Genomic DNA, 72,089 nt, shown 5'->3' on the forward strand with positions numbered 1-72,089 from the left:
ACATGGCTGTCATTTCTCAATGTTCTACCCAGTAGAACTCTCCCTGTTCACAAAGATGTACACTTGGTATGGGAAGGAGGAAGAGAGGGAGGGAGGGAGGAGGGAGGGAGGGAGGGAGGAGGGAAGAAAGAAAGAAAGAAAGAAGAAAGAAAGAAAGAAAGAAAGAAGAAAGAAAGAAAGAAAGAAAGAAAGAAAGAAAGAAAGAAAGAAAGAAAGAAAGAAAGAAAGAAAGAAAGAAAGAAAGAAAGAAAGAAAGAAAGAAGAAAGAAAGAAAGAAAGAAAGAAGAAAGAAAGAAAGAAAGAGATGGAGGGAGGGAGGGAGGGAGGGAAGTAGGGAGGGAGGGAGGGAGGAAGGAAGGAAGGAAGGAAGGAAGGAAGGAAGGAAGGAAGGAAGGAAGGAAGGAAGCGGAAAGAGGAAAGAGGAAAGAAAGAAAGAGAGAGAGAGAAAGAAAGAAAGAAAGAAAGAAAGAAAGAAAGAAAGAAAGAAAGAAAGAAAGAAAGAAAGAAAGAAAGAAAGAAAGAAAGAAAGAAAGAAAGAAAGAAAGAAAGAAAGAAAGAAAGAAAGAAAGAAAGAAAGAAAGAAAGAAAGAAGAAAGAAAGAAAGAAAGAAAGAAAGAAAGAAAGAAAGAAAGAAAGAAAGAAAGAAAGAAAGAAAGAAAGAAAGAAAGAAAGAAAGAAAGAAAGAAAGAAAGAAAGAAAAACAAAAATGAAGGAAGAAAGAAAGAAAAATGAAGGAAGAAAGAGTTGATCATATTTAATAACACATACCGTATTACGCAGCACGAGAACACTACTTTCCACCAGAAGGTCACAGATATATATTTGACACATTGTCATCATTAGTTTTCCTTAAGTCAAGAATGGTCTCTGAATGGATCTGAGTTCTAAAGTTTTTCAATGTACCCATTTTTATTTTTTTAATGATTATTGTGTCAATTGTTTTCTTGATTCTGTATATTTTTCTCTATATCAGTTTTTAAAAATCACCTTAAGTGGTTCTGAAATCTTCATTTTTCTTTTTTTTTTCTCAAGGCAAATCATTCCATTACATTTATATATCACAGTGTCTATCCATTCACCAGCATATGGGCAGGAACTTTGTTTACAGTTTGCTATCATAAAGAAAATTGTTGTGAATATTTTGTTATATACAGAAACTTTTTGTCATGGAGTTGTTGATTTCAGTAACTCAGATGATGGTAACATCCATGACAATGAGGCTGAGTGAAGATATCAGTGTAGAGGCAGTGAAAGTTCAGACCTCTGAAAACTCTTCCTTATGGATTAAAATCTATATGCTCGTAGGGGACTGAAAACCAAACCTAACAAAAGGACAGAGCGAAGGAACCCTTCTGCTGGACTCAACATAAAAGGTAAGCCCCCGAAAAGTCTGAATTCAAAAACACATGAGGGGAAGAAAGAAGGAAGTTTCCCAGGATCCCTCCCCCACCTATAGCACTGAGCCTCCAGGAGTGGCTGGAACCTCTGGGAGGGCAAGGGTGCTAATCTGGAGGGAGTACCTTGTGGGCAAAGCTGTGCCAGGCTCAGCGCTTTGAACACAGGTGATGGGGAAGCAGTTGTAGAAGATGTGCAGAGAGCTAGCAGCCTAGTCGCAGCCAAGACACTCTATTGCCCCTCCCCCCTTCCCTAGGTTTTGGCCTCAGAGCACATCTACCTCTGCAAGTTCAACTCATCTTGGCTTAATTTCATCAAGCCTTCAGAGGGCAGGGAAGCTCAAGCTCCAACACCCCTCACAGACTGCTCTGAGAGATTTGCTGAATAAGCTCCAAGGATGAAGATTGACAGAAAAGTCCAAAACCACAGATCCAGCACATAATGAGAGGAGCAAAAGTGCAGGCAATTACAGGGAGAAAAGAAGGGGCAAATATAAGCAAACAAAGAAAAAAAAAGAAATTACAATCGACAGTTTCTATCCAGACAATGAACAAAGAGCGAATGTTAAAGAGGATGAAAGAACACCAAGCAAAAACACAGAAACTCCAGCAAATTGGACACAGGCTTTGGAAGAACTCAAAATACAATTCAAAACACAATTAAGAGAGACTGAAGACAACTGGGAAAAGAACTTTAAAAGCAAGATACTTCGTCTGGAAACATAAAATAGTGTCTTGAAAGCCAAAATTAATCAGCTTGAAAATGAGGCAAAGGAGATGAAAGATGCGGCAAAGAAAATGAAAGATGAGACAAAGAAGATGAAAGATGACCTCCAAAGAAAATCAGACCAGAAAGAGAAAGATGACCAAAAAGCCAGGGATGAAATTCAGTCTTTAAAAACCAGAATACAATAATTAGAAGCAAACAACTTCACAAGGCAGCAGGAAACTATAAAACAAAATCAAAAGAATGAAAAAATTGAGGAAAATATGAAACACCTCATTCACAAAACAGAAGATTTAGAAAATCTCTCCAGGAAAGACAAGTTCAGAATCATTGGTCTACTGGTAGAACACAACAAAAGAAAAAGCCTGGACATCATCCTACAGTAAATTATCCAAGAAAACTGCACCGGCATTCTAGAACAAGAGGGAAAAGTGGAGATTGAAAGAATTCACAGATCACCGCCTGTACTTAATCCCCAACTGACAACACCCAGGAATGAAATAGCCAAATTCAAGAACTATCAGACCAAGGTAAAAATATTATAAGCTGCTAAGAAGAAGTCATTCAGATACCATGGAACTACAGTGAGGATAGTATAGTATCTGCTGAATCTACACTGGAGGACCAAAAGCCATAAAATATGATATTCCAAAAAGCAAGGGAACTAGGTCTACAACCAAGAATCAACTACCAAGCAAAACTGACTATATTCTTATAGGGGAAAATATGGTCATTTAAAATAAAATAGAAGAATTCCAAGCATTTGTAAAGAAAAGACCAGATCTGAACAGAAAATTCGATGCCCAAACACAGAACTCAAGAGAATCATCAAAAGGTAATTAAGAAGGGCAGCGGGGGAATGGGGGGGGGGGAACAAAACAAAAAAATATATTTTTTTCTTTTAAGAGACCTAATAAGTTAAAATGATATGTATCCCTATAAGAAAAGAGGACATTTGTAAGTCTTAAAAATTGTTATCATCACCTGGGTAGCTAGAAGAATTATACTTAGAGGGAACAGTGACAAACTGCATAGGATGAAATGCAAAGATATTAATATGTATATAGATATATGTATGCATAAATATATGTGTATGTATGTGTGTATTGTGGAAGAGGCATGAAGGAAGAGATAATTTTAAGCATGCAAGACAGAAACCTGGGGACATCATCTGTCAATCAAGGTGAAGATTCCAAATTAGAACGTTCCCAGGAAAGGCAGTTGAAGAGTCCATTAAGCTGAAGAGGGAAGAAGCTCTGAACTGGATTGCTCCTGTTAGCTTCTGTCCTAGACTGAAGGACCTTTGGGGGGAGGAGGCCTCTGGATTAAGGCTGAGAAGAAATTTACTTTTGTTGGTGGCTTAGAGCCTGAAGAACTAATTGTATATTTTGTGTGGCTAAAGAAGAGAGAAGGTTAAGCAGTTGTCCTTCCATCTCCCTGACAGACTTTTGTGTCACAGCTGTGACAGGATTGATATTTCCTAAAATCCTTCTAACCCTCACTATAAATTAGGGCAGTGGTTCTCAACCTTTCTAATGCCGTGACCCCTCAATACAGTTCCACATGTTGCAGTGACCCCAGACCAAAAAATTATTTTGGTGGCTACTTCAAAAGTGTAATTTTGCTACAGTTATGATTCAGAATGTAAATACCTGATATGCATTTTGTATCCTCATTGCTACAGATCAAACATAATTCAAACACAGTGATTAATCACAAAAATAATATTTAATTATATATTGAGAAATATTAATCCAGCAGGAGGCAGCCTGAGTACTGGGGCAGGAGGTAAGTCCTGCCTGGGGAAGAGGTCCACAGACACTGCCTTCTTCTTCCTATCATCTCCCTCCAGCTCGAGCTGAGGCTTCACTTTCCTGGGGTTACTCAGCTCCGTTATCTGCCTCAGGAGTTATCCACTCCAGGATTCGTTCTTAACCCCTCCGGAGCCAGCCCCCGGGTGCTCTCTCTGGGTCTCTGTTTGAGTCCGGCCTCCAGGTAACAGGGTAAATCCATCGCCCTTCATAGGGGGAGGGCTTCTGATAGGTAACTAATATTAGTACAATGTGGGGGCAGCAGGGTCCCCTTTCTTTCTGAGATCTTGCTGTAAAGTAGCGTGATTTCTCAGCAGCAAAAGCCATGAGAAATATGTATTTTCTGATTGCCAGGATTGCGACCCACAGGTTGAGAACCACTGTATTAGGGAAACCCTCATCCCATCTTACCTCAGTTCTCCATCCTATTGTTCCCAATAAACCCCTTTACTTGAGAAAAGAAGAGTAAAGAATATTTCCCTGAAATCTCATAGTTTCCCTCAGTTATATAGAAAGATGGCTGACTAAGACCAGGGGAAGGGAAAGGGAGGCAGGAAGGCTTGGGGGGAAACTGGGAAATGACCAGTGGAGGGTAGGAAATAATTTGATCTATTAGCCATCAGTAAGGATCAACAGGCAACCCCAGAACATCTCTCTCTAATAGTAGTATCTCTCTATATCTCTCTGTAGTGCTTCTATTTCCATTACAATTAGGCACCCTCAGGTTCTCCTAGTATTTCTCTAGTCACAAGCCAGAGTACATAATTTACTGCAACTAGAAATAGTTTCTTAGATTATCTATTCTATTACAGAGTATATACATACATACATACATACATATATATATATATATATATGGGGGGGGGAGTTAGTGTGTGTGTGTACAACTAGAGTTTTAAAAAATGTTAACACTAAGAGATATGGTAAAAGAAACAAAATGGGGTAAATTTATGTCACAAAGAAGGTCATGGTGGGAGGGGAGGAGAACATCAATGCACTGGAAGGGTAAAGAGCTTGGAAATAGGAAATACTCAACTCTTATGTGCATTGAAATTGACTCAAAGAGGGAAGAACAATCAAATACATTGGGGGCAGAGAATGGATTTGTGCCCTATAGGGAAGGAGAAGGATAACAGATTGGTAGGGAGGGAAGCAATACAAGGGGGGGGGCAGTTTTAAAAGACTATAAACAAAATAAGAGGGGAATAAAAAGGGAGGGGGTCGAAAGGGAAGTAAAATAAGGGTGGGAATTAGGGGGACCAATTAAAAACAAAACACTTGGGTAGAAGGAAATAGTGAAAGAAGAAAGGGCAGGACTAGGAGTAGAAATCAACAAGCTGGGAAATACACAGCTGGTAATCATAACTCTGAATGTGAATGGAATGAACTCACCCATTAAACACAAGTGAATAGCAGAGTGTATTAGAAACCAAAACCTACTATATTCTGTCTACAAGAAACACACATGAGGAAAGTAAACCCACATAGGGTAAAAGTAATAGGATGGAGCCAAATCTATTGGGCATCAACTGATAAAAAGAAGGTGGGAGTCACAATCATGATATCTGACAAAGCCAAAGTAAAAATAGATCTAATCAAAAGAGATAGAGAAGGTAATTATATGCTGATAAAAGGCAGTATAGACAATGAGGAAATATTCATACTCAACATGTATGCACCAAATGGCATAGCATCCAAATTTCTAAAGGAGAAACTAGTGGAGCTCAAGGATGAAATAGATAGAAAAACAATAGTAGTGAGAGATCTGAACCTTCTTCTATTAGAACTAGATAAATCAAACCACAAAATAAATAAGAAAGAGGTAAGAAGTGAATGAAATCTTAGAAAAATTAGAGTTAGTAGATATGTGGAGAGAAATAAATAGTGACAAAAAGGAATACACCTTCTTTTCAGCAGCACATGGTACATTCAAAAAAGACTCACCATGTACTAGGTCATAAAAACATTGTAAACAAGAGCAAAAGAGCAGAAATAATGAATACAGCCTTCTCAGACCACAATGAAATGTAAATAATAATTAGTAAGGGTACCTGGACAGGCAAATCAAAAATTAATTGGAAATTAAGGAATATGATTCTCCAAAATCAGTTAGTAAAAGAACAAATCATAGAAACAATTAATAATTTCACTGAAGAAAATTATAATGATGAGACATCCTTTCAAACTCTATGGGATGTAGACAAAGCAGCATTCAGGGGGAAATTTATATCCTTGAGTTAATATATTAACAAACTAGAAAGGGCTGAGGTCAATGAATTGGGCATGCTAATTAAAAAACTTTGAAGTGAACAAATCAAAAATCCTCAGATGAAGACTAAATTAGAGATCCAAAAAATCAAATGAGAAATTAATAAAATTGAAAGTCAGAGAACTATTGATTTAATAAATGAGATTAGAAGATGGTACTTTGAAAAAAAAAGAAATAAAATAGACAAAGAACTGGTTAAGCTAATTTTAAAAAGAAAGAAGAAAACCAAATTTACAATATCCAAGATGAAAAGGGAAAGCTCATCTCTAATGAAGAGGAAATTAAGGCAATCATTAAAAATTATTATGCCCAATTATATGGCAATAAATATGGAAATCTAGGTGATATGGATGAATACATACAAAAATATAAATTGCCTAGACTAACAGAGGAAGAAATAGAATACCTAAACAACCCCATATCAGAAAAAGAAATTGAACAAGCCATCAAAGAACTCCCTAAGAAAAATTCCCCAGGACCAGATAGATTCACAAATGAATTCTATCAAACATTCAGAGAACAACTAATCCCAATATTATACAAACTATTTGACAGAATAAGCAAAGAAGGAGTTCTACCAAATTCATTTTATGACACAGATATGGTACTGATTCCAAAGCCAGGCAGGTCAAAAACAGAGAAAGAAAATTACAGACCAATCTCTTTAAAGAACATAGATGCAAAAAGAAAACTATCCATGTAATTGACCCTATTAAAAAGCAAGCCAACAAAAATCACATGAGTATCTCAATAGATGCAGAAAATGCCTTTGACAAAATACAACACTCATTCCTATTGAAAACACTAGAAAGCATAGGAATAGTAGGGCCTTTCCTAAAAATAATAAACAGCATATATCTAAAACCATCAGCAATCATCTTCAATGTATAAAAATGTAGACTTGAATCCAGGACTTCAATCCCCAGAAGTCCTTGCTCCACTTCCCCAGAATGCTTTGTAATATCACTGAATTCTCACCTGGGCTGAGATTGAGATGGGGTATTTAACCTGATTGGAAAGAGTTTTGGCTCTCTTCTCTTCCTGTCTCTGCTGGCAAGCAGATGCATCTCATGATGTGAGTGAAATTGAATTGGGCCTCTCGGCCCACCTGGCACATGCCTTTTTTACTTGTATTTTGCTTAACTCAACCTTTAATAAACCTCTAAAAATATAATACTCCTTTCAGAGAGAAACTAATTTCTACCTGCCTCAGTTTCCTCCTAAATTATAATCTTTACAGTTATGGTGACCACTAGGTTGGATGAGAACTTCTCACATTTTTTAGCCTAGAATATTTTTTAAGCCACGTTTCTCTGGTCAAGGTTTTTTTACCCTCGCAAAGCTGCTGCTCGTTCCAGCCATTAGATCGCTCACCCAACCCAGCTCAGCCGCTTCTCCCTGCATGCCTGCAGCCATCCCCTCCAGACTGATTTGCTGTTTGACCCAGATTGCAGCTCACCTGCCAACCCAGGCTGCCTGCTCCAGCTCCCGACCCAGATTTCCTGTGTTCCTGTCCTGATCCTGCCCATGCCGGTGCTCTCTCTCGTTCATCTGGTCCCTGTTCAACCCAGATCCTCGGAGGACTCATTTCTACCAGTTGGTAACAAACAGGGTAATTTTCCCTTAGGCTAAGCCTCCAGGTGGACAGGGGTATTGACCACGTGGGCAGATCATAGAAGGGGAGAGAGAAAATGGAAAGGAGAAGAAAGAGACTTATGAACAGGAACTTAAAATCATGGCTATTTTACAAGAATATCTTTTAATTGCATTGATTGTTTTATTGACTTCACCTGCATGTCAGGGAAAATATTCATCTCTGTACAACTTTTTAGCTAACTTTGGGTAGGCAGCTGGGTGTCTCAGTGGACTGAGAGCCAAGCCCAGAGACAGGAGGTCTCTGGTTGAAATCTGACCTGACACACTTCATGGCAGAGTGGCTCTGAGCAGATCTTTTGGACATTGCCTAGCCCTTACCAATTTTCTGCCTTCTGATAATAGACATCTAAATGGATAATTCAAAAACAAAACAAAACAAAACAAAGAACTTTGAAGATTGGAGGTTATATATTTTAAGGCATTTCAGACTACAATGGTTTATATAAATCTCTGTAATTCTATTGCATTTTACTGTTTGCTTTGTTTAAGGTTTAACTGTGGTTTTAAATTCATGTATTACTGCATTCAATATTATTCTGTTACACTGAATCATTTTAATGTACTGAGTTTTTGAATACTGTTATATTCTGTTGCTTTTCCCCTATAACTATATTGAACAAATATCATTGTAATTAAGCCCATATATGAAAAAAGGTTTTCTATTTTGACTTTGTAAATTGTCACATAGAGGATAGATGGACTTCATCAGAGCTGGTTACAATTGTATAACAACCTTTGAAAATTTTAATGTGCTAAATACCTCAATTGATTTTAAGAGTTTTTTTTTAAAACATGATTTTTGGTATTTTTTTAAACAATCTCTTGTTATTTTGCTTGCCCCTACCATGAGGTAAGGCCCATTCTAGTAGCTGAAATGAAATACATTTTATAACCCCCAACCTTCCTGCATTTCTAAGTATGTGAATGGAAGTTGGGGGAGTTAATCTCAGGGCATTTGTACCCCTAAAAAGCCTCCAAAAAAGAAGCACCTCTCATTTATACTCTTCAGCTCACTACTTTACTTCCACCAGAATGATATTTCTTGATGATGTTCTAAACCCAAAATGAGTTTTACTTTGTTTAAAAATATGTTTATTACCAAGGTTGAAAGATTTAATATGTTTATAAAAAAATGTGACAAATATCCATCCATTCATGGGTTTTTTAAAAATGTCATACAGCAACTTAAGTGAAATATGATAGTGTGTTTGTTTGCTATTATAATTAATTGGGCTATTGAGAATTTGGGGATATTGATATCTACATATTTGTACTACTATTCTTTAACAATGAAAAATGTCACCTTGTTCAATTCATTTGCTCATACTTACAGTGGATCATGGCCAGATATGAAGAGGAAATGGATCTCATTTTTGGTGAGAAAGCCTTGCATTCTATATTTTCTTAGCTGACACAGTGTGTCAATGATTATAAGCTATATTTTTAAAGCTCTTTTATTATTATATTTTTCTTGCATGTGCAATATACTATTTCAGTTTTTTTTCTCTTGTTTTATATTTGAAGCACATGTCACCAGTATTAAGATTTTCTTTAATTTTTTATTTTGCAGTACTATATGTTTAAGATACATTTGCTAGTGTATCTTGCTAGAGACTATAAAAATGATGCCACTAATTATTTAAAATAAATTATGGGACTTTGCTTAATGATTCTGTCTGATTCCAGGACAAGATATACACAAAAGAGCCATTGCATAGTGCCAATCGAGCATAAGGTCAAAGAGACCAACCAATCCTGGTGGGATTGATGTAACTTTGAGCATAGACAAAGAGGACTTGAACATGTTTGGGGTTCAATGTTGTGGCTGTTTAACAGGTGTTAAAGGCAGGTCTTCCTTGTTCCACATTCTACCAAGTATCTCAACCTTGGCTCCTATAATCTGGTCCCTTTGCTGTCTTTCATAGTGTGGTACCTTTCTGTAGTCCTGGCTACTGACTGGGTAAATGCATCATTGCTTAGATCATTTTGATTGGGCCCTGATTCAAGGGCCTGTTATAGATTTATTTTTTTTTACTTAGAATTTTTACACATAAGATTTTGATAGTCTATATTTTCATCCAGAATTTTTTCTTTTGGATTTTTCTGATATCTATCTTTTTAATTTCCCTTGCCAATTATTTTATATACCTCATACCTCAGCCATGCATCCCTAAGTGATCCTGTATTATTCAATCACCCTCTTAATGGGAGAATGTAAAAAATATTATTATTTAAATTGCAAAGTTTAAATTCCTTTTTAGAAGAATTTTAGGTAAAGAAAGATGTTACCTCTCTGAATCCAGAAACTGGATTCGGAGACTGTTGGAGAATCCAGAACTGTTGGAGAAGACACCATGAAGAAGCCTCCAGACCACAAGCTGCACAAAAATGAACTTTGTGTGTAGTTGACTGAACATTTATTTGTATATATACTTTCATGCCAAAGGGACTGACTGCCCCCTAACTGGCTTTTTGTCAATGCATCCAGCAGTTATTTGTTTTGTTCTTTTTTTTTTCTCTTATCCTCAAATTATTGTAATCTTTAAATTGATTATGTTTTTATAATCCTTTCGGGAAGTCCTTCTTTCCAGAGGATCAAACAGGGGAATGTAAAAATGGAGACTTGAATCCAGGACTTCAATCCCCAGAAGTCCTTGCTCCATTTCCCCAGAATGCTTTGTAATATCACTGAATTCTCACCTGGGCTGAGATCAAGATGGGGTATTTAACATGATTGGAAAGGCTTCTGGACTCTTTCTTTCCTGTTTCTGCTTGCAAGCAGACACGTCTCATCATGTGAGTAAAATTGAATTGGGCCTCTTGGCCCACCTGGCACATGCCTTTCTTACTTGTATTTTTCTTAAATTCTCAACCTTTAATAAACCTCTAAAAATATAATACTCCTTGCAGGGAGAAACTAATTTCTGCCCTGCCTCAGTTTCCCTAAATTTTAACTCTTACAATGGGGATAAACTAGAAGCCTTCCCAATAAGATCAAGAGTGAAACAGGATGTCCATTATCACCTCTATTATTTAATATTGTACTATAAACACTAGTAGTATCAATTAGAGAAGAAAAAGAAATTGAAGGTATCAAAATAGGCAATGAGAAGACCAAACTATCACTCTTTGTAGATGATATGATGGTCTACTTAAAGAATCCTAGAGAATCAACTAAAAAGCTAGTCAAAGTAATCAACAATTTTAGCTAAATTGCAGAACACAAAATAAATGCACATGAGGAATCAGCATTTCTATATATCTCCAACACACCTCAGCAGCAAGAATTAGAAAGAGAAATTCCATTTAAAATCACCCAAGATAATATAAAATACTTAGGAATCTATCTGCCAAGACAAATACAGGAACTATATGAACACAACTACAAAACACTCTCCACACAATTAAAACTAGATCTAAACAATTGGAAAAACATTAACTGCTCATGGATAGGACGAGCCAATATAATAAAAATGACCATCCTACCCAAACTTATTTATCTATTTAGTGCCATACCCATTGAACTACCAAAATACTTCTTCACTGATTTAGAAAAAACCATAACAAAGTTCATTTGGAAGAACAAAAGATCAAGGATATCAAGGGGAATCATGAAAAAAAAATGCAAAGGAAGGTGGCCTTGCAGTCCCAGATCTCAAACTATACTATAAAGCAGTGGTCATCAAAGCAATTTGGTACCTGTTCAGAGACAGAAAGGAGGATCAGTGAAATAGACTTGGGGTAAATGACCTCAGCAAGACAGTTTATGATAAGCCCAAAGATCCCAGGATTTGGGACCAAAATCCAGTATTTGTTAAAAACTGCTGGGAAAATTAGAAGAGAATATGGGAGAGATTAGGTTTGGATCAATATCTTACACCCTACACCAAGATAAACTCAGAATCGGTGAATGACTTTAATATAAAGAGGGAAACTATAAGTAAATTAGGTGAACGTAGAATAGTATACATGTCAGATCTTTGGGAAAGGAAAGATTTTAAAACCAAGAAAGAGCTAAAAAAATGTAAAATCAATAATTTTGATTACATCAAATTATAAAGTTTATATATTATATACAATAAATATAAATTATATACTATATATATTATATACAATAAATATAAATTATATACTATATATATATTATATACAATTATATATAAATTATATACAAACAAAACCAATGCAACCGAAATTAGAAGGGAAGCAACAAATTGGGAAACAATCTTCATAACAAAAACCTCTGACAAAGATCTAATTACTCAAATTTATAAAGAGCTACATCAATTGTACAAAAAATCAAGTCATTCTCCAATTGATAAATGGGCAAGGGACATGAATAGGCAATTTTCAGTTAAAGAAATCAAAACCATTAATAAGCACATGAAAAAGTGTTCTAAATCTCTTATAATCAGAGAAATGCAAATCAAAATAACTCTGAGGCATCACCTCACACCTAGCAGATTGGCTAACATGACAGCAACGGAAAGTAATGAATGCTTGAAGGAATGTGGCAAATTTGGGATATTAATTCATTGCTGGTGGAGTTGTGAATTGATCCAACCATTCTGGAGGGCAATTTGGAACTATGCCCAAAGGGTGATAAAAGACTGTCTGCCCTTTGATCCAGACATAGCACTGCTGGGTTTGTACCCAAAAGAGACAATAAGGAAAAAGACTTGTACAAGAATATTCATAGCTGTGCTCTTTGTAGTGGCAAACAAATGGAAAATAAGGGGATGTCCTTCAATTGGGGAATGGGTGAACAAATTGTGGTAAATGTTGGTGGTGGAATACTATTGGGCTCAGAGGAATAATAAACTGGAGGAATTCCATGGGGACTGGAACAACCTCCAGGAATTGATGCAGAGTGAGAGGATCAGAACCAGGAGAACATTGTACACAGAGACTGATACATTGTGGTACAATCGAATGCAATGGCTTCTCCATTAGTGACAATGCAGTGTTCCTGAATAACCTGGGGGGATCTATGAGAAAAAATACTATCCACATTCAGAGGAAAAACTGTGGGAGTAGAAACACTGAAGAAAAACAACTGCTTGATTACATGGGTCAAGGGGATATGACTGAGGATGTAGATTCTAAATGAACAACATTCTAGTGCAAACATCAACATTAAAATAGGTTCTGATCAAAGACACATGTAATACCCAGTGGAATTGCATGCTGGCTATGGGAAAGGTGGGGGGAGAGGGGGAGGGAAATAATGTGATTCTCATAACCAAGGAATAATGTAAATAAAATAAAATAAAATCCAGGACAATATCAGGGAATGGCTGTTGCCTTTCATTAGAAAGCTAGCTTTAAAGTAAAGAAGACCTGGATTCATTTCTTGCCTCTGAAATATAGCTGGTTAATGCTGAGCAACTCACTAAATCTCTGTGTTCTAGAAGCTCTCTAAGCCTGGAAATTTAAGAGAAACTGTCAGTTTGCTTTGGTAGAGACAGTTTACTGCCCTGTTGGTTCATTATGATTGATGAAATCACAGCTTCAGTCCTTATCTTTTTCCCTACATGGAAACTTTCTTTATATCATTGAGGTAATTGATAACAATTACCCAGCTGATACCAAATCCATGATACTACCAGGGAAGAATAGTTAACTTCTTCCTGAGCATTTCCTAGGTTATGGCGGTAGAACATGGGAATATTTGGCACTTACATCTATAGCCCAAATTCACTATATTCAAATTCTAGATCTCCAAAGGACACACAACCTAGTGCCAAAAAAAAAAAAAATCAGACAACTTTTGAGTAGAGACATTAGGAATCTCTCTGGTAAGGAATGAAGCCAAGAAAGGTCATTATGAATAATAAAACTAAAAGGTATTCTTTCAAAAAGTTGTTTTTACACCCTCTCTATTCCAATGGCAGTTCCACTAAAGAAGAAAGGCTACAGCTCATTTTCTCTTTAGGAAATAAGATGAGGAACATATAATTCAAATATAAGTGAATTAAAATACCAGTCTCTGTCACAGCTACATTTTAATAAAAAAGACATTTTCTATTCATGAGACTGAGAGAATTTTTTTCGTACTACCTCTTAAAAATTCCCTACCTTCCATCTTAGAATCAATACTAAGTATTGAATACAAGACAGAAGAGCAGTAAGAGTTAGGTAATTGGGGTTAAGTGAGTTTCTCAGAGTTAGGTATCTAGGAAGTATCTGTGACCAGATTTTAACCCAAGTCCTCTTGACTCCAGGTCTGGTGCTCTATCTATTGTACCACCCTACCTTACTACTTTTAATGAGACTACTCCTGACCCACCTTGTGGCTCATTAAATATTTTGAGTTCTCTGAGGGAACTGGAGAAAGGATATATTAAATGTTTAGTGAATTTTGGGGCGATTTTTAAATTCTCCTTGACCTCCTCTCGAAGATCCACAATGAAAGTACAAAATATAGCTCTCCAGATACCACATACCTTGAAGAAAATTAGGAAACAGCTTGTCATATTGATGAAAACTTTTATCCATCACTTTACCCAGGGGGAGGAAGAAACTGTACCTTTGTCACCTACAGTGAAAAGTCTAGGGAAGGTAAAAAGGCCACTTGTCCCTCCAGAGACCAAGTGGCACTCAAGGCACAAAAGGAATGATTCATGAATTTGGTTGATTGTGACATGTTATGTATGACCAAAATGTGCAGTCTGAGATTTTTGTTACCACTGACAAATGAAAATGTGGTAGAAAGGAGAACAATTTCTATTTGAAGGTATTTTGTAGGGAAAATCTTAACTTATGTATAAGGTCTTTACTGCTCACCCCATCTGTTAATCCCTTGACACCTCCTAATTCAGAACACCAAAATTATATTGAGTATTTGGGGGGGGGTGTATTTTTTTATTATATACCTATAAATGTGCATTTTATTCTCCCTTTTATTCCAAGCTCCTTGAGTATGAGGCCTAACTTAACAATTGTCTTTGTATACTCAAAATTTATCCAAGTCCCTGATCCAGAGTAGGTGATTAATAAATGCATTAAATAAGGTGCTATCCAAGCTATAGGGGTGTCATATAGAATTCTAGTGACAATCTTTGTATTCTAAAAACCAATGTATTATATACATAAAGGACAATTATCCACCTTGCTACAGGGTGGTTAATTTGGAGACCAAGAATACCTCATAAATTTATGTGAGGAGTACCCAAAACAGTTTCCTAAAGAAAGTGTGTGGGGGTTAGAAGATATATACTACCTTAGACAAAATAAGTCAGTAAAAGTAAATTCTAAGAAATTCCTAGGGGTGAACATTTTTCTTTTAACTGATATCAGAATTTCTGCATTATTCCCCAAGTGGTGGAGGTTGCATCTATAAATTATTTTTTTCTTAATTCAAGGCTTCATATGATTAACAATATGGAGGATTGGACAGTTTCTCTTATCCCCGTGACCTCTCAAACCTTTTCAAAATAAGAACTACAAGGGATAAAATCATTTCAACTTTCTCAATGTTCTATCACATCAGCAAATCTAATGAAGTAACAAGCCACTGAACTAACAGCAGAGACTAATCACCAGTATTTGATGTATTCATTTAGCACCCCATCTCCTGCTATTCACCATGCTCTGGAACCATGCCCCATAACTTGAAACAAAACTCATCTCTTCCACACCAGTCTTTCAACACTATCAACCCCACCCCTCCACATGTGGCAGGAATTCAAAACCCAGAAGCTTCCCCTGGCAGGAAAAGCAACACATAGCCAGAGAACTGAGAAACAGGGGGAACTGGGACTGGAAGCCAAATGTATGTGCATTTCTACCAAAACTGAAGCAAAGGGGACAGACATCAAGCTGAAAGTAGTTCTGGCCCCACAAAACTCAGTAGAGGTAGAAGTTAAAGAGAATGAAATGTTCATTGCCCATTATGGGAAGAGGTTGAGACAGATTTGAAATCTCAAGAAACTGCCACCAAAGGTTCAGGAAGAGTACAATAGGGGAATATTATAAGGAAAATAAAAGCCTAAAATTAATTAAGATCTGAGAAAGAAAAAGAGTCAAAGACTTTGGACACAAGCAGATAAACTGATAGTGAGGAAATTAAAAACAGAAAGAAATATGGCCTCAGTGAACAAACCTTAAATGAGCAGAAAAGAAATATCAAAAATTAGAGTAGAAATAAACTGAAAAAAAAAACTTAGAAATGATGAAACTAAAAGTGAATTCATAGCAAAAATATAAAACTGGTAAAAATTTAGTTAATCCAATTTTAAAAGAAAGCAAAAAAATTAAATTAAAATACCAAGTGAACAAGGTGAAATCACAACAAAACCAAAAGAAATGAAAAGAATTATTATAATTTATGTATAATTATAAGCTGCCAAAACTGAGAATACCAAATAAATAGAGGAATATTTTAAAAGTAGAAAACCTAACAGAAGACTAATTTAAAATCTGAAATAATCCACTCTAAACCAAACAAATAGATAAATAAATAAATGAACCAAACTATAATGGAACTATCAAAGGAAAGAATCCTCCAGTTCTGATAGATTCATGAGAGAATTGCATCATACTTTTAAAGTACAACCAGTAACAATACAATACAAATTATCCTCAAAAATTAAGAAAGAAGGCACCTTACTAGACTTTTTAAAAAGGGAAATATCATTCTGATACATAAATCAGGGAAGGATAAAGTACAGCAGAATTATAGGCCAATATCATTTAATTAATACTTTGAAACAGTAAAACAAACTAGAGAGATTAATCTAAGAAATCATTATGATCAAATAGAATTTATACCAAGACTGCAAATAATCAATAACAATCATCATCATAATTTGAAAACATAAGTCTTCCAATTGTTATCCCCAAAACAAATATCTCACATGGCTACCTTCATAGACAGAAGAAGAAAAAAAAACAACCCTCTAACAAAGTACATTGCTCATTGATGCTAGAAAAACCTAAAAGAGTAGTTAAAGGGTAGACTGTTTAATATGATAAAACATATGTTTCCAAAACTTAAATTAATTGTTGTGTGCAATGAAGGCAAATTGGAAGCTTTTTCCAAAAAAAAATAGGATAAAAGAAAGAATCTCCACTCCATCTATATATTTGGAAATTATCTTTGTATAGAATTTGTTGTTGGTCTAATTTCTTCCATATTGCTGCTCAGTTTTCCCAGGAGTTTTGTCAAGTACTAAGTCCCAGTAGTTGGGGGTTTTTGTGTTTATCTAAAACAAAGGCATTAGATATATTTGTTTCTATACATTGTATACCTAATCTTTTGACTGATTTAGCTCTCTATTTTTTAACTAGAACTAATTTAAATAGGTATTGTTTGCAGTTTAGGTTAAACTGACACTGCTTGACTCATTTCATTCTCATTCATTTCTTTATGTCTTTTGAGACTAAACATTTTTTTCTTCCATGTTAATTTCATTATTATCCTTTATGGTTATATTAAGTAATACTATAATGATCATTCATTCCAGAAAACAAATAATGAAATAGCTATTATAGAAAAGTGATGAATTTAGGGTGAATGAGATATATTTTTATGTACCACCATTGAGTAAACTTGTTTTGCTAGGTTATGGGTATTCTTACACATAATTTATTTCCTTTTTCTCTTTTTAATAGATGGGAAATGAAAAGAAAAAAGATTTATATCAATTTCTAAAATAGAGAGAGGTAAGGGTACTCCAGAAGTGAATGTTACATATACTTTCAGATGAGTTCACTATGTTATTAGTTTCAGTTAACTAGAAATAGACATCTCTTGAAGTGAGAGTAATCTGAAATTGTTTATAAAGTGAGAACCAAAATAAATTGCAAAAATAAACTCTAAATGTTTTCATGCCTTTTTACTTAACATGTTAGTAATGAAAACAATTAAACAGCTATTAGAGAACTTTTTTAAGCTAAGATTTTTTAAGTGTGCTTGTTTGTGAAATTCTAAATTTCACTGGTGAGAACATATTGAATCTCTATGTCAAATCATTCCTCTCCTTACAAGAGAAGGGGAAAAGAAAAAGAAGAGAAAGAACATATTCCACTTTAATTAATTTCTAAGACAATTTTCTCTTTAAGTGAATTTGTATGCTTTCTGTTGTCAACAAATGAAAATTAAATAACAATATGTTTATTTTTATCAGTTCTTGGAAAAAACAAAAGCTAAATTTATTATATACATGTGCTTTCAACATTAATTCAAATTACAAGAAATCATTTTTGCTTATTTTTTTCATTAGACTTGTTATCTTTTACTAGATTTTAATTTATGAACAGCTTCCCTTCCTTTTGCATATAGACTGGCTGCAATGCATCAACAAATATGTATTCAATGATTATGATGTGACAGACATGGCACATATATAAATATGTATATATAGATACTATGTATGTATACTATATACACCCATATATATCCACATACATTTATTCCAGTACCTTCCATCAGTTAACTATTTTCAATTTATCCTATATAAGCTTGCTTTGTATATATTTTCTTGTATTTCATCTTCACCAGAGAGTGTAAGTCCCTTAGGGACAGGAACTATTTTTTGACTCCTTTTGAATCTCAGGCTTAGTACAGTGCCTGGAACAGAAGCACTTAGTGAATATTTCTTGAATTGAATTTATTATATTTTTAAAGGTATAGGCAAAAATTTTCCACTAAAGTCCTACTCTAATACTTTCAGTATGAAAATGACTCTTAAACTTTCTTAGTTGATGCCAGTGGAATGCAAGATATAGAAAGTTCAACCAAGTAAGAAAAACTGAATATAGGCCTTACTTTGGGCTGTATATCTGTAGTCCATGGATTATTCTAGCTTTCTTAGAAGATTCTTATCACTATAATGTAGGCTATTATCACTATATCACTATAATGTAGGCTAATGTAGGCTAGTAGTATTTTTTTTTCAAGAGTAACTTAAGAGATCAACCTCTGGTTGAAAGATGGAATAGGAACCATTCTAGAGCCCACAATCCACCCTCAAAACAATTACCAAATAGCATAAATTCCACAAAATAAATCATGCAGCAGAAGAAAGGGTGAAGCAGTAATACAGTCCAGAATAACATGGAGAAACAGCAAGGAGGATTCACCTCATGGGGGGTTTTAATTATATGGTTGGACTGAATATATTTAATTGGTCACCAGGGATTTAATTTCTAAATCCCCAAAATGAATTACTAAAGTCAAATGGAATTTATGGTAGTGTATTTTACAATAGAAGGAAGATAGTAAAGAAGAGAGAAAGAGAAAAAAAGGGGGAGAGAGAGACAGAGAGAGAGAGAGAGAGAGGCAGAGAGAGACAGAGAGAGAGAGACAGAGAGAAAGAGAGAGACAGAGAGAGAGAGAGAGAGAGACAGAGAGACAGAGAGACAGAGAGAGACAGAGAGAGACAGAGACAGAGAGAGACAGAGACAGAGAGAGAGAGACAACTCCAGTTTCCTCTGAGCCAGGTAGCAATTCTTAAGCCCCAGCCAGGGGAAAGGAGTCTCAAGATGATGGGCCTTTTTCCAGAGGCTTACACCTCCAGAAAAAACAAGGAAAGGAAGTCAGCCTTTACACTCACCATGTGTCAGTTCAATCAGCAGATCATTTATCAGCCTCAATTCCAGTAGAACTTCTTCTTACAGGAGGCTCCATTCCAAGTGTGTCTCTTTCAAACTCCCAGAAGAAGGACCACCACCAACAACCAACCTCATTCAGGCCCTTGTCTCTCTTTTTTTTTTAAACCCTTACCTTCTGCCTTGGAGTCAATACTGTGTATTGGTTCCAAGGCAGAAGAGTGGTAAGGGCTAGGCAATGGGGGTCAAGTGACTTGCCCAGGGTCACACAGCTGGGAAGTGTCTGAGGCCAGATTTGAACCTAGAACCTCCCATCTCTAGGGCTAGCTCTCAATCCACTGAGCTACCCAGCTGCCCCGCCTTGTCTCTTTTTTTAAAAATATCTTTTTTCTTGCATCACTTCCCCTAATTCCACATATACCAATCACAACTGACACTCTGCTCTAGGACTGCCCAGAATGCAGTTATTTTATTCTAATTCATTACCCACTATTGCACACATGGATCACAGACCTCCTACTTCATGACTAAGTGGAATATTTATACCTTTGGTGATTAGATCTAACATTGGCAGATCTTCCCAATCAACTTTAAGTACTGTACATACATCTTTGGGGATTAAATCAACAAATAGACAGTGGATTACAATTTGATCTTCACAATCAAGGAAGAGCTAAGTACCTTCATTGTTACAATCAGGGGACAGCCAAATCCAGTCTTCACAGGGTACAGTGAGAGAGCCCTGAACAAGCCTTGGTGGAAATAAGACATTATATAGCACAAGTAGCAGGGGGAAAAAAAGCACAGCAAACTGGGTTCAGCCTCGTCAGTGTAAGAGCAAAAACCAATGTAACATAGACAGGCCACAGTGGGACAAAAGTGTCCTCACATAGTCCTGCTAAAACAGAAGCCCAGTGTGACCCAACATGCGCAGAAGTAGAAGAAACTCAGTTCCACAAAGTTTAATGTCTGTGGAATTGGGCACTAACTCAAAAACCTAACTCAATCCAATGTAAACAACATCTGAACTGAACAGCTACAAACAACCACATGGCAGGCAACAAGGCCACATCTACAGTATGTTCAATTTGGTAGCAAAAGAGGTGCATCAATCCCAGGCACAGTACAAGTGTGAGATAGCAGTCCCTCCACCCTAGGAATAGAAATAAGCTTTAGTCTATAGATAAAGGTAAGGGGAAAAGTAACCCCCAAATAAGCAAAAGCAGAAAAGCTCTGTGCTAAAAAAAACATTTCAGCAATAAAGATGACCAAAATACAAGCTCAGAAAAGAATAGCAACATAAAAATGAAGATGTGTGAAGCCTCAAAGGAAAATGTAAAAGAATATAAAGCCCAAAAAGAACTACTGGAAGAGCTCCCAAAAAAGGATAAATAAACAAATAATAAGAGACTTAAAAGGAAAATTAGGGGGGAAATGATAGAAAAAATCAAGAGCTTAGAACAAAAACTCACTGAAAAATAGTTCTCTAAAAAAGGAAAAGCTGCCTTAAATAGGAAAAATACTTCCTAAGAAGGGGTGTATTAAGCCTCAAAGAAGAAAATGGCTCTCTTAAAATTAGGACTGGCCAAATAGAAGCTATAGCTTCATAAGACAATGGGAAGCAATAAAACAAATTAAAAAGAATGAAAAAAAATCTCAAATTTCTCACTGGAAAAGCAATTGACCTGGAAAATAGATCCAGGAGAGTTAATCTGAGAATCCTGGGATTGCCTAAAAGCCATGATTAAAAAATAAACTTGAATATTGAAAGAAATTAGCAGGAAAAACTGCCCCATATATTCTTGAATGAGAGGGGAAAAGAGAAATAGAAAAAAATCCAGTGATCACCTCTTGAAATAAATCCACATTTTAAAATCCCAGGATGATTATAGTCAAATTTCAGAAATTCCAAGTCAAAGAAAAAATACTACAAACAGCCAGAAAAAACCATCAGTTTAAATATTGCAAAAACACAGTCAGGATTTCTAGCAACTTCTACATGAAAGGATCAGAAGACATGAAATATTATATTCTTCAAAGCAAAGAATGTATGACTATTACCAGAAATTATCTACTCTAGGAAACTAAGCATAATACTCCAGTGGAGGAAATGTATATTTAAAAAAAATGGAAGACTGCCAGGAATTCCTGACAAAATGACTAGATCTAAAAATAAAATTCAATGAGTAAATTCAGCACTCAAGAGAAGCTTTAAAAGCAGACAGAAAAAACTGAAGAGATTCCATGGAGTTAAACTAATCACATCTCAGCATGGGAAAGTGATAACTAGAATACTTACCATTTCTATGTTATAAGACAGGGGTCCCAAAACTTTTTACCCAGGTGGCCAGTTCACTGTCCCTCAGACCGTTGGAGGGCTGGATTATTAAAAAACTATGAACAAATCTGTATACCACTGTCTGGGATAGCAGAGGCTGCAGTGCTGGCTGTGATGGGCCTGTCACACCTTGCAGAGGCCCACCACCTCCACCACTATACTGGGCAGCAGTATACACAGTGCAGAATCCCCTCCCCCAAATCACCATTCACCATACTGACATCTTCCATTGTGCAGCCACATAATCCTTTGTGTGGCATCTCATTCTTGTTCAGTTACTCTCAGAACAAGGTGTCATGCAAAGGATTATGTCACAGGAGGTAGTATTGTACATGAGTGATGCCATACTTTGTGGAGCTGCCACTTACAGTACTCCTCTCACTGACCACCAATGAAAGGTTCCCCTTCTGGAAGTGTGATGGGGGCTGGATAAATGGTCTCAGGAGGCCACATGTGGACTGTGGGCCAAAGTTTGGGGACCCCTGGCATAAGAGATACCTAAAGCACTTAAGATAATCAAGGGAAACAAAGGAATTAAACTGATTATATTAGAAAAAAGAAAGTGATAACTAAGATGCTTAAGATATCTATGACACTTGAAGTACCTAAGATACCTAAAATACTTATGGAACTTAACATACTGAAGATACTTTAAAGTGTTATCACTATTAGGGAAATTAATAGAAGCATAAATAAACAAAGAACAGGGAGAAAGTTGAGAATGATGGGATGATACAAAAAAGTCAAAGGATAAGAAAGAGGAATACACTGGGAAAAAGAGAAAAGGAGAGAAAATTGAGGGTAAGCTATCTCATATAAGGAAGCATGTAAGAATCAATACAGTGAAAGGGAAGATTAGGGGATAGACACTGCTTGAAACTTATTTTCATCAGAAATGGTAAAAAGAAGGACTAATATCCTCACTCAAGTAGGTATAGAGAACTTTCTTACCCAATAAATGAGTTAGAAGGGGAAAAGGGACTAAAAAGAAAGGGACAGAAAAAAGGGACAGGGAACTCAGGAAAGTTGAGGTAAACAAAAGCAATGTTTGTGAACAAGGAAAGGCTGAAAGGAGAGAAAGAGAAGGATAACTGAGGAGTGATCCAAACAGTCTGAAGAGCATTTTGGAACCATGCCAAAAGGGCCATCAAATTGCATATGCCCTTTGACCAAGCAATACCACTACTACATCTATATCCCAGAGTCTAAAGATAGGGGAAAAGAACCTACCTATATAAAAATGCTTATAGCACCTCTTGTTTGAAGTGGCAAAGAAATGGAAACTGAAGTCCATCAAACTGATGTCCATCAAATGAGGAATGGCTTAACAAGTTGTGGTATATGCTTGTAATGGAATTCTATAGTGCCATTAGAATTGATAAACAAAATGATAAAAAAAAAAACCTGGAATGACTACTATGAAGTAATTCCAAATGAAGTAAGCCAAGCCAGGAAAACTTTGTGCAATAATAAAGTATGACTATTGTAAACCTTAAAATTTCACAGACTTATGAATGTTAAAAATTTTACTCCACATTGAGGAATCCTCCAATTACCTACTTGAAATAATTCCCTACCAGATAGTGAGAACTCTACTTGAATGTGAAAACTCCTTGCTATGGGAGGATCTCTACCCCATCCCTACTTGGGACTGCTTTAGGGGAGAAAACTCCTTGCTATGGGAGGACCTCTATTCCATCCATACTTAAGAATGCTTTAGGGCAGAAAACTCCTTGCTAAACAATGAAAGTACTTGAAAACCATACTTATAAAGGAAAGGAGTTCTTTGAGCCATGCCTATTTTTGGAATTGATACAATGGGATGCTAAGTGCCTATAAAGGTGGGGAAACTTGTAAACTATTTAGACCTAAAAGGTGACAACTTACTCAGAGGTTTTCTCTTAATGAAATTAGTCGACACAGCAGCATTTTTTTTCTGATTTACTAAAGAGATTAATCTACTCAGCTGTGAATTCAAAATGGGCTGTCTTTTGGAAAACATCTACAGTGATTGGTAGATGGAAGAACTTAGGGGAGGTGACATAGGAGATTTTGCCCTTAAAAATAACAGCTCAGAGAAGATCTGGAGGTCATTCTGAAACATTCAGATGGAGGAGGGAGCTGGTGAAAGCAGCTGAGATGATGCTGGCCTGGTGTCACTAGAAGCCTTGTTTAGGAAGACCTTGTGGTGAGTGTTAAAAGACTGACTGACTGATCTCTCTCTCTTAAGACTCAGGTCTAGGCCATGTTGGCTTAAGGCCCTTCATATTTATTTCCTTTTTCTCTCTTTCTCTCATTTCTTTAATTCCACATTTGTATTAATTAAATTCTCTATAAAACCCAGTTGACTTGGGTATTTGAATAATTGGGAATATTTCCCTGGTGACCACCTTATATTTGATTTAAAAACCAAGATACTGTAGTGAAACATATTTTCTGCGGTCAAATTTACTCACCCTCTCTTATATCTATCACAATTTATATCTTCCACCATTTAAACTCACTACAGTTTAAGACCTCAACCATTTTAAATCTCATACTATCCACTATGAATGACTTAACTATTATCAACAAGACAAGGATTCAGGACAACACCAAGGAAATCATGACAAAAAAAGGTATCTACCACATCATATTTAAAGGGATTATAGAGGGTTGAAGAGGGACAGGGGATAAGGAAGGTATTGTAACAGGGAATGGAGGAGTTGAAGGGAGAGAAGGAATATAGCTGCTGGTGAAGTAAAAGGAGAGAAATGCCCCCTGCAAAGAGGGTATCTTTGAAAAATGGGGTTCCTGAGAAATGGACCACCTATGGCAGCCTCAGGGGACATCTCCTCTATTGATTGATGTTGAAGATACGCCAGGGCAGGTAATCATGGACCCCCCTGAGGGACAAGCCTCCCCCCAGACCAAGGTTGCCTGGCAGGGGTCCGATAAGGACTGTTTATGATTGAATGGCAATCTTTAGGTTCAACTCCCTCTATGTCCCCTGAAATGATAGTCCTCTTATCTGACAGTGGTTATTTAAATAAAGATGAATTTAATAATAATTTATATATATTTAAATAATAATAATATTATAATAATTTAATAACAAGTTTGGATTGGGGAGGTATCAGGGAAGAGGGAATCAGGACTTCTCTAGATTGGATTTGAGCCTCTCTCAGCTTTTGAGCTGAGGCCAGGCTTCACAGTCTGGTGGAGGTTTTCTTTTATTCCTATCTATGCTATATCTGTGCTAGCTTTCTTAAGTTCAAAGTCTTAGCAGTAGACAGCAAGAGGAAGAAAAGGTTCTGGCCTTCAGGGCTAGTTGGGCCTGTCTCCTTGGGCTGATGCCCCTAAAGACCTGCCTTGCAGTTCAAACTGCTCCCCTTAAATTCTTTTGTCCAATGACAAGGAATCCAGATAGAGCATACAGTTGGGAAAGACCCAGGAACAAAGGTACTTCTATCCAGAGACAGGGAGAGAGGATCCTTCCAGTCCAGGCCAGGAAGAGAGTCCTGAGACCAACTGTCACTCCAATTTCCCCTTCCACCCACACCCCCAACTGTAATTCTTATCAATGATCTTCTCTCTAACATTCCAACTGCTGTTTGTTCAACCTGAGTGGCAGAAAGTCCAAAACTTGCTTCAGTTTTCCTTTCTATAACCATCAAAGAAGGAACAGAGCCTCTGCACAAGTTGAAACATATAATTCTTTACTTTATTTCCTTCACGCTTTTTTCTCTAGGGTAACATTATGTGCCTTCTTTCACAACATTAGAATGTAGATGTTTTGGGTTATATTCTTGGGAACAGGGTAGAGCTAGGAAGGAAAGAGAGAGAGAGAGAACCTAGATACAAAATATCATGAAAAATTTTTGGGAAATTGTATTAATATGTATTATGGAAAAATTCATTATATTTTTTAAAAGAGGACAAGCAGAGTAATTAAAATGGAAGGAAGGAAACTAATAATATTTGGGAATGGGAATGGAATTAACTCAGATAAAACAGAAGAGGATAGCAAAATGGATTAAATACCAAAATCCCACAATAGGCTGTCTATTTTTTTAATCATTTAAATTAGGGAGACATACTATATGTAAAAGGCTATAGCAAAATCTACTATGCTTCAAGTAAAGTTAAAACTGCAGTGTTAGCAATTATGATCTCAGAGAAAGTAAAAGTGAAAAATAACATAATTAAAAGAAATAAGGAAGGAAATTACATCTTGATAAAAGGAAACATAGATGAGGTAATCAGTATTAAATATATATTCACCAATATTGTCATAGCATTCAAATTCCTAAAGTATAAATTACATGAGTTGCAAGAGAAAATAGACAATAAAACTTCATTAGTAGGGAACATTAATCATCTGCTCTCAGAATTAGTTAAATCAAAACAAAAAATAAGCAAAGAATAAGCTAAGGAGGTGAAAAGAATTTTAGAAAAGTTAGCCTTGACAGGCCTCTGGAGAAAATTTAATAGGAATAGAAAGGAATATCCCTTTTTTTCTAAGCAGTTCATAGCAACTTCACAAAAATTGATCATACAATAGGACATACTCTCACAATCAAAAGCAGTTATATTAAATGCATCCTTTTTAGTCCATGATGGTATAAAAATTATACTGAATAAAGGGCTGAAGGAAAAAATTCTAACATTGAATTGGAAACTAAATAATCTTAAAGAATAAATGAGTCAAAGAACAAATCACAGAAATAATCAACAATTTCATTAAAGAAAATGAAAACAGGAAACAATATACCCCAATTTTTGGCATGCAACCAAAGGTACAACTGATAAAATTTATCTCTAAATACATACATTAATAAAATAGAAAAAGAGTAGATCAATTAATTGGATATACAAAAAAAATTAGGAAATGAACAAATTAAAAGCCTCCAATTAAATACCAAATTGAAAATCCTGAAAATCAAATGAGAGGATAATAAAATCTAAAGTAAGGAAATCATTAAACTAATATATGACAAGTAGTTGATTTTATTTTAAAAATTAATAAAGTAGATGAGCCATTGATTAATTTAATCAAAAAAAGAAACCAAATTGCCAGTGTTAGAAGTGAAAAGGGAAAAACTACAACCAATGAGAAAGAAATTAAAGTAATTATTAGAGGTTATTTTGACCAAATATATGCCAATAAATCTGATCATCTAAGTTAAATAGATAAGTTTTTTTTCAAAATTAAATTTTGCTCAGATTAACAGAAGAGAAAATGGAGTATTTAAACAATCCCATCTCAGAAAAATAAATTGAATGATCCATCAATTGAATTCCCTTAGAAAAAAATTCCAGGGTTAGATTGATTCACAAGTGAATATCACTAATGAATATTAATGGAAAATTTTAAACAAAATCCTAATAATGAGATTATATCAATATATCACAAAGATCATACAATATGACCAGGTGGGTTTTATGTCAGAAAATCAGAGATGATTCAATATTAGGAAAACTATCAGCATAATTGGCCCAATCAATAACAAAGCCAACAAAAACCATATGATTATTTCAATAGATACAGAAAAAAAATCTTTTGCAAAAGCTATTCCTATTAAAAACCACCAAAGAACATTGGAATAAATGGAACATCCCTCAAAATGATAAATAAAACTATCTAAAACAATCAGCAAACATTATCTGTAATGGAGATAAACTAGAAGCCTTTCCAGTTAGATCAGAAATGAAGGATGCCCCTTATCAACACTAAAACTATTCAATATTGTACTAGAAATTCTAGCAATCACAATAAGGGAATAAAAAATTGAAATCAGAATAAGCAATAATGAAATAAAGCTATCACAGTTTGCAGATGATATGATGGCATACCTAGAGAAACCTAGAGAATTAAAAAAACTAATCAAAACAATTAACTTTAGCAAAGTTGAAGAATGTAAAATAAATCTACATAAATAATCAATATTTCCCTATACTGCCAATAAAGTTCAATAACAATAAAATAGAAAGAGAATTCCCATTTAAAATCAATGTAGACAATATAAAATGCCTGAGTCCACCTGCCAAGCCAAACCAGGGATTATATGGACACAATGAAGAAACACTTTTCACATAAATATAGTCAGATCTAAATAGAAAAAAAATATATTACTTGCTCATAGGGAGGTTGTCAATATAATAAAAATGACAGTTCTACCTAAATTATTATTCACTGCCCATATCAATCAGATTATTAAAAAATTGTTTCATAAAGTTAGAAAAATAATAACAGAATTCATCAGAAAGAGCAAAAGACCTAGAATATTAAGGGGATTAATAAAAAAGTATGAAGGAATGTGGTTTAGTTTTATAGGATCTCAAATGATATTGTACAGTGGAAACTACAAAAACAATTTGGTACTGGCTAAGAAATGTACTGGTAGACCAGTGGAATAAATTAGATATTCAATACTATTTGACAAACACTAGCTTCCTATGGACATTTACTATTAACTAGATAAACATAAATTAAAGCAACTCTGAGGTAGCACCTCATACTCACCAGACTGGATAACAGGACAAAAACAGAAAATGAAAAATATTGGAGAGGATGTGGAAAAACTGGTACACTAATGCACTGTTGGTGAGGTGAACTGATTCAACCATTCTGGAAAGCAATTTGGAACCACACCAAAAAGACCATAAAACTGTGCATACCCTTTGACTTAGCAATATCAGTACTAGGTCTGTATCCCAAAGAGACTTAAGACAAGAGAAATAACCTACCTCCACAAAAATATATATAGCAGCTTTTTTGTGGTAGCAATGAGCTGGAAACTGAAGGGATGTACATTAATTGGGGAATGACTAAATATATCGTGGAATATGCTTGTAATGGAATATTATTGTGCCCTTAAGAATTATAAACAAGATGATCACAAAAAACCTGGAAATACATATGAAATGATACAAAGTAAAATGACCAAAACCATGAGAACCTTGTACATAGCAACAACAATAATATATGATAATCAATAGTGAATGCCTTAATTATCAGTAAGACAGGGACCCATGAGTCCAAAGGACTCATGATGAAAAAGGTTATATACAACCATTGAAGGAACAAATGGAGTTCAAATGCAGATGGAAACAACCCTTCTTTATTTCCTCCATGAATTTTTTTCTCTAGTGTAAGCAATACATGTCTTTTTTTCACATGATGAACATAGAAATATGTATTATATGATAATATGTGTATAACCTCTATCATATTATCTGCCTTTTGGGGAGTTGGAAGAGGTGGTAGGGAGAGACAGAAAATGTCAGGAAATGAATATTAAAAATTGTATCGACATAATCTGGAAAAATTTTTTAATTTAATGTAACTTGTGAAATCATCTACTAAGTCATGAACATAATATCCACAGCAAAAAATAGAACACTCCATTACACACACACACACACACACACACACACACACACACACATATTTACACACAAATACATCTTCTAAACACTAAGTGTTGTATAATCTAACTCAGACTTTGAATGGTGGAACCAGAAAGGCCCTTAGAAATGACCAGGTACAATATATGATAGGGAAAACCTTTAACAAGAAAGTCCTCCTTAGAGTTTATTCCCAATATAATAATATGAGCCTTATGAATTTTTCATATAGGAGTTGGAACTTTCTGATCACATAAATTTTCACTGAAAAACTAATTAATGTATTTCAATGCAATCTAGGTTTTTGAATTATCTGAAGTACCATGATCAGGTTTAAGAGTCACATTCATTAAAATAAGAGCATTTTGAAGACAGGATGGTGAAGGGTCTGAAAAACCTATAATAAATGATGGGGACAATTGGGAGTATTTGGAGAATAGAATCAAAATGGGATATAATAGTCATTTTCAAATAGGTGAAGAATTCTTATGGGGAAGTGTTAGGTTAATGCTGTCTATTAATCTAGATAGAACAATTAGGTCTAACAGTAGACCTTATAGATTTTCATCAAATATATAAAATAACTAAATGACAAAGAAAAACTTTCCTACATTGGAGACAGGCTCATGAAGCAGTACTCATGCCAATATAGGGTATTTGTCCGGTTTAAAATAAGATGTATCCCTACATTGGAGGAGCAGGGAAGTTGGATTATATTATACCTAAAGACTGACAATTTTAATATTCTATGATGTTTACTAAAGTCAACTGAAATTTTGATTTAACTGAATTAACTGAAAAGCCAATAATGGTCCCAGAGAAGAGAGGAGAAATTCTTACTTCCTTTCAGCATCCTAAAAGTCCAAACCAAAATTCCTATATTCTTCAGGAAGTCTTTCCCAACCCTTCTTAAGTCTAGTGCCTTCTTCATTTTAATTAATTCCTGTTTACTCTCTCTATAACTTATTTGCAATACTATTTGTTTTCTCTACCATTAAACTGTAACCTTCTTGAGATGGAGTCTTTTACCTCTCTTTGTATCTCCACACATAGCATAGATATATATTAGTACAGTGCCTGGCACATAATAGGAACCTAACAAATTTATTGACTGAGAAGCAGAGGATTATGGGAGATTATTGCATATATTATATGATGACATCATTAGGTGATTTTTCTTTAATTGCTTCTCTTTGAAAAAAAAGGAAGTTTCTATTATGGTAAGGAAGGGAGGGAGAGAAAGTATATCTGGAAACAACTATGATGCTTTAAAAATGAAAGGAATTATATGTAATCCTAATTTCAAGTAAAATCTGTAAATTCTTTACAGTGATCTTCCATCCGTAGCCATTCCCCTTTATTTTTATCAGTGTATACTTTTTCAACTGAGTTCATGTGCTTGAGTAAAATAGAAGGAATCATTTACTTTAAGGATTTCACTAGTTGATAAAGGAGCTGTTATGGATGTTGTTGGCTGTTTGAGAAGATCCTACAGAAGAGATAGAGAGATAAAGCATCAGAGTAAGGTAGTGATCAAAACTTTTAAATAGAACTCATGAGAATTTTCCATTTTCCTTCAACTAACATTTCTTAAATTATATCACTGAAGTCTTCTGGTATAGACAAAGAAACAAAATATATATACATATACACATGTGTTATGTGTGGATATGTGCATGTGCATGCATATATATACACATGCATATATGTATATGTGTATTCTCACATACATACACACACCCAAAAAAAGCTGGTAGAAATACAGTCGCTCACTTTAGCCAAAACAGAAAGGATAATTGAAATGGCAAAAGCAAATGCTTCCTTTGGAAATGCATGTGTCAATGAGCATGACTTACATAACACTCAAAGGAGAGCTGCAATGTTAATGTCCTATTTATCACTATTAGAGCACATTTTCAAGCTAATGTAAAGCAAACGCCTTAAAACACATTCTCTCTAAGAAGTCTTTTAGTCTCTTGATCAGGGAATAAAGGAGATATGGATAAGAGTCACTCTCTTTATCTTGCTCTCACCTGTTCCCTATCCTCTTAGACAGCCTACAAAAATCACAAAGCTAAAAATGTTAATGTCTATATTTGAGGACTAAATTAATGTCTGTAAAGGCCTTACAGAAGTATAAGAGATAATGCATTAGAAACTTTTTTTTCCTATTTGTAAAATGATGTCTAATTTTCCAGGCAATTCTCCATCAGAATACCTAGTAACCTAGCACAGCAAAGTGGAGAACTATACCTCCCCCAATAGCACCATTTTCTGTTTGTCAGTTAGGATAGATAAACATTAAAAAAAAAATGAAGGCATGAAATTTAATATTCTGAACACTGTTGAAACACCTTCTATGTATAAATTACTGAAGTATGAGCTACAGACACCAAAATTAAAAACTGCAAATTTTATAAGCTTTTAAATGAATTGACTATTAAATTGAAACTGGGAGATATAGGATTGCATAAGCAATCACTAATTAAATTTAAAATTTTATAAAGAAAAAATAAGTTTTCAGAATTTGAAAGTAATGTGTCATTGCCCCATGGCATAATCCTACCAGTGTTGGTGAACCTTTTAGAGATCCCATGTCCAAACTGTACCTTCAAGCCACCTGTGAGCCCTACACATTACCCCAGTGAGCAGAGGGAGGAAGTGCTCGTATTTATCTACTAGTCAGAGGGGCAGGGCATGTGAAAAATATCCTTAGTCACTGTGGAGAGGGGGAATGGAGCAGCCCCCTCAGACATGCTGGGTATCTGTGCCACATTTTCTCCAACAAGGCCCTAGACTATCTCATTTTCTTTCTTTTAATTTTTCCCTTTGGGGAACTTATTTTCCCCTATATTCAATTTTTAAATGTATATATGATTCCCAGATCTCTAGCTGTACCCCTGGTCTTTTGAATTCTTATCACCAATTCCAAATACTTATGGAATATATCCATTTTAAAGTCCCACCATTATCTCAAATTTATCATAACCAAAACTGGATTCATCATCTCCCCCCACTAAATCTGCTCCACTTCCCAGACTCTCTACTTTTCTTGATAACATTACTATCATTCTAAACTAAGTTTTGAAATTTTAGAATCACATTTGGCTTTTCCTTCTTCCTACATTCAAGTAACTGTCAAGTCCTATTGAGTCAATCTCCTTAAATTTCACATCTAGCCCCACCATCATGCTATTCCAGATCCACAGTACCTTGGAGCTAACCTATTGTAATTGCCTACGTTGGCTTTCTCTCTAGTTTCTTTCCCTTCTTGAATCCCTCCTAGGAAAAGCTGCCAAAATCATCTTGCTAAAGCACAAGAATCAGAAATTTTTGGCTATCTATAAATATTAATTCTGCTGCTCGTACTCTAAATGTGAGAACATTGTCCAATGACTAACGAATAGATGTACTATTGGAGAAACTGAACTATATCAATCTTGACATTCTCACTATAAACAAAGGCTTAAGGAACAAAGATGCAGGAAAATGGAGAAATGGCTCATAAGTTCTTTCAAGAAGCAAATAAAGCATTCGGAGATGTTGGTTTTACCATGCATATAACAAAAACAAGAAACATAAATTCATTGGAAATATGGTCATTTTATGTATTGCAGTGCTCATAAGAAGTTATTCCACCAAAGATCATGATGAAAAGAATTGCAGCTTACTCTTTATATATTTCATAGAATTATGAGGAAAGAGAAAGTCTAAAAAATCACAATATGACCCATTGGTTAAAATCAATATATACTTTGATATATGAGGATCTCAATTGAGAGTTAGAACTACATGACGATGATGAAAACTGTCATACAATTCTGGAATAAATTATTAGAGAGGCCACAGTCTCATAAATTGCCTAAAATTATGATGCTTATAAATCTGGAATATTTTCTTTAAGAAAATAATTAGAAAGAGCTAGATATGGTGATAGTGTTACAAAAAATGAAGGTGACCTACATATATATTTTGACAGGAAATATCTTGTTATTTGTATTTGTGATATTCTGAATCAAACTGCTGATTTCAAAAATCAAAATGTAAACAAATTAGAAGAAAAAAAATCTAAAAGAGAAAAAGTGTTCAATTAACACATCTCTATTCTTATCTATTCAAATAAATTAAGGATGATAGAAAAATTGTAAATATTAAGAGGAAAAATATCAACAGAACTTATGATAATTTCATATTTAACTTCATCAATGTATATCAATCATCAAAAAGAGGGAACCAAAAGAGCCTAAAATGTGCCTTAGAAATGAACAATATGCCAAGTTAAGCCAAGGGCAATACTACTTTAAAATGTTAACTTATTTGTAAAATCTTTTGAGGATGATGGTAAAAGATTATGAGTAATAAGATCTAATAAAACAGAAGTGATGGAGGAAAAAAAAACAGAAAAATTTAAAGAAAATTTGACAATAGAATCAACTAGGTAAAACCATCCTCCAGGTATTTAAAGAGAAAACTAGAAACAGGATCAAAAAGAGTAGAGAAACAAAATATCTGCAATTTTTTTGTTTTGTTTTGATAATAAAATCTTTTTTACCACAAGGACAATGGAGCCACATTTGGGCCGTATGATATGCTTGTATAAATTACACTGAAGAGAACAAAGATGGCAAAAATAATTTCACTGTATATACTGGAAGCAACACAATTTTGAAGGTGTTAAGAGATGTAGTTATTCTTACAATAACTGAAGGAGAAAATATTAAAATATATTTTTAAAATACTAATAACTAACCATACATTTACTTTATCATCTATATATTTTTTTAATATTTTAAGTCACCCTTTCCTTCTCTCTTAGAATCGATAATAAGCATCATTTCCAAGGCAGAAGAGTGGTAAGGGCTAGGCAAGTGAGGTTAAGCAACTTGTCCAGAGTCCTACAGCGAGGAAATGTTTGAAGTCAGATTTGAAACTAGAACTTCCTGTCTTTAAGCCTGGTGTGGTATCCATTGTGAAACCTACCTGTCTGTAAAACCTACCTGCCCCTCATCTATATAACTTGTTGTGATAATAATCTTAGAAAACATCTTTTATGAGGGGACTATGGAAAAATACAGACTTTTCCAAGCAATTTTCCGTAGTAGACCACATCTTTACCATCACACAATTAAAGGATTGAAGATTTAAAAAAAATTTGCTGAATATTTATTTTTTTAAAACCCTTACCTTCCATCTTGGAATCAATACTATGTATTGGTTCCAAGGCAGAAGAGTGGTAAGGGCTAGGCAATGGGGGTTAAGTGACTTGCCCAGGGTCACACAGCTGGGAAGTGTCTGAGGCCAGATTTGAACCTAGGACCTCCCATCTCTAGACCTGGCTCTCAATCCACTGAGCCACCCAGCTGCCCCCTTGCTGAATATTTAAAAAGTATTTGGTTCAATAGAGCAAACTATTGTCTTAAATGCTCTCCTCCCTTGTTCTATTTCCTATGTTTATGTCAAATTATATAATAGTCTTTGAAAGATATAACAGAGATAACCTCTTTATAAAGCTATCAGATCACTAATATTTGGAGATTTATAAAAGAGAGACATGCTTTCAGGGTTTTTGCAGAATACAGAGTGAAAAAGAATTACTTAAGGAATGCAAGGTCCTCTAGATGCTTCTATTTATGGGACGTAATTATCCTGATTGAATCAAGTCCCAGAATACAGAACAACTAAAACCAAGCATGTGAAGAATGTCTTTTGTCCAGACTGTGATATGTAGGTGACTGTATAAACTGTAAGATTCATCTATCAACATATATAGACACTGCAAATGAAAAATGAATTGGACCAGAATAGAAATGGAGAATAGGATGAATTGACTTTTAAGAAATTATGAAGTTCTTTTAATGACCTCCAGCTTCTGCCCAAAATAAAAGTTTATCTTTTGAATACTAATATATTTCCAGTGTTGTTAGGTGGCTGTGAGTCATAGAGCATTACAGTTTCTGAAGAGAATATCTACATTCATGAGATTATAAATTTATTGGAGTATTTGAGCAAGGCATAGCTCTGACTTTGTCATGCCCCTACTCAAAAAACTTCAATGGCTCCTACTTGCTGACACTATATTGCTTCCCTTCATATATTCTACATTCTGCTTAACTGAATAACTTCTGTTCCTGTTCTTCAAATTCAAAATCACCAAGAATTTAAAACCTACTATATTCAAGATTTGCCATGTTCCTGAATACAAATATGAAAACTCTACTCTTTACCTATTTGTGATGTGCCCACCTGGTCTCTCTGAATTTGGCTTATTTTCTGTTTCCAGTCTATGATTGGCTTAATAGCCAATTGGCCTGACTGTTGGAAAAGTTTGATGCCTCTTCATATAGCTATAATTTCAGGTAATGAAATATATTTCCTTTCTCTGCCTTAATTGACAAGGAGATAAAAATGTTTGTTGCACATAATAATTTGGGTATCTATATCACTTCTTATCTTTTTCAGAGATAAAAGAGATCCAAAGACTTCAAAAGGGCAAACTATGACATCAAAACATTAAAAGCAAGATTTCTTGTACATACACTCAAAGACAAGGATGAATTGCAAACTATAAAGTACTATTTTATGATACATCAGTCAGGAAATGGGACCACATGTTGCATGTCAGAATGTTATTTAATGCTTCACCTTTTTTCCCTTTTAAAATTATTTCTATTAACAAAAACTAGTGGCACAGTGTTCTGTTTCCTCCCATTCCATTCCATGTAGCCAGGAGTGCAATAGAAAAGATAAAGAGCTGCCAATGGATCAGGAGAAAACCAACAGTCATTAACACCGAGCCACTATAGACCAAACAGAGAAATAAAGAGAGGAATGGGACAGATCTAAGAGAGCTTCACTGCAGAAGGAGAGATCCTGGAGTAGAGATGAGACATTGGCTTTATGGTGGAAACAAAAAGAAAGCAGGGATAGAGTCAGAGGGGAACAGAACAGAGCAGTCATGATATCTCAGCAACTAGCAAGGGCAAGCTGGGAGATCAGTCTCAAAACTTGAGTCTCTACTTTTTTCTATTTTTTTTTTCTTCAGAACCAATCACCTCAGGCCACAAACATAGGGTTCCATTCCTTAGTCTTTCTCAGGACCTGAGGGTACAAGAGGCAGATGAAGAACAATTAGGCAAAGAACACTATACAAGAGGAGAACTTGAAAGTTTCTTTATGGAATTTTACTTTTCTGTGTTTTAAAAAGTATAGAAAATGGCCACAGCCTGAATTTTATTAATGACACCAACTGCTTAAGAACAGATTTCTACATCCCTAGGTTGGATAATCAAGAGTTATTAGCTATCCTTTTTATATCTTTTATACATATATATCACATATATGTATATATGTACACTATGTTGAGAAGAACTGAGGGAGCTCATGATAGTAAAGAGGAAAATATTCTAAAAGCATGTAGGGGAGGAGGCGATACCCCATGGTATGCAGGGAGGATGGAGCAGATTTTAGAGGGTTCCTGGTCAGAGTTAATGGAAAACCACTTGGCTAGTGGCTTGAGCATACCACCTGGTGGACGTATTGTATGTTGCATCTTCTTGCTATTTAATTATTAAGTGACTGGTCAACCTTTCATTAGGTCTACAGAAAGCAGAACATGAGCCAGGTATGGACTGTTTTTGCTGCTGCTGCATCTCATGTCATCTTGAATATCAAGCAAATGTATAGACATCCTGAAGCATATTGTCATGTAATTAAAGAATAATTTCTCTTTTAATAGATATGTAGACCATATTACTACTCTTTACGAAGATGTGAAAAAATTAATCATTGTCACATTCTTGATCAGTATAGAGAGGACTACATACCATCAGTAGGAATAGAATAATTTTTTATCATTAGCCAGTTGCCATATCTCTGCCTTTCCCAAAAGACAATGGGAGAGGACTCCCTTCAGCAGAACATATACTAAGAGGTAATAGAAGAACTTCTACCATTAAGTCATGAATTAATGACTAATTTCTTAAATGTATGAGTTCTTCTCTCCTTTCCAGTCATTCTAATCCCAGAGTATGCTCCAGTAAGAGAACTAGAAAAGAAGACATTAAATTCAAATGCTGGGGAAAGTGTTAAGCAGGAGATCTATCAGAGTAAATTTAGAAGAATTGCAGTGGTTTAAGCCTAGTAGGAAATAGGTGATTTTAAAATTCCTAAGCTCTAAGCATTATTAATCCTTTAGTAAGAACACTAGACAAAGAAAGATGAGGGCAGGGTTCTTATTTTCTATTTCTTTTTCTTTCCCAGTCCCAGTACCTTGCACAAAATAGGTCCTCTATAATTGCTGACAGAATGCTTATGTGCATAATGTCACCTCTTATTCTTCTGAAAATATTTTAAGTCTAAAACAAAGAAGAAAAATATAGATAATTTCTCTAACTCTCCTACTAAGAACAAAAGAGATGACTCTACAACTGAAGCCCATTGCTTCATATCGGATAGAGAAGAGATAAGGAACACATTTGTCCTCTATCTGTGATTTTGAAAAATGTTCTTGAGATGGCAGAGATTATGAAGATCCTAAATACTTTCTGGGTGTTATGAGCACAGACCAATACTTCCTGATTAATTGATAATATTCTATAATAAAGGTGCAAAGCTACTTTATAAACAATTACCAGGCACTCAAATTCTGGCACTCCAATATATTGCTGGATGAGTTACTTCGTCTCTTGGGGCTTAAGTTTCTTCATTCATCATTCCTCCTGTAAATATTCTATCTTGTCTGCACCAATATTAACAGTACTAAAAAGTCACATCTAGGAGCCCCTATTGATATATCTTCTTGTACCAGGCCAAGGCAGATGACATATGTATTTAAAACAAAAGGCATTTAGTGAAACTGAATGATCTGATAATAAGAAAGAATCAAAAAATATATTAAATATGTGTCCAATTTCAAATAGCTGCTACATCACACACACAAATAAATAAAAACAAAAATAATTCACTTACTTAAAAATAGGAAACTTATTGCAGTGGCAGTCCTAGGAGAACAAGATCTTCAAAATGGACATTACTATTAGCATGTCTCAGTAATCAACAGTAAATTTGCCTGTATTGGCTTAAGAGCACAATAGTCTGAGTTTGAAAATCTTTCTCATCATTGTAGATACTTTGTTTGCTGTCCTAGCCATATTTCCTTAGCTTTCTTGTCTCCTTCCCAGTCTATATAATAAGACCCCCTAGACTTTTAATTGGTACAATCAAGAAGAGAGTTTATCTAATCAAGTCTATTCTGAGCAATTTCATACTACACACCCAATGAAGACAATTTTATGAAGTATCATCCAAAGATAATTTCCTCCAACTGATGAAGATCTCACAGTCCCTATGGCAACACAGGTTCTATGCCTACACTCATAGCTACATACACACATGGATAATAGAGGATTGTCCTGGATCATTTTTAGTGTTTTACTCTGCTCTAGATGTACATATGTATATTGTCTCATCCCTTCCATGGATAAGTGAATTGGGTGACAATAACAGAAAAAGTTTTACCTAAAGAAATTCTTTACAGAGATTATGAATTAATTTCCTCTTTTTATCCCCTTTAAATCATCACATACCCTCCATTTTCAGAAAACAACCTGAAAATAACTTTATTCCGATATATCTTAGACCTTTCCCTAGCTTCCCTTAAGTCCCAACTAAAATTACACCTGTACAGGAAGTCCCCTGTTAATTCCATTGCTTTCCTTCCATTAATTATTTCCTATTTAAACTGGATATTGCTTGCTCTGTGAATATTTGTCTCCATGCTATCTCCTCCATTGAACTGTGAGCTACTTAAAGGTATGAATTATCTTTTCTACCTTTCTAAAAAAATGTTTATCCCTAGCACTTAGCATAGCTAAGTAGTAAGACACATAGTAGGCACTTGACAAATATTGATTGATTGATTATTAAGTGTTCTTGTTTAGGTGAGTAAGAGCAAATGCATTATATTTCTCCAAGGCAAAGAGACTCCTTATTTATTCCTATTTTAAAACATCAGTCTTCAAATTAAAATGAAAATTGCTTTTGTTGGCCAATCAAGTAATTAATAAATAGTTCCTTATTTTGATCAACTTCATCTGCAAAGTTAGCATTTTTAAATCACAAAACACATCAAAATGTTATTTTATAAATTTGTGATATATAGCTCTAATTTTTTTCCCAAAATACAGCCACTTTTATCTAAATCAGACTTTGAATTTGAGAACCTTACATAAATTTATTTTGAGTTCCCAGGTTGTTGTTTTTTTTAATATCTATAAAATATGTTTTAGGAGGAACTTTTGTTTAAAAATGCATTTGCTGGGGGCAGAGTCAATGTGGCAGCATAGAGGCAGCAAAAACCCTTTCTTACTGACAAAAAACCAAATGCTCCAAGAGAACTGAAAACCAAACCTAACAACAGGACAGAGCCAAGGAACCCTCCTACTGGACTAAACTTAAAAGGTATGCCCCCAAAAAGCCTGAATTCTAGAACACTCAGGTTTAAGGGGAAGGAGGAAGGAAGGTCCCAGGACCCCACCCCCACCTAGAGTACTAAAGCTCCAGCAGTGGCTGGAATCTCTGGGCCGGCAAGGGAGCTAGTCTGGAGGGAGTACTTTGAAGGCAAAGCTGTGCCAAGCACAGGGCTTTGAACAAAGGTAGTGAGGAAGTATTTGGAGAAGAATCACAAAGCAGGCAGTCTAGTCACAGCCAAGATAGTCCATATTGCTCCCCCCTTCCCAAGGTTTTGGCCTCAGGGCACATCCAGCTCAGCAAGTTCAACTCAGCTAGGCTTAATCTCATCAAGTCTTCAGAGGGCAGGGAAGCTTAAGCTCCAACATCCTTCCCCCACAGACTGCTCTGAGAGATTTGCTGAATAAGCTCCAAGGGTGAAGACAGACAGAAAAACCCAAAACCATAGATTCAGCACATAATGAGAGGAGTGAGTGTAGGCAACTACAGGGGGGAAAGAAGGGGCAAATATAAGCAAATAACAAAAAAAGAAAAAATTACAATCAACAGCTTCTATCCAGACAATGAACAAATAGAACAGAGGAGGTACAAGGAACGCCAAGCAAAAACACAGAAACTCCAGTGAATTGCACACAAGCTTTGGAAGAACTCAAAATACAATTCAAAACACAATTAAGAGAGGCTGAAGACAACTGGGAAAAGAACTCAAAAAGCAAGGTAAGTCATCTGGAAACATAAAATAGTGTCTTGAAAGCCAAAATTAATCAGCTTGAAAATGAGGCAAATGAAATGAAAGATGAGGCAAAGAAGTTGAAAGATGACCTCCAAAGAAAATTAGACCAGAAGGAGAAGGAAGACCAAAAAGCCAGAGATGAAATTCAGTCTTTAAAAAACAGACTACAACAATTAGAAGCAAACAACTTCAAGAGGCAGCAGAAAACTATAAAACAAAATCAAAAGAATGAAGAAAATTGAGGAAAATATGAAACACCTCATTCACAAAACAGAAGATTTAGAAAATTATTCCAGGAGAGACAACTTGAGAATTATTGGTCTACCAGAAGACCACTACAAAAGAAAAAGCCTGGACATCATCCTACAGGAAATTATCCAAGAAAACTTCCCTGACATTCTAGAACAAGAGAGAAAAGTGGAGATTGAAAGAATCCACAGATCATGGAATGTGATATTCTGAAAAATAAGGGAACTAGGTCTACAACCAAGAATCAACCACCTAGCAAAACTGACTATGTTCTTACAAGGGAAAGTATAGTCATTTAATAAAATAGAAGAATTTGAAGCATTTGTAAAGAAAAGACCAGACCTGAACAGAAAAGTTGAGGCCCAAACATAGAACCCAAGAGAATCATTAAAAAGTAATTAAGAAAGGGAGGGGGAAAATAAAAACAAAACAAAAAGAACTTTTTTAAGGAACCCAATAAGTTAAAATGATATGTATCCCTATAAGAAAAGAGGATATTGGTAACTTTTAAAAATTGTTATCACCTGGGTAGCTAGAAGAATTATACTTAGAGGGAACAGTGACAAACTGTATAGGATGAAATTCCAAGACAAAAATATGTATATAGATATATCTATGCATGAATATATGTATGTGTATAAATACAATTAGAGTTAAAAAAAGAAGTTAATACTAAGAGAAATGGGAAAAGAAACAAAATGGCGTAAATTTGTATGTCACAAAGAAGTGCATGGCAGGAGAGGGGGAGACATCAATACACTGGAACTGTAAAGAGGTTGGAGATAGGAAATAGTCAATTCTTATGTGCATTGAAATTGACTCAAAGAGGGAAGAACAATCAAATACATTGGGGCAGAGAATTGATTTGTGCCCTATAGGGAAGTATAAGGGTAACAAACAAATTGGTGGGGAGGAAAGCAATACAAGGGAGGGAGAGGGTAGGGGCAGTTTAAAAAGACTGTAAAGAAAATAAGAGGGGAATAATAAGGGAGGAGGGTAGAAAGGGAAGTAAAATAAGGGCGGGAAATAGGGGGACCAATTAAAAACAAAACACTGGGGTAAAAGGAAATAGTGAAAGAAGAAAGGGCAGAACTAGGAGTGAAAATGAAAATGCTGGGAAATACACAGCAGGTAATTATAACTCTAAATGTGAATGGAATGTACTCACCTATAAAATGCAAGCAAATAGCAGAGTGGATTAGAAACCAAAACTTACCATATGCTGTCTACAGGAAACACACATGAGGAAGATAGATATGCAGAGGGTGAGAGTAAGAGGATGGAGTCAAATCTATTGGGCATCAACTGATAAAAAGAAGGTAGGAGATGCAATCCTGATATCTGACAAAGCAAAAGTAAAAATATATCTAGTCAAAAGAAATAGGAAAGGTAATTACATCCTGATAAAAGGCAGTATAGACAATGAGGAAATATCAGTACTCAACCTGTATGCACCAAAATGGCATATCATCCAAATTTCTAAAGGAGGAATTAGTGGAGATTAAGGATGAAATAGATAGAAAAACTATACTAGTGGGAGATATGAACCTTCTTCTATAAGAACTAGATAAATCAAACCAAAAAATAAATTAAAAAAAGGTAAGAGAAGTGAATGAAATCTTAGAAAAAATAGAGTTAGTAGATATGTGAAGAAAAATATATAGGGACAAAAAGGAATACACGTTCTTTTCAGGAACACATGGTACATTCACAAAGATTGAGCATGTACTAGGGCATAAAAATATGGCAAACAAGAGCAAAAGAGCAGAAATAATAAATGCAACCTTCTCAGATCACAATGCAATGTAAATAATAATTAGTAAGTGTACATGCAGAGGTAAATCAAAAATTAATTGGAAATTAAACAATAAAATTCTCTGAAATTGGTTAGTTAAAGAACAAATCATAGAAACAATAATTTAATTAAAGAAAATTACGATGATGGGACATCCTTTCAAAATCGGGATGCAGCCAAAGCAGTACTCAGGGGCAAATTTATATCCTTGAGTTCATATATTAACAAATTAGGGGGAACAGAGGTCAATGAATTGGGCATGCAAATTAAAAAACTAGAAAGTGAATAAATTAAAAATCCTTAGATGAAGTCTAAATTAGAGATCCTAAAAATACAAGGATTAATTAATAAAATTGAAAGTCAAAGAACTATTGATTTAATAAATAAGATTAGAAGCTGGTACATTGAAAAAACAAATAAAATAGACTAAGTACTGGTACTTGTAATTTAAAAAATTAAATTTAATTTAAATTTTAAAAAATTAAATTAAAAAAATTAAAAATACTTGTAATTTAAAAAAGAAAGAAGAAAACCAAATTGACAGTATTCAAGATGAAAAGGGATACCTCATCTCTAATGAAGAAGAAATTAAGGCAATCATTAAAAACTATTATGCCCAATTATATGGCAATAAATATGGAAATCTAGGTGATATGGATGAATACATACAAAAATATAAATTGCCTAGACTAACAGAGGAAGAAATAGACTACCTCAACAACCCCATATCAAAGAAAGAAATTGAACAAGCCATCAAAGAACTCCCTAAGAAAAAAATCCCCAGAACCAGATGGATTCACAAATGAATTCTATCAAACATTCAAAGAACAACTAATTCCAATATTATACAAACTATTTGACAGAATAAGCTAAGAAGGAGTTCTACCAAATTCCTTTTATGACACAAATATGGTACTGATTCCAAAGCCAGGCAGGTTAAAAACAGAGAAAGGAAACTATAGACCAATCTCTTTAAAGAACATAGATGCTAAAATACTAGCAAAAAGACTCCAGCAAGTGACCATGAGGATTGTTTTCATTATTCTAAGGTAGGATTTATACCAGGAACGTAAGGATGGTTCAATATTATGAAAACCATCCACATAATTGACCATATCAACAAGCAAACCAACAAAAATCACATGATTATCTCACAAGATACAGAAAATGCCTTTGACAAAATGCAACACTCATTCCTATTGCAAATACGAGAAAACATAGGAATAGAGGGGCCTTCCTTTCCTAAAAATAATAAATAATATATATCTAAAACCATCAGCAAACATCATCTGCAATGGGGATAAACTAGAAGCCTTCCCAATAAGATCAAGAGTGAAACAAGGATGCCCATTATCACCTCTATTATTTAACATTGTACTAGAAACATTAGCAGTAGCAATTAGAGAAGAAAAAGAAATTTACCATATTAAAATAGGCAATGAGGAGACTAAGCTATCACTCTTTGCAGGTGATATGATGGTCTACTTAAAGAGTCCTAGAGAATCAACCAAAAAGCTAGTTGAAATAATCAACAACTTTAGCAAAGTTGCAGAACACAAAATAAACCCACATGAAGAATCAGCATTTCTATATATCTCCAACACATCTCAGCAGCAAGAATTAGAAAAAGAAATTCCATTTAAAATCACCCTGGTCAACATAAAATACTTAGGAATCTATCTGCCGAGACAAACACAGGAACTATATGGACACAACTACAAAGTAAAGTCAGTGCAGAGTTCAATATAGTTTATTCATATTTTGTCGTTTTCATTTTGTAAAAATTCAATTATATTGAAAATACCCCTTTGTGTCACTTCACACCAATAGATTAAAATAAAAACAACCTTCTCGTATGTCTTAGAACTGATACTGAGTATCAGTTCCAAAGCAGAGAGGTAAGGGCCAGGCAATTGGAGTTAAGTGATTTGGTTGGGATCACACAGCTAGAATTTTAAATAAATTTAAATTTGTTGGAAATTTTTAAATTAACAATTGTTCTGGAGTTGTTTTATTTTTAATTTGTGATTTGAGACAAAACTAGATTGTCTTATTATGTTTATCAAATGAATACCTTTTATAAATATAATAGCTATAATAGTACAATTTCTTCCATATCAAGATTATATAACTTCATATTTACAAGTTTCCTGTTCAAGTACATTAACTATCATGAGAACCTAATCCATCTATGTTTTGTTTTGGCATTGAATGACAATGACAGGAGCAGATTGAGCCAGTACTGAGATTCAATATGCACTAACTCAACTTTTACCTCATTTGTGTATATCACATTAAATAATCATTGTACTATTCACTTTCAATTGGAATAAATTTCCTGTATTAGTCTTGTGACTGTGTAAGCATTTCTTATGCCTGTTAGTCTTATGTCCATAAAAGAACTTTTGTCTGTTCAGCAATCCCAGGAGACAATAGTCAGAGTTATGGTATACTGTTGTGATTGTGGCACTGACTTCCCACCTCTTATTTCTTTGTGTTCTGAGACTGAATTGCTTCCCTTAGCCCTCCCACTGGAAAGTCAGTAAATCAGAGGTCGGGAAGGCTTTGACTCCTGAGAATAAGCCTGATGTGGAGGATCTATGTATCTATCATTTATAACTTTAGCTTCTAAGCTCTGGTGGATGTTTCCCACTTAAATCAGTCAAAATCATGCCACTGGCTCTTATTCACGAAATATTGACAAATCAAAAATGAAAACAACAACAAAAGTAAAAATAATACTATGATAACATATCTTGGTCATACTCCCACCAATGCACACAATGTCCAGTGGGGATAGCGGGCACGAATTTGCAAAACTCTCAGAAAGGAAGAATATGAGAAGGAAGCATTGCTCTTGCTGCTGCTGCTGCTGCAGCTTACTACTTTGGATGAAATACATATTAATTTATTACAATAATTGTAGGGTATATTTTACCTCATAAATTACCTGCTGTGTAGGATCATTCCTCTACCAAGATTGATTTTGTACTGAGCAAAAATCATTTTTTCTGCTAGTTGCTACTTTTGAATCACTAAATTAGTAATAATATATAAGAAAGCTAGGAAGTATAGTACAGAGAATTCCAGAATCTAATTCAATAAAATATGAGTTCAAATCTTGCCTCAAACATTGAATATTTATGACTTCAAATTACTTAATTTCTCCTAGTGTCAGGTGCCTGATATGTAAAATGGAGCTAATAAAAGCTCCAATGTCACAGGATTGTTGTGAGTACCAAAACAAATAACATGTAAAACAGTTTGAAAATCTTAAAGCCTTCTATAAATGCTAGTTATTATTATTACCTATTATTAATAAAAGCAAAGATGATAAATTGGAGGTCTGTTGGACTACTCAAGTCATTCCCTTGAAACAGCATTAACCAGCAGCAAAACAGTCTTCCCAAGTCTACAGAACTATTCAAGTCTTCTCATTATATTTTGAGAGGTTCTCTGTTTCCACCACACACACACACACACACTCCATAAAAACATACACCCATGTTTCTCAAGTCAGAGGTGACAATAAAGGGAAACAGACAAATCTCTAAATGATTTTAGACTTTCTTGCCTGCCAGTTCTTCAAAAGGGTATTCTATCTGCCAAACAACTCTTCTGAACAACAATTTTCCTCCAGTCAGATCAGCTCCCAGCAGTGAAGCAAAATCTTTCTGCCTCACTTCAGATGATCTTTCCTGGGATCAGCTGAAGTACACTGCTATTCTCTTCATCCTTCTGTTCTTCTTCAATCTACTATGCTCCTATCCAGGCTCTCTTCTCCATCTTTGCCTTTACTCTCTTTTTTCTGTCATAAATATTATAGATAAGTCATGTATGATTGTCCTATAGTTACCAAAAAAGATCTAGTTATCAGAATTTCCCAGTTATTACACTCAAATTCCACAAAACATTCATGTGAATGGGTAGCTAAAAACAAAATACTTCAGCCATCTTTGCCTTCTTTATTTCCTGAGAGGCTGCTTTCTCTCAGGGCCTGAGAACTATCTATGTTTCTCACGGGTGTATTTCTCTGAATGTTTTTACACAAATTTTTCCTTTTTTTCCCTTTCTTATGAAGGGGCACCTTATATAAGCATCGGTCAATGCCTACACATGAATGGGTTTTGGATGTTTTTTAAGTACTTATTTTGTGTTGGTGAAATTAGGCAAAGGGTATGAAGAAAGTCTGACTCCATTCATTTACCAACAGATCAAACTTATCTTTTTCAGTTCAGAAATGGGTTCCCTTAGTGGGAAAGAATACTTAACCCTTAGGTCCAGGATCTTTCCTAAAGAATCAGGTAATTTTTTACTTTGCTGATAGTGGCTTTGTGCATGTGAGGCATAGTTTCTTACAGCAATTCAAACTGAATCATCTTTGTGTGGGAATTTCTTATTAATATTGAAAACTTATCTTGATTATTAAAATATACAATAGTTCTAGCTAAGTAACATTTTCAAAACTTGCAAGATGCAGAAGAAAAAATGGGGCAAGAGAGAGGAAGGGAGAGGAGAAAGGAAAGATGAAGAGGAAAAAAAAGCTTTTTGTTCCCATTCAGCAAACATTTGTTCAAATATTAAATACCTATTCCGTGCAAAGTATTTTGTCAGATGCTATGAAAATACATTTAATTTCAAAATTCATCTGTATAGCGCATAAGAACTACTGTCTGCTTGGTATTGTGCTAGGAATTCTGGGTGATGAACCCTGCCCTCTAAGAGCTTATGATATAGTTTACAATATTGCATGATAAAGAGGATTGACAATTTAAAAATTAATAAAAAATTGAGGGTGGAGCAGGTGAAGGAGTATTTTTTATCAAAGTTTGTAAAGGAAAAGATATGTAATAATGAAAATTCTAAAAGCAAATATAAAATATCAAAAATCATTGGTCTGGTGGTAAAACACCTTGGACATAAAATACCTACACATGTTTTCTAGGACATAAAATACCTACACATGTTTGCTATTCATTTTTGTTGCTTTTATTGTTGTTGGTACCACATCATCATGTTTGGTATTTATACCCTGACATCTTGAGTGTAGCCCATGGTTTGTTAGTGTTTGGGCTATTGTTCTTTCATAATTTACTAGAAAGTTATTACCTTTCCTTTAAACATAATTTTGAAAGTCTGCTATGCCCTCAGGTATAGTTTTATTAAATACAAAGGTTTATTTTTTCACCACTAGAGCAGTTCCTATAATGAAAATCTATAAAAAAACATAAAATTGCAATGAAATGAACAGCTCAATATATTTTGCTGATAGTCCTTGCTAGTTACCAAAGAATATCAGCATTAAAATACAAGAGTATTAATTTGGGCTCTTAATAAATATTATAGTTAGAATAGAGGTGAATGTGGTCCTTTCTGTCCTTTGAAATGCAGAATCATACTAGCATACCACTTGAAACATTTGATGTTAGTCACCCAATCTAATCTCCCTAGGAGCATTTAAGAACCTGCTTTGTGGAAGAGATTGTAGTAGACAAAGTATTATGTTCAGGGACAAATGAATAATGATCTCTTTGCTAAAGGGTTTTGCATTTTGCTGGGAGTGGGGAGGACTATGTAATCAGATATACATAAGAATTTTAGGAAGACAGAAAGGAGAAAGGGGCAGGAGACAAACATTTATTAAGTGCTACTATGTGCCTCACACTATTCTAAGTGCTTCATAAATACAGTGTATCATCTCATTTGAACTCAAAGAGGAGCATCAGAAAATTCTTCCCATAATGTCTCATGACTTTAACAAGTCACATATGGGATGACTTGTAATAACACACTATAACTATTACATTTTTATTTTTATTTTTTGCTAAATCAAAGGAAGAACTCATAAAAGCCAAATGGAAATAGAACAAGCATACTAATTTTCTTATGAGACAAAGTTCCTTTTGGCACTAACAGACTAATTATTAAACAGCTACTTATTATCTTATTTGAATATTCATAAAGCAGTTCATTGTTTACATATCCCATTCATATATTTTGTTCCAGTAGAAACTTACAGTAGCTGACATTGTTATCCCTATTTGGTAGGTGATAAGATAGAGATACCCTGAGGTCAAGGGACTTGAACAAGGTCATTCACCAAGTGGCAGAAAAAGCTTAGACTGAAACCCAGGTTTTCTGTTTGCTCCTTCAATGCCTTTTCCACATCTTTTATGACCATAATATATAATAGTATATCTACTGTAAAACAATAGACTCGAATACAGGACTACAACCCCCATGAGCCTTTGCTCCACTTCCCCAGAATGCCTTGTAATCTCACCTGGGCTGAGATCAAGAAGGTATTTAAGCTGATTCAAAGGCTTTTGAAGGGTCTCGCTCTTTTCGACTTCCCTGTTGGAGCAGGCGTGTCTCTTGCGTGATGTGAGGTTATTTTGTCTAGGCCTCTGGCCTAGGCACATGTTTCTTACTTGTATATTCTTTAATCTTTAACCTTTAATAAACCTCTAAAAAATATAATACTCCTTGCAGAGAGAAACTAATTTCTACCTGCCTAAGTCTCCCCATATTCCCTAATTTTAATCTTTACACTACTACATTAGACAAACAACATTATAGGCTTATTCATAGCTGGATTAGAAGTAATCTTTTCCTAGAGACAGGGATAGGTATGATTTAGTCCACTGATTTCATGATTCAATCATTTTGGCAGCTAGATATTTGAACATTTTGGCTATTTTTCACTGAAGCATTACAAAGTATAAGCATATCATGAAAAGGAAGAGTTCTTTCTATCTAAAATCCTACCCATCCTGGAACCCCAAGTTTAGGAAGTCTCTGTGTTCTTTGCAAGATTTTAAAAAGCCAACAGAATAACCTTACCTCTCTTCTTAAATAGTTTGAGTAGAAGCATTTTGCCCCAGCAAGTATGGAAATATTTATCCGAAATGCCATTATAAATAAAGAAGCTAGCCACAAACTGTTGATTATGGCAAGATCAATGGCAATATTAACAAGATAACACACTGCCCTGAACCAGCAATGGGAGAGAGATAGACATCAAATGGTTCCAGGGCTTGTTAAAAAATACTTTGTCATTTTAGCCACCCTATTGAAGGAAACAGATTCCATCAGGGGACCAGTGCTGAATGTTTTATGGCTTTAATCATGTGAACTACTGAAAATATTTGTAAAAGGAAGAGTCTCTTTTCATTTTCGCCCTTGCATCCCAACTATCTTATAGAGTTCCTGGAATATGGCAGATATTTAATCATTGCTAATTAAGCTGAATTAAATTATTTCCCTTCTCATCTAACTCCCTACCCCCATTGCAAGAGATTTAAAATGTAAATAAAATTAAGGTAGAATTATCAAAAGTCCTTTGTACAATAGAAGCATTCAGTCAATTGATCCAAGAAGCCCAAACTGTCTCCTTAATGATTAAGAAGGCAACGCTGAGAACTTCTTAACAGAAAATTTAAAAGGGTTGAAAAACCAACCCCCACTTGGAAGGAAGGAACATATGGCTTGTTTGTTTTTCATTTCCTTCTTTGTGTAGATAGGAATTATTCAACTTATCACCATGTATTAGATTAATGAGCATTTTGTGCATGAAAGAGAATTATATTAAGTTCCACTTACCATCACACAGCCAGTTCGACATAAGAACTTCTTTTAGGAAGAAGTTTTTGAAAGAACAGCATGATGAAAACTCTAAAGCAGTGTAAATTGTGGTAAAGTTAGGTTTTAACTCAGAAAATGTACTTCAGGGATTCCAAGGTGATAGGAAAAGACCATCAGGTCAGAAAAGGGATAGTAAAGAGAAACAGAGAATTAAATCCATTTCTCAAATAATAGACTTGCAAAAAAAAAAGTAATGATAATACCCCAAAAGTAATAAAAATACTTCATATATATAAAACCCTTTATTGTTTGCAAAACATTTTACGTTTTATGCTCATAACAATTCACATTTATTGATCAGTTATTAGAAAGCAAGTACTTGGATAAGTATTGGAAATACCAATAGAACAAAGTACTTTACTCTTATGTAAAATTAACATGAAAATGAAACCCATCAGCTGGCACATGCACATTAAGAAAGAATGCCAAGTCATTTGAGAGGCAGATGGCATGGTAAACTGAAGTTCTGACTTCCTGAATGGGTGTGAGCAGAAGCCCCTGAGGTGAGTGTCATGGCATGGTTACATGTGTGAATGTCAGAATTCATAACCCAAACTGCCCAATTTGAAAGCCAAATAGGTGTGATGGCATTGGCCACATAAGAGCCAAGACAAGCTGGAACTGGGGGCAGGGGGAGGGGGGGAGGATGTCTTTTTACTAAGCTTCCTTCCTGAGTACAGTCTCATTCTTTCCGGCCTTAATTTGTCTGGCCTGACCAGGTGCCAGGGCCAGTTGGGAATCTGGAACATGATGAAGCAATTCATCTGGGAGACTGTAAGAGATAAATTAATGTTGAATACTTGAAGTATTATATTTTTAAAGTTTATTATCTGACAAAATAGAAGCATGTGACTAAATTAATCTACCTGCTCAACAGGGCCCACTCCACCAAAGCTGCCAACTGGAAGGAAAAAGAGGGCTAGCCATGGAACTCCACCCAATTTATATCCTGTCTCAGTCAGCAAGTAAGGACAGGAAATGAGTGGCATTCTGGGAATTGTAGTTTTTGCTGGGGATCATAGTTTTGAGGGTAACAGATTCTAATTTCACAAGACTATGGTGGTTAGAAAGTCCTGGTAATATCTTTTTTCTCTTTCTTTTACAAATAAGTAAGTATACATCTAATATGTCTCTAAGATTAATTTTAATTATAACCTTCTCAAAGATTCACATTCTGAATCGAGGAAGAGAATAAATACATAAGTGTTCAGCTATAGAGCATAGGTGAAAGGCCTGGTAGTCCTTAAGATTCAGTATTGAGAGAAGGGGTTTATAAAGATCTGAGGACAGGGGAAGGAATCAGAGTGAGATTTTGGGAAGAAGGTCCTTCAGCATTCAGGCAACTTTGATTTCTGGTACCTTTGATTTCTGGTTACCACTTTGTGACTAGTGGGCTCTGATTTGTGTTACCTTAATATGGATTCTGGGTATTCTGGGTTGAGTTCTTATGGTTCCTCCTCTACTATGCTTGTTAAAATCCAATGTATTCTTCTACTGTTCAGAAGTCATTTCAGTAACATACATAGAAAAAGAATCTGAAAGAAAAGCACCATCATGTGGGAAACTATTTTAAATCTCATTATCAGTATGGTCTTCTCAAAGTGTTGGATTTGGAGTCCATTAGTGTTGGAATTTAAGTCCTTGCTCATAATTAATGTTTTATGACCCTGGGCAAGTTACTCAAATTCTCTAGGGCTAATGAGAAGAGAGAATTATGAATGATAATTTATAATCATAAAGTCCAATGTAAACACATGTGATTATAATCATTATTACTCAACAATTCTTATCAAAGAAAAATTACTTGTAATAAAAACAACTGGGGGACTGAAAAGGAGGACACAATCCATTTACAGAGGTGATAGACCAATAAGAATGAGTGTATCAACATCATCCTTTTCAAATAAAAGTCTAAAGTAGAGTTATCCATCACTGGAAAAGGACCATCATGTCAAGTATTCTTTTGAGGTCAGTGAGGAAATGATTTTGCTCATTCTGCCATCATGTCTTTGTTCAGTAATATCTTTAAAAAAATAAGAAAACAAAGGGAAAGCTAAACTGTCTATAGAGTGTGAATTACAGATAATAGATGAATGTAGAAATTCCTTCCCTAGTGATTATGTCGGTTGCTCCCACTACATAATTTACACACCAGAATGAAATTGTTCCCTTATTTCTAGGGTTATTGCTGAATGAGTCCTAAAGGGCACATTGGGCAATGTTTTTGAATGTCCTGAAGCATCGCTGACCTCATTGTCCCTGACCCTACCTATTACATCCCTAATCTCAGCTTTTCACCCCTTCTGGGAAAGCTTAACAGCACATATACTGAGAGGTATTCTTTCACAAGGGAAAGAGAAAATAGAGACTAAAGAATCCTTACCTTAACCATCTCCTCCCCTCAACCCTAATGCCAATGTCTTAGCTATGTTCAGAGTTAGCCTACCCTTCAAAAAGGTGGCTGTTATTGATTCTATTCATATATTGTAATTAAGTGAGAGGGAAACACCAGAGGTCAATAATACCCATTAAAACATCAGGATAAACAAAGAGCAATTAGACAGATTCATAAAATCAATTGTAGCAGCAATAAAGGGCAAAGAGCTTTTTAATTTTCTGCTGACACACCAAGCTAGTTCAAGCTGCAAACCTGGCATCTTGTTGGCAGATGGGGATGTAGGACAGTTGTGAGAGGTTTGAAATGCTGGCCATTTAGACAGAGAGGGTTTTACAAAGTAACTAGAGCAAATATTCCCTATATTATTCTATCTGACTCTGAGCTAATGGTTTTGTCTGCTAATGCCAAGCAATGCCAATCAAATTCTCAATGGACAATCTCCTAAAAGGCTTTTGAAATTAAACAAGTACTGAAAATCTAATCTGAGTTTACTTAGGGGGTTAAACTGTCCTCATCAAAATCTTCTGTGCCAGCTAAGGCAGCTACTCTACTCTCTTTTGCCTATTAGAAGGGAGCAGATGATTGACCCAAGGGCCTAATTTCCTTAAATCATCTTCTGATGCAATTCAGTGAGTCTTGTACTACCCTTTAAATGGTAGTGGTGGGTTCAGTTCATATGTCCCTTGATCCAATAAAAAAGGAAATTTTAATGGAGTAAGTTAAAAACTAGCATTCTGAGGTGCTCTTGAGTGACAAATTTCTTTTCATAGAACACTGGGAGAGCAATGACACCTGGGATCATCTATACAGGTATAAATGCCATGGTTGCCAAGCAATAATACTAAATAGCTGTTTCTCCAGCCTATCTTACCAAACTGATTACATATAATATCCTTCAGCCCCCTTGGCATTCCTGCCAAACTCACCTTACTTGTTTCTGGAAATGACATTTTATTTTGCTATGTGCCTTTACAATGCCTATATCCCAGGCCTACAATGGTCTTCCATCTCACCTTTGCCTCTTAAAAAGCTTAATTCCCTTCAAACTAAGCTCCCTTCAAAACTAAAATCAAGTGCCATCTGCTTCAAGAGGTCTTTCCTGAGTATCCAGGTGTTAGTGCTCCTCTCAATACTAAATTACTCGGATATATCCTCTATTGCTTTACTTAAAAACAGAGATGTTCAAGGAAGACTAACATCTCTTCTGTGAGAGTTTTCCAAGGCCTTTTCAAGGCTGTCCTCCAATTTTGATGTCTACCCATCACCCGATTATTACTTTTAGTTCTGAGAAGCTCCAGAATGCACAGTGGCCACATCCCAGTAAAATCATCTCTATAGGTGGGCTAACCCATGTTGAAAATAACCAACAGGCCTCACACCCTTCAGTGAGTGCAGGGGCTGACTGCTCCGAGCATGTGAAAACTCTCCCCAGGGAAATGGGAAGATGAGAATAATTTGTCTCAATGGTCATGATGGCAGCTAAAGCAGGCGCTGTGGAACACATAGAACTTGGTCAGACACAGAAGTTGCCATGGTAATCCACTACATCCCAGGTCATTGCCAGTCATCCTGACTTTTGCCTTGCCACTGGACTTGGATGATTTTAGGAGAGAAAGTGTAGCTGATGACTTTGTACAACCTTGCCTCAACTAAATCCAATTCATGGGCTAGCAAAGGTATCATCCTATATCATTGAAAATGAAAGATGACAAGCTCCTTGAGGTCAAGTACTGAATCACTTCTATATTTGTATGCATAGTAATGTCAATAGTGCCAGACATTATTGACAAGCAAACTATCAATCAAGCCATCAATTAACAAGCATTTATTAAGTGCTTCTTACATGCTAGGCAATGTGGCAAGTATACAGAGCAAAGCAAAACCAATCCTTGCCCTCAAGGAGCTAATATTCTAAATGGAAGAAACAACACAAAAATAAATAAAAAGATAAAAAATAAATATAGGGTAGATGGAAGGTATTCTTATATGAGAGGGCTTCCAATGAAGTTGCAGTTGTGGAAAGACTCAACTTGGGAGTGAAGTTTATACATGATTCAATGCAATACTATGTACCTATGTACTTTTCTAAGGCATGAAGTACATGCAAATATTTTTGTTGGAAGACATGTAGACAGAGGACATTCCAGAAGACATGGAGGAAATGGCATTAGAAATTATGGACATGGGGCAACTAGGTGGCTCAGTAGATAAAGAGTCAGGCCTAAAGACAGGAAGTCCTAGGTTCAAATCTGACCAAAGATATTTCCTATGTGACCTGAGGCAAGTCATTTAACCCCAGTTGCTTAGCTCTTACCACTCATCTTTCTTGGATCTGATACTCAATAACAGTATCAATTCTAAGATAGAAGATAAGGGTCTTTAGAGAAAAAGAACAAGAAGCTACAGACATGTAAGGGAAACACCTCAGAATCCTCTTTGATTTCTAGCTTGTCTTCCAAGAAATCTCAAAATGGGCCTTCTTTGATGAGACTGAGGCTTCTCTCTTGGTTTGGGATAACATCTTACTTCATTCTCACCTAAAGAATTTATTCATTCTTGAATATTCTGATCTATATAATTTTGCCGGTTTCTGTTTAATATTTACTTGTATGAGTATGTTTATTATCTGTTCACTATTAGTGATTGTTATTCACTATTTGTCATCATCTTTTGTACAACCAGCACCTGGAGGGGAAGGAACTAAACTGGAGTGTAAATTAAGGGCTAATTTGCCCCATAAGAGCACCCAGGGAAATAGCTTTTGTTCTGAGTCTATTATATCTTTAGATCAGCAATATCTGGGAGGACAAGGAGAAGATACAATTTTAGCACAATCTTTTAGAGACAGGCAAAGAAAGAGTAAACACCAAGTCACTATTCTTACCCAGTTCCTTGAGCATAGAAATGACAGTATATTTTGGAGGCAGGGGAGAAGGGGGAAATCCCAGAGGTCTTCATATAAATGCCACTTACAAGCTGTGTCTATACATCTAGACAACTCAAACTTACAGAGAAAGATTCTATCACCCCTGGGAACCAGAAAAGAACTACTGAAGGTGGTGTTTGAGCTGGGTCACAAAATAACTAAAGTCTTCTAACTGTTCATGGTAAGAGGGGAGAGTATTACAAGTGTTCCAGGCATGCCTCTTGTAAGAATTTAAAATTTTAGGTTTTACGTTAAATATGAAATTTCTAAAGTAATACTGTGGTCACCAATTTAAAAATATTATAGTCTAAGTCAAAATGACTTCTAGCAGCTTTATTTACAAAAAGGTGGAAAGAGTAGAAGTGGAAAAATGTAAGAAGAAAGTAGAGGATTGTCTAGCCCACCACCCTAAGTGCTGCTCTGTTGTCTGGCTCAGTCCTAGTAGGGCTCTATAATCTTCAGCCAGAGGACCCAGGGGTGTCTTCAGCAAGGGTTCCACCAATGCAGCCTCTTCCAAAAGGAAGGCCTCTCCAGAAACAATCTCTCCATAAGCCAGGAAAGGAAGACCAGCTACTCAGCCAGCAAGCAAACCCAGGATCTCCAAAGAAATCCTCCAAAGAAGAAGTCCAAAAGAGAAGTCCAAAGGTAAAGAAGTCCAAAGGAGAAGACCAAAGGAGCTGTCCAAAAGGTCAAGTCCCTTAGTCAGGAAATTCAGGACTTTTTATAGTCCTTTTCCCACATCACTTCCTATCTCTTCCTCACTTTATGGGAACCAATCACAGTCTTTCAATTTGCCTAGCACTGCCCAAGGAGGGTGGCACTAGTCTTTGGAGGTGTGGGCTCACTTTAGTAAGTGACTTATTAGTTGTTATCTTACCTAGTGTTAAATAGGGGTTCTTGAGTTTTTGATGAACTCAAAGTTGCTGATTGACAGACAAAGAAAATTTGATTCACTCTGAAGCTAGAACTCTCTTATTCAGATAAAATTTAGGGATAAAATGAGACACTTCTGAGTCACTAAACATTTAACAAAGGAGGAGGTTTACTTTGTCTAACACTATATAGCAAGGACAAAGCAGTCTTTAGTTCCTTAGTTCCTTCATCTGGAAATACAGGCCAGTCAGTCATCAGGGAATAGCAGATTCAAATGGTCTCCAGCATACATGGCTTGGACTTTTAATTATCCCTAGGTCAAGGAGCTCCATCAGAGCAATGCCAGGGACAATCAGGATTTTTGAGAAGCTGAAAGAGGTTGTGTATAGGGAGAAAGCTATATGAGGTTAAGAGAAGCTATTTAAGGAAATTGCTCTCTACCACAATGGGCATGGAGGACAGCCAGTATAATGATATTGAGAGGGAAATGGAATGTCTTGTGAGTAATAGCAAGTACTACAATACAACTGGATCATGAAGTTCATTGAGGGTAGTAAAGTGTCAGGCAAGTGGAAAAGTAGGAAAAGGTCAAATTGTGAAGACCTTTAAAAGTCAATTAGAAAACTATATATGATCCTAGAGATAATAGAATGGCACTCAAGGACATTAAGTAGGGTGGTAACATAGGCAGACAAGTATGAAAAGAAAATAACTTAGTCAACTGAGTGGAAAATAAATTAGGATGTGGAGACCAATTAGACCAGTCAAAAGACTATTGTAATAGTTAAGTCACTTGTTTTGTTGTTGTTTCATTTCTGACTTGCCATGACTCCATTTGGGATTTTCTTGGCAAAGATGCTGGAGTGGTTTGCCATTTCTTTCTCTGGTGTCAATTAGTAGTTAAGTGACTTGCTCAGGGTCACACAGCTAGTAAGTGTCTGAAGCCAGATTGAACTCAAGTCTTCCTAAGTCCAAGTCTGGCACTCTATCTATTATACAAGACACTTATCATGAGTATTAATAAATCTCTGTTGGTTTATTGGTGCTAACCTGAAACAATTTATAACCTCAAGTTAACAAATCAAAGTAGAGAACTATAGGAGGGTGCAGAGATCCCAGAAGAAACTTATTCATGTATTTACCCTTCCTTGATCATATCATTCTCTTACATTGGCATTGCCAAAAATTAAAGAGTAGGTCAGTAGAAGATTTAGGAGCTCAGAGTCATATCATGGTTCAATTCTATAGGATTTTTATAAGTATCAAGTAAGATAGTTTATGAAAAATGGTTTGCAAATCTTAAAACATATAAATGTTGACAATTAATTAATGATAAGGATTAGACCTTGGATCTATGTTAGAGGGACCTTTCAAATGAGGAAACTACCTCTAACGATTCTAGTCAGCATCTTCTTCATAACTCACACTATTAGAGAACTACCTAGACCAGTGGTTCTCAACCTTTCTAATGCCATGACCCCGCAATACAGTTCCTCATGTTGCAGTGACCCCAAACCAAAAAATTATTTTGGTGGCTACATCAAAACTGTAATTTTGCTACAGTTAGGATTTGGAATGTAAATACCTGATATGCATTATGTATTCTCATTGCTACAAATTGAGAGGTTGAAAACCGCTGACCTAGAACTATCTGAGAGATCAAGTGACTACATCAAGGTCACACAGGCAGTATATGCTGGTGACAGTGCTCGAACTCAAATTTTCCTGGTTCCAAGGCTGGTCCTCTATCTTCTATATCACAACAACCTCTTAGCTATTTATTATTATTATCAGCATCGTCGTCGTCATCATCATCATTATCATTATAAATAATGATGATTCTATAGTATACTATAACTCCAAGAAAGTTAACTAGTCCTTTTTGCCTCCATATCTTTAGATGTAAAATTGGAATAATAGTCCCTGGACTTTGCTACTTGAAAGAATTATGTATCCTGCCAGAGAAGCAACAGGAACCAAAGTAATTGCTTTAAATAAGGTACTTTTAAATCCATAGATCCAAAGTAGCAGATCTCATGACTAGGAATAAAAGAGAAATCCGAATGTCTACCTTGGCTCAGAAACAATGTCACATTTATTTTTAGAAATCATGACAACCAAGGTGATTTAACCATTGAAACCAAGATGGAGTCATCTGGCTTCAGGAATCCACACCACACAGGCAGAGTCTTATGAAAAATTTAAAAGCCGTTGGTGCTCATTTACTCCAATGTGTCACTCTTTTGTCAAACACTCTACTTCTGGCTTTGCCCCAGGTTATGGGGGCATAGGGAGTATGAAGAGGCAGTAGAAAAATAATTGCTTCATTGAGAGAGGAGAAGGAATTTTTGCCAGACAAGATGGCCCAGGATCATTCCCAAGAAAGCAAACATCAGCTACAGTTTGGAAAAGAAAAATGTTAGTAGGGCACTGTTTTTCTAAGGTATATAAGTAATGTGAATCAACCCCCAAAGACAGAAAAGGAAACTAAGGCACAGAGATATTAAGGGAAGGACCAAGATCACCCAGAAAGCTGACAAAATGTGTGGCTAATATTTTACTCCAATGCTTTGTTAGTTATGACTTTCTTTTAGAGGTGTTAGATAATGTCCCAAAAAACAAACTTTAAAACTGGAGCCAGAAATATTGAGTTTTAGTTCTTTCTTGGACACTTACAACCCATTTTAGGCAGGTTTATACCAGACTTCCAAGCTTCTGCCAAACTTCCTCATCTCTCTCAAATTATTATATACTCCAGTCACTGTGATAACAACTTGAGGAACAAAGAGAAAAGATAGCAGATATTCTGATAACTATTCTTTCATCCTCTTTGGGAAACATTAGTCCTGTCCTAAGCACTTGTTCATAGTAGCAGTCAAAGAAACAGAGAATGAGATCCAAATATCGGCAGTCAAGACTAATTTTCTTCCCTTCTGCTCTCTTCTCATTTGCCCAGGTTTACAACTTCCATGTCATACTTGACTCCTCACCTCACATACACAATTTGCTGCCATGTCTTAATGTCACTTCTATATGTCCCCTTTTTTCTACCCAACTATTGCCATATTGGTCTATGACTTTATCATATTATACCTGGAGCATTACAACAGTCTTTGATTACTTTCTCTGCCTCAAGTCTCCCTTCATTCTTTACCATCCTCAACTCAGCTGTCAAATTGATTTTCCTAAAACACAGATCTGATTATTTCACTATATTTCACTGCCCTAATCAATCAGTTTCAGTGACTCCCTACTACCTCTGAAATCCAAGATTCAATCCTCTGATTGGCTTTTAAAGCCTTTCACTACCTGGTCCTTGATATTCCCCTTAATGTACTCTATATTCCAGCAATATTGACCTTTCCACTCTTCTTAGAACAAATCTTTCCTTTTCCTGATTCTGTATCTTTTCAGTGACCATCCCCTGTGCCTTCCTGACTTCTCTAGCTTCCTAAGACTAACTTCACATTCCATTCCCCATATTAAACCTTTCCCAGCACCCTCCACCTTATGCCTTCCCTCTGAGATTACATTCCATTTGTGTTGCAATATTATACTGCATTCCATATGCAAATGTATATCTGGTATGTACAATTTTTACATAGTGATTGTTCCATTAGAATGTAAAATCTATTTTTTTTGCTTTTCTTTCTGCCAATACTTAATAAATGTGGGAAGCACAGCATAATAATTGCTTAATAAATTGGCGATACATAGTGAGTGCTTAATAAATGTATGACATAGCAAATGCTTAATAAATATGTTACACATAGTATAGTAAATGCTTAATAAATGTAGGACACAGTATGTACTTAATAAATGTGAGATAGAGTATATAACAAGTGCTAAATGTGTGACACATAGTAAATGCTTAATAAATGTGACACATAGTAAGTGCTAAATAAATGTGTAACATGGTATAGTGAGTGCATAATAAATTTTTGTTCACTAGCTTCCTATTTGCCATGGTGTGTGTAGGGATCAAAAAGTCATGGCACTGTTACTGATACTCTGGCAGCTATGGAAACTACTGAGGCCAACACTGCAGAGGTGAATCAGACCAACGCTGAGGCTGAAAACTTAAACAGGTGACTGCATGGAAGCTTAGGAAACTGGCAGCTACTGGAAGTCCTACCAACTTATAAGATGGGAAGACTGATCAAACTCTTGGTACGCCTCTTGTGTTTTGTTGTTTAGAGTCCCCAGCCCGAGGCAGGGTCTCGGATGTGCAACACTTCTCCAAGATTTTTCCCACAAGTCTACCTAGGGCTAAGCACAGTGGTACTTTAGGACAGTCTCTCCAGCACCCCAAAAAGAAAACTAAGGAGGCTTTGAGGTTTGGGAATATGTTGGAAGCACAGAGCTTCATCTAAAAGCACTAAAACGTTTTCCCCTTACATTTTCACAACTTTAAATGAACTATATTGTCATAATTGGCTGATTGCCTGTGGATATGTATATAATTGTATCTGAGAGATGGAAATACTGGGGTGGTGGGATTGGGGGGAGAAAAGGAAGACATTTCCCCCCTATTTTATAAAACAGTTCTGAAAGATATCTTGTTATCCCCTCATTTAAAACCAAAATTCAGTCAACAAGGTTTTAAAGCAAGTAGTGACATATTTCTTTTCTTAGGTTTCAGGAGGTCAGAATCAAGCTGGTTCCTCTGGTTACTGCTTTTACTGCAGGACCTACCCAGTGGCCGATGGCATGCAAACTGTGACCCAAACTGCCTCTGTACATCACCTCTCTGTGAATGTGGGTAGAACACTTCAACAAACCAAGCCTCACTTCCCTCATTGGCATTACCCTGGCAAGGATGCTAAGAAGAAATTACTAAATGAGTGTGCATAATCATTCATAATTGGACAGGTCAGTATGCTTGCTATTATGCCAGAAGATATCTGAGGCTCCTCTTCAAAAAGGAAAATATCCAAGAAAAAAGAATTGGAGCCAGGATATCAATAGAACAGGAATACTTTTATATCATATAGGATAATATTACAAGGAAAAAAAAGAGAGTGGCAAAACATGAATGAGAATACACACATATACTGCAGACATAAAAAATGGGCAACAAATGGGGGGAAACACATCTTAAACACAACTAAGAAATCTGCTAGAAAATATGGCCCATAATGTCTTGGTCATGGGCTGGGGAAAGGGGGGGAGAACTACCTGGTTGTGAGGCATTACCCTTCACTGCTATTTTCCAAACCCTGTCTGCTGTCACTGATCATCTCAGAGACAGGCTGTCTCCCTGTTTCAAAGAGATGCTTCGCTTAAGCAAGCCTGCATGAAGCAGTGTGCCTTCTTTCAATCCCTGGACAGAGAGCTTGCCAGATTGCTCACCTGCCTCTCTGGCACACCTCAGAGAACAGAGCTAACCAAGGAGGCGGGGAGGATGACTAGGTAATTAGCAGCAAGTGGACGTTCCAGTCTCTGAAACAGCTGTGAGCAATCGCTCAAAATCAAGCCTTCAAACTGGCGGATGCCAGCTCAGACACCTGCAGAATTCATTGGTGCATTTCTGAGTGTACTGCTGTTACTCCTTAGCTACTGATTACTTTCCCGTTGATGTTTTTACTGAAGAGAGACTAGCTGGTTAATGCATGGAGGAGAAAAAGAGATTTCACAGGGTTCCAGAAAAAGCACTATGCTGTGTTTCGGGGATTTCTTGTAATCATAGATTTACAGCTGGAAAAAGGAATAGAGTTCATCGAGTCTAAGCATCTTATTTTATAGATGAGGAAAGTAGGGCAGAAAGAATTTAAGTAAATTTCCCAGGGTCACATAAGTGGTATCTGAGGCAGGATTTGAACTCTACTCTGAGTTCTCCTCTCCATCATACATAGAAGGCTGATTCCATGAGGAAGGAGTCAGGGAAGCCTCACTGCCAAAATCTTGCTTGTGAACAAGGCAAGGTGTGGGATTAACTTTAAAGCCTCTGAGAGAATAAAAATGTTTTTATTACAATTTTTAAAGGGAACTTACCTTTTCAGGGCAAGAGATCCCTGACCATTCCTGGTCCTGTGTTGGACACCTTTAATAGGAAAAGAAGAGCCCCCCCCCCCAGCACCACTCTGATTCTGCCATCCCTCTTCCCTCCCCCCAGAACTTTACTCTCTCCAGTACTTGTGTACTGACTCACATTATCCAGCCCCACCTCTCACCACTTAGAACTCAACCTAAAAAGTAGTCAAGGTAGTAAATGTTCGTTCAGGTGGATTATGTTTCTGACTTGACCTCACTCCAAAAAGACCTTTATTCAGAGATTGTGATATGTCTAAAACTGTGTTTTGGAGGGGAAATGCAATATAACACCCATATCTGTTTATCTACTAGCTAGCACAGTGTGGGAGAATACCAGACCCACAGGACCATGATATGTGGCAACCTACATTTCAAGCTCTGAAGATCACAGTTGCAAGAGGAAAATGTGTCTGATGCAAACCTTAAGAGTTTTCTTCTGCACCTGATACTATCCTAGTTAACTCAAGGACTCACATCTCTGCTGGGTAACAGCATGCCCAACTGGCCCATTCCAACACTCCCCATGGGGAAAACAAATAGAAATTGGGTTTACCATAGCCCAAGGATCCCCATTATCTAGGACTCAAAAGGTGAGTTTGGCATCTTTCAGTTACTGGCACTATTTCAAATCACTGGATAGGCATTCTTAGGGGTTGGCAATGCCCATTGAAAAGCCAAAAAGTAATGTTATTTTACTGCTTATACATTCTATTCTTTGATCTTCTTAGAAAACATCTTTACTTTTTTCTACCTCAGTTTCTCCATATGGCATCTGACAATATTTCCCCAATTTGAAAATATTCAGTTTTAAAGGCACATCTCTCCATGAGAGCAAAATAATACTTGCTATATTTGATTTATGCTATCTTATTCTGTTTGTTAAAGTTTGATTATTACTACTAGAGGGCTCTTACATGCAGTACATTTTGAATTCACCTTATTTGATTGTACTCTTGCCTAGAGGGTTTTAACCAAAGAGCATAGAAATCTGAAAAAATAAATGAGGATTGCTTTTTGCAAAAGTCTCTGATATCCATTAGTGACAAGTGTCAGAAAAGTATAGAAATTACTATTTTTTTTGCAATTTTCACTGGAAATATATAAATACTTGCTAAGATAAAGTAGTTATTTGGTACAATAATATAACAGAATTCTTTCCTGTGATAATTTGGACTGGTATGTATAGACTTTTTAATTCAGTTGGAAGGAAACTTGGAGCTCATCTAAAAGAAGGATGGGGTAAGGAAAAGAATAGTAAACTTGAGACCAAAAGATGGACCATGAGCCCTAAACTCTCTAACCTCCTTAAGCTTCAGGGATAAGCTTCCTCATCTATTAAAATTAGGATCACAATATGAGTGGATTAATTGGGGAACTTCTCATCAATCTAATGAGTCCTCTAATCAATTTCAGATTATAGAATATGGGCCTTGGCCAAAAGCAAGTGCCACCCCCTGCTCTGGAAGCTATACTTGGCTAGAAGGGCAAGTCATTGAACCTCCAGATGCCTTGGTGGCAGGTAGGTGGCTTTGTGAATAAAGTGCTGAGCCTGGAGTCAGGAAGGTGTGAATTCAAATCTGGCCTCAGACACTTCTTAGCTGTGTGACTCTAAGCAAGTCATTTAATTTCTGATTGCCTGCCAAAAGGATCCACTGGAGAAGGAAATGGCAAACCACTCCAGTATCTGTATGGATCCAGAATAACTTATTGATAACTATAATCCATGATGTCATTAACTTAAATACAACTGAACAATAACAATAAAATGTGGCTAATACTCTACCTCACAGGATTGTTGTGAGGATCAAATGAGATAATAAAAAGCACTTTACTCAGCATCTGGCACATAGTAGGTACTCTATAAATGCCTTTTCTCTCTTTCCCCATCCCCATTCGCTGACTTCCATATGTTTTTACTCCAAGTTGCCATGGTTGGAAGGAGGAAGAAGAGAGAAATCTCTTTCCTCCTCTTCTTCTTTCTTCCAACTCATTACACTCTGGTCTGTAAGATAAAAGGAGAGAGTTTGAAAATTTTCCAAAGACTGGGCTATGATGGCTGTTTTCAAGTATGTAAAGGGTTGTCAAGTAGAAGCAGGTCCAAACTTGTTCTTTTGCTACCAGTAAGAGGAACCAGGGTAATGAGGGGAAGTTGAAAAAAGGAAAAGTATGGGTTTGATGTAAGGAAAAACATCCTCACGATTAGAGCTATCCAAAATGAACCAAATTCAGAGAGAATGAGTTTCCCCCAGCAGAAGAAGTTAAACAGAAGAAATACGAACATCCATTGTTGAATATTCAATAATGGGGATTCTTTTTAGAATATGGGGTGTGGTAGAAATCAGGGAAAGGAATAAAAGTAAGGGTAAAATTTAATCCATTATGTCTTGATATTCTTACCTAATTTGGTCATGTTATTTTTTTATTTTCCTTCTGATTTCTAAAAGTGGTGATATAATGTCTATAACTTTAACAAAATATATATGACAAAATCTTCCCCTAGCGACAAATTTTTTTGGCCTTTTAAGTTCCTTTATGTAAGCTATTCCCAAGTCTGTCAGTTTGCTTTGAAAATTTGATTAACTCTTAAGGCACTCACTGATTAATTCTTTTAGGGCATTACTATTTTATGGACATTTCCCTTTTGATTATCTAGTGTCAGTCAACAAACATTTAGTAAATGCTTGCTATCAAGCAGAAACTATACTAAGTCCTAGAGATATAAAGAAAAGCAAAAACAAGCCCTGCACTTGAGGAGTTCACATTCAAATGGGGGAGACAACATATATATAACTAGGTATATACAAGACACATGGAACAGAAGGTAACCAACCTCAGAAGTGAAGGAACTGGGGGAACCTGAGAAGAAACTCCTGTAGAAAGACACATTTGAGTTGTATATGGAAAGAAGAATGGGAAACTAAGAGGCAGAGGTGAAGAGGGAGAGCATTCCAGACAAGGGAAAAAGACATGGAGACAAATGATGGAGGGTCATGTGCAAGGAGTAGCAAATCAGCCAAGGTGGTGGGATTATAGAGCTCTGGCATTTGGATTCTGCAGGCATGGGCTATATACAAAAAGCTGGAAAAGAGAGCTTTTCATCATTGTCACATGTATCTTTTGTATGCATGTGTTTTTTCCCCCAGATATTTAAAACTTCATTTCTAATGCTACAAAATATTTCTGTACATTGTGAGAACCAAATATCCAATTCCCTCTAGAGTTGGGAACTTTCGAATATTGGGTATTTGATAAAAAAAATATTGAGTGGAATAAATTATAACTTTTCTCACAATTATTGCTTCCTGATTGCCATAGAATTTGATCAATTTCCGTATAGCTAGCTATGAGGCCACAGATAGAAATCATTTCGTTTGGAAGAAATTCTGAACTAGTTATACAGAAGACAGTTCAAATGTGGGTGTGGTTGGGGCCAATCCAATTTTCACATTTGTCTAACCCTATTCCACTTTTGGATAATTTTAATTGTTAAACAATTTTAATTTTTAGCTTCAGATCTAAATTTGGCTCTTTGGAGTGTCTAATTTTTTCTCCTAACTGCCCTATAATCCAAAAGGAACAAATCTAAACTGTCTTTCATAGGTATCAAGGTGGCAAAGCTAGGATAAAGCACTCAGCCCAGACTCAAGATAATCTGAGTTCAAATCCTGTCTCAAATACTTACTAAGTGACCTCGGGCAAATCACTTAATCCCCTCTGCCTCAGTTTTGTCATCTGTAAAATGAACTGTAGAAGGAAATGACAACCACTTCCATGTCTTTGCCAAAAAAAAAAAAATCCCAAATGAGACATGTGTCAGACACAAGACTAAACAACAAAAAAATTTATCTTTCAAGTATAAAAGATATTCTCCATGGTTTGCTTGTCTTCTTTCCTCCATGTTAGACTTCCCTAATTTCTTCAATTGATCTTCATATCCACAAGCATGGAGAATAGTGCTTTCACCTTTCTGGTTACATTCCTCTAGTTGTTCTTTTGGATATAATTTCTATCCCAAAGTATGATATTCTTACCATATTGAACCATTCACTAATAGATACATGGCCCTTTACTGTACATGAACAAAAGAAAAAATTAAAGAAAAAACATTTATTAAATACCTACTATTTACCTACCAAAATACCTACTAAATACTAAATAAAAATACAAGAATGAGATAGTCCATACACTCAAGGAACTTATATTCAAACAGGAGATGACACAGATAGGAAAGTGGGGACCAAAAAAAGGGAATTTTTAGCCTGGAGAATTTCAAGAGGAATAAGCAGGGGGCAACAAACACTTGATTTTAACATCTTTTCCATAAGGAAAGAAGTGTTTCTTAAATTCCTACTCCATCCCATGCACATTTAATATTCATAATAATACCTCAAGGGAGAAGCTAATATTAACCCCATTTTACAAATGAGGAAACAGAGGCAAATAGAAGTTAGTTGACTTGTTCAGTAAAAAGGGAAGATGATGATCATCATTTCTCCAGCAGTAATATTCCCTTTTTACTTGCTTGCTGTGTGCTGTTTCATTTTTTTTAAATGATATTTGAAAGAAGTACTCCCCAGAGTCCTACAGATTTTGGTGCCCTTGAGAAAAGTCCCCACTGTCTCATTCTTATAACAGTGCTGACAATTTTGCCTTTATGTTTTTTTTTTTTAGTGTGGGATTATATCACAAATCTACTGTAACACAAATGAGCTTGATAGTTCCTGGGATGAACAAGGTATTGTCTTGACAAAAATAATCTGAGGGAAATTGAAATTAGTTATAAAATAAAGAAGACAAAAATTAAGCTTCTAAAATACCTAATCTATGTTAACATGTGTTCTGAGCTTATAAATGTAATAATGAGGAGCCTTACTCTTTGTAAATAGATCCCTTTGTTTTATTAACAACTCAGCCACTCAAGGAAAGACAATCTTTGAACTGTGAAAACCTCTCACACAATGTCCTTTTTAAAAATACATTCCATTTAAAATACATTAAGCTTCTTAAGGAAATAAATGTCGGAACCAGTAAAGGAATGTCTGTTTTGCATTAGCTTCTAATTTTCTCAAAACTTAATTTTTTTTTTGCAATCAGCAATAACACAGCCACTATAAATTAGAAGGATATGCTGCAATTAAGTCATTCTGTACTTTGGCCTGCCAGGCCTGGGTTGCTTCACACCAAATGCTTTCTATTATGGGCAAAGAAAAGACCTCTCACCAAGGTAACAAGGAGAATTTTAAAGCCACTGTCAAGCAAAAAGCAGGACCTCTTTAATTGGGAGCAAAAAACAATACTCATTCTTCCTAGGTTCTAAGCTAAAAACTAGAATTGAGTCTTTGAGGTGTCAAATCCTATTTATGACTAATGAAAGGTTCTCTGCTTCAAAGGGGAAAAAAAACCACCTGTGAGAATAGAAGTTCTTAAGTTGTTGAAATAAGCATGAGCCAACCCATTTTTTTCATTAGATCTGGAATCTGTAGAAGCTGAGTCTGATGAGCAGCATGGCAGCAGTGGAATGAATAGAAAGAGAAAGAAAAGAATAAAAAAAGAACCAGGAGAGTTGAGTGAATAGCCTCAAGAACTCATTAAAATGTGGAGGGAAAAAAAGGGTAAGACTAGGTCCCATTGATAGCCTTTTTGCTATTTCTGATAGAAATGTTTGATAATGACCTACTCAGTTCCCAAGGAAAAGCAATTTGTTAGTCTTTTTCCTTGAACTTGCTTTAATTACCAAGTTTTCTAAACACAGCTCCCCTTAATTGAAGTAATCAAAGTTTCACATGAACCTACTCTTTTTTTTAACTTGTGTCTATTTGGACAAAACCAGAATGAAAGAAGCATGAACCAGGAGTCAAGAGACCTATTTTCTAGTCCATGCTCTGCCCTTTACTTGTAGACTTGGGCAATCAGTTCTCTCCATTTCTGTTTCTTCACAACAATATGAAGAAGTTGCTCAAGAAAACCTGTAACATTCCTTCTTTAAACTGAGGTTCTATGGTATTAGATACTATCTTCTCTTAAGGCAAATAACTAGTCAAAATCAGAGTAATAATAATAATAACAATTGGGGTCCTTGACTAGGTCATGTAAGGAGACATCCTACTTTAAACAAGAGACGTATGTATTTTGATTTCTGTTCATTCCTGTTCCTCTATTCCAATATTGCTTATTGATATACTTTGTCCCTGAGAACTAGTCAATCATTCATTTGTTCAATATCCATATATCTTTATATGTAAAGACCCTCTTAAACTCACTAGTTAACAAATACTTATTAAAACACATTGAACACATTTCCCTTTCACTTCCTTCCTTCTTTCTTTTCTTTTCCTCTTCTCCCTCTTAATTCCCCAAGTCCCAACAACTTGCATGTGATTTCTTTCAAGTAAATTAAGAAGGAGCTCCACATATGTTATTTTTCTCTTTAAATTAGGAGGAAACTATAGCAATTAAGCCATCTACTCACTTGACCTACCAGGACTGGGTTGCTTTATACCAAATGCTTTTTATTATGGCTTTTTAAAAAACTTCTCAACAAGGATAACTGCATGCTGTATAATTACCTCAAATTGGTTGACCTATTAGTCCATGTGGACAAAGCCTAAGAAATCTTTGCACTGCTCCTATTACATCTCCCTTTTTATATTTTTATACCTTAAAGTGTGTCATGAGCTGATTATTTATATATTTGTTGCATTTGGCTCCACTGTTAGAAATATATCACCTAAGATATCCTTCCAGGGATCTGAAACAGAAGTCATTTCTGGAAGGTCTATGCATTACATATAATTTGCTAAGTTCTCAGTTCTCTGATGGGTAATGCAGGAATTCAGGACATATATTCTATACCAAAGATTTCTACTGCCAAAAAATTCTATATTTTTTCAACCTCATTTTTCATGAAAAATTGCAAGATTGACTTTGCAAATGAGAATAGCTCTTGGACAATGATTGTAAGAACGTTAGACTGGATTTGAAAAGAATGTATAGGTTTTCAAATCTTAGAAAATTGTAAAAGTGCCAATCATTACTTTTTGACTCTTTCTTTTAGAGATACTCCTTTTAGCTTATCTTTCATGAATTTATTTCTTTTTTCTTAAAACCTTATCTTTGGTCTTAGCATCAATTCTAAGGCTGAATGGCAAGGTCTAACCAATTAAGGTTAAGTGACTTGCTCAGGGACACAGAGTTAGGAGTGTCTGAGGTCAGATTTGAGCTCAGGTCCTCCCAACTCCAGGCCTGGCACTCTTTCTACTGGACTTAATTTTTTTTCTTAAATCCTTACCTTCTGTCTTAGAACCAAATCTAAGACAGAAGAATATCCTTCATGCATTTATCCTTCTTAGAAATTGGGAGGGAGGGGCAGCTAGGTGGTTCAGTGGATTGAGAACCAGGTCCTGAGTTCAAATCTGGTCTCAGACTCTTTCTAGCTGTGTGACCCTGGGCAAGTGACTTAAGCCCTTACCACTCTTCTGCCATGGAATCAATATACAGTATTGATTCTAAGACAGAAGGTAAGGGTTTTAAAAAAAAGGAAATGAAAGAACTCCTGCAGGTAGGGTCAAGACAGTAGAGAACCACTCAGTCAACATATACATGAAATTCACTTCCCCAAGGACATTACTAATTGCATTTTGTAGAAAAAGGTCACTTATATAAGAATGTCAATTTTTAAATTATAGCTTAATGACAATATGACTTGAATTCCTAATATCATCTGCCCCCACTTTTTTTAAGCCACTCTGCCTCCATTCCTGTAAGCAATGAATCTTTTTTTTTTTTTAAGTAGTGGGATAATACAATATCATTAAAATATCATCATCTTTATTTTGCTCCTGTTTTAATGAATAGAAAAACCACAGTCTAATTTGACAAGGACAGAGTGCATTAAAGGAGTTTATATGAAAAAAGACTAAACATATAATAGTTATGTTTCCAGTTATTCATGTGTGTCGATACTACCATTGTGATTGGCCTATAAATCATTTAAAGGCAGTAGTACAAAGGGTTGCAAAATACCTTCATGCACAGAAACATTGCATGCTTGAGATTTCCAGAATTCATAAACCTTGCTATAGAAGAGTAAGTATGTAAAATCATTTGTTTGAATATTTTTTCTTATAATAATGTCTGTATTGATTCAGCTTGTTCCATCTTAAAAATAAAACCCCTCAAAATTTTTTAATAAAAATGGCTCAAGCGAATTATATGTGTGTGCTATAAACTACATATATACATATCAATTATGTGTTGTATATATAAAACTCATTTTATGATTATTCATTGAAATTCTCATCCTCATTTTAAATATTAAAATGATTAATCTTAAAACTTGACAGATTTAAAGCCTTCCCTGGGTCACCTAGAAAGGAGTTGTTGGCAGAAGGATGCCACTTTTTACTGAAGATCTGATATGCTATCTTCTGTGAAGTTTATATTTTCATTAGAGAGTTAATTTATGATTTTAAGAAAGCTAAAGATCCCCAAATATACATGTATATGTGTGCCTGTGAACATATAAAAACATACATACAAACACAAACACAAACATTTACATATAGGCTACTGGTATTGTAGTGCTAAGAACACTAGCTCTGATTCAAATGAAAATACTTGGGTTCAAATCCTGGTTAACAAGTGTTACGTTAGATAATTAGTTAAACATTCTGGGCCTCAGTTTGCTAATCTGTAAAATGAGAGAGTTGGACTAGATAGCCCCCAAGGTTCTTCCCAGCTCTAAATATATGATTTTATGATTCTCATCAAAGTCCAGGCGCTCTCTATAGTATTTTTTCTTTCTTGATAAGCATAAATGTACATTAAATTACTGTCTTCCGTCTTTCCCTTTTTTTCTGCCCCATCTTTCCCCGTCCTTTTGGATGTTGCAAAAATGACTAGAAATGAATGATAAGCTCAGATTTTATATCTAAAACATCCCCAGTCTCCTACTATGAGAGGCTAGATTGTATGTTTGTATCCACCTTTCCCTTTATTTTGTGTCACTCCCAGGTACAAACTCTCCTGAGTATGGTGTGTGGTGCTGACACCTGGTGGTTGAGATGGCCACAACAGGAGTGTCAAAGGGTAAGACTAGATGTTAACTAGTAAAATATATTGGAAGTGCATCCATCCATTCTCCAATGAAAAATCTAGTTTTAAACATTATGGCTATCTTTTCAACATCTCCCTCTAGAGGAATAACCTGCTTTTTTCTAGGCTTATAAGAACTCAGGAAGAATTTAGAAAAAAAAAACACTTAAAAAAATCTCCATTGTATTTCTCTACTAGCAGCAATGCAATGATCCAAGACAATTCTGAGGGATTTATAAGAAAGAACACTATCCACATTCATAGGAAGAACTACAGGAGAAGAAACACAGAAGAAAAACAACTGCTTGATCACATGGTTTGATAGGGATGTGATTGGAAATGTAGACTCTAAATGATGCAAATATCAATAATATGGAAATAGGTCTTGATCAATGACACTTATAAAACCCAATGGAATTGTGCAATGGCTAATGGGAAGGAACTGGGGGAGAGGAGGGAAAGAACATGATTTTTGTAATCCTGGAAAAATACTCTAATCAATCAAATTAAATTTTAAAACTATTAAGTAAATAAATAAATATAACTGAATATAGTTGAGGCTAGCAAGACTGATTTTTTAAAGCGATGTCTTTAGAATTTATGAAGTCATCTTAAAATTCTTGATAGATATTTTTCAAAAATCATGACCATTATGTTTTTTAATCAAGGTAGAACTAACAAGGAGGGGCCAAAAAAAAAAGAAATTTAACTAGAAGGAAAGAAGTTGACAGGTATAATAAT

The sequence above is a fragment of the Monodelphis domestica genome, chromosome 2 (genome assembly GCF_027887165.1).
Source record: "Monodelphis domestica isolate mMonDom1 chromosome 2, mMonDom1.pri, whole genome shotgun sequence".
NCBI lineage: Eukaryota > Metazoa > Chordata > Mammalia > Didelphimorphia > Didelphidae > Monodelphis > Monodelphis domestica.